General features: G+C 43.8%; 3 protein-coding genes across 4 annotated transcripts; 1 reads left to right on the top strand and 2 right to left on the bottom strand.

Moving 5' to 3' along the window:
- Positions 1–1,998: 1,998 nt before the first annotated feature.
- Positions 1,999–11,851, top strand: LOC121625027 (S-adenosylmethionine synthase-like). Its single transcript, XM_041963040.1, has 9 exons — positions 1,999–2,089; positions 4,035–4,112; positions 5,330–5,452; positions 5,588–5,700; positions 6,193–6,336; positions 10,046–10,264; positions 10,839–11,021; positions 11,502–11,635; positions 11,749–11,851. Exons 1-9 carry the CDS (start codon positions 1,999–2,001, stop codon positions 11,849–11,851), a joined length of 1,188 nt encoding a protein of 395 aa, XP_041818974.1.
- Positions 11,852–13,570: 1,719 nt separating this feature from the next.
- Positions 13,571–34,265, bottom strand: LOC121624918 (transmembrane protein 150A-like). Of its 2 annotated transcripts, none has more exons than XM_041962893.1 (8): positions 33,931–34,265; positions 32,482–32,560; positions 29,784–29,831; positions 28,171–28,257; positions 26,526–26,593; positions 23,065–23,192; positions 15,976–16,153; positions 13,571–15,119 (listed from the first exon to the last, which is right to left on the bottom strand). In XM_041962893.1, the coding sequence occupies exons 2-8, from the start codon at positions 32,544–32,546 to the stop codon at positions 14,872–14,874; spliced, it is 822 nt and encodes a 273-aa protein (XP_041818827.1). In that variant the 5' UTR covers positions 32,547–32,560; positions 33,931–34,265; the 3' UTR covers positions 13,571–14,871. The 2 variants fall into 2 exon arrangements, with proteins under 2 accessions (XP_041818827.1, XP_041818828.1); XM_041962894.1 differs by having other exon boundaries at positions 32,482–32,555.
- A 2,954-nt stretch (positions 34,266–37,219) lies between these two features.
- Positions 37,220–50,946, bottom strand: LOC121624643 (elongation of very long chain fatty acids protein 6-like). The gene is made up of 4 exons (XM_041962442.1): positions 50,669–50,946; positions 47,303–47,434; positions 44,114–44,265; positions 37,220–42,143 (listed from the first exon to the last, which is right to left on the bottom strand). Exons 1-4 carry the CDS (start codon positions 50,761–50,763, stop codon positions 41,713–41,715), a joined length of 810 nt encoding a protein of 269 aa, XP_041818376.1. The 5' UTR covers positions 50,764–50,946; the 3' UTR covers positions 37,220–41,712.
- Between the last annotated feature and the right edge of the window lie 10,002 nt (positions 50,947–60,948).

Here is a 60,948-nt window from a genome sequence, read left to right as displayed (position 1 = left end):
ACGTACATGTGAGTCGATGGCTAACTAGCTAGCGTTAGCCGTGGTGGTTAGACGTAAACAGAGGTAGAAATGACTGGTTCAAAAATACCGCAATAGTGGCTCCAAACGGGAACTATAAGCAAGAGCAACGCCGACAAAGAGGCTGACATTTCGTGCCGCCCTGTTGAAACTCTGGTGGACAGTGAACCGAGTGCATGTGCTAACGCTAGCGTTAGCTGCTGTGGCAGCTCAGCCTAAGCAGCACCTGCTAGCAGCTAACAGTAAAAACAGTAAAGAGATATGAGTCGAGTTACCTCAAACTTCGTATCGAGACAGCATCCGCACAGCAAAAGCCAGCAAGACTTAGAACAGAAGCCGGGTGGAAGCGGGGCCAGCTGAAGCTGACCTCGATCGACCCCGACATCGCAGGACTTTGCAGCGGTAGACCACCCACCTCACTAGGCTACTGTAAGCTGCGCATACCATGAATGTAAAGAAACGTACTTTTGAATCCGTGGTTTGCAGAAACGTATAATGTCAACATTTATTGTGGCGAGTCGGTTTGGACAACGTATGTCCATTTAGAAAACATGTGGTGAAGCCTCTATATTGTGTTTCTATTTGACTTTGTATAAAACATGTTTTACCTTCTTTTCTTTGGCTCAGTAACCATTTACAGTGTTGTGACATGCTGATCTGGAGCACATGGTTCTAGAAAGAGCTTTTATTAAGATGCTGGAACAGAAATTTGGACAGAAAGCTTCATTAGAGAAGGAGTAAGCAATAATAATAATTATAGCTGAATTATTATAATGGAGAGATTCTGGGTGTTGCCATATTGTCAAAACATAAATAAATATGCATCATAAATATATCATAGAAACTATCAGACTTTTTGCTGAAAATTATAAAACATCATAAAACACACAATGGCTTAGTTTCTCAGAACATTCATAGGAAACATGCTAAATTAATTAATGGTTAAATTGTGTTTTCTTTTCATTATTTTAGCATCTTCCAACCAGAGATACTAACATTTATCATCTTTTAGCAGATAACAATCATATAATAAATTTTTTAGAACAAATTAAAATGTGGTATGTATGAAATGTACAGTATAGTTTAGCTTTTCCTGGAAAGACATAATATACATCAGAATTACACTATAAAAGGTTAAAATACCTTATATCAACTGAGATCTAAAATAAACTTTTATGTGTACAATCATATTTTAAATGTGTATATTCTTATTATTACAAAGGTTAAAAAGAGGGGTTAAAATAAACTGTTAGCTAACAGGTTATCTTTTTTAAACAAGGTGTATTTCATTTTCTATTTCATTTAACTCACCTAACTGCCAGAGCTGATCTTGTTCATCCATACCAACTGTTCCAGATGTATAGATAAAGATTTATTCAAAGGAATGAAAACACAGATCTGACAGGAGCCCTCAGCACACTTGTTCCCAGCATCGGTTCCCGTCTGAGCTCCGAAAATGTCCCATTGGCAGGCAGCTCTCTGTGTATACACACACCCATCAGAGACCTCAGGGGCCCCCAGGTACAAAGAAACAAAGAGTAGGCATGAATGAATCGACGGAGGAGCTTCAAAGTAACCGTCTGATGAAATCAACGCTCTGCTCTCTGATTCAAGACAGCCAGTTTGAGCATCAGAGGGATCTGAGTTTGATGAGTTCAGCTTTTGACAAACGTTCAGTCGAGAGGAGTTAAATAAAGTGTCTCCAAGAAGAAGAAAAAAAGGAATCCCTCCCTCCCCGTTCTCACATCTGAATGGTCTAACCCACTGGTTCACATGGCACCCTCCCCCCCGGTGTGTGTGTGTGAGTGTATGTTGTCTTTGCCTTGTATAGCGCAGAGTTATCCGGCTGCACTGCTTTGGGACTGTGAGATCAAACTGCAGCTGAAGTCTGCCACAGGAACAGCTTCTCTGCTCCACAGCCATCACTTCTGCCTTCGTCTTTCCAGTTCATGCGTGTCAGGCGGCGCTGAAGGGGACAACATGAACGGTACCATAGATGGGATCCGCGACCACGCTCCTCATGACGGCTCCTTCATGTTTACCTCGGAGTCTGTGGGAGAGGGACATCCCGGTGAGTAGAGGACTCCCCCCTCCACGCAGCATTTCATCTTATGAAGGAGCAGCAGTGTTTCATGTGTCCATCGTGTCTTCCACACTTTTATGTTTCAGTGATCATTGATGACTTTGAGGAATGTGCAGAATCCTGAGCGTGGAGGCACTGTGCCATAAAAAACAGTTTGCCGAGCCACATGGCACTGATCTGTGGTGTAATATATGTTTTTGGGTGCAACTGTGAAGTATTTAGATCATGAATACTGGACTGCATGTGTATGGCATTGGATTTGCCCACTTCAGCACGATTTAGCACATTATCAAAGAAAGTTTGCTGCTTCAGCTGCATGTAATGCTTAGGGTTTCAATCCAGGTTGAACTCTGCAGCTCATTTTAAATCATTTTAAACAGGTTCAAAGTTCTCCTGATGCTTTTGAAAATGTGACTTAACTGACCTTTTTGAAGTCATTACATGAGGTTTGCTCTCTGAATTTGAGAAAACATGTTCAATAAACTGAGGATATCAAGTTCCAGACCAGCATGCATCACACCGCCCCCCCCCCCCCCCCCCCCCCCCCCCCCCCCCGGCTAGCAGTGACGTGATCTGCAGGTCGTCCTCAGACATGGCAGCTTGTTCTTGATGTGGCACATTTTAGTGCTGGTACTTCTACTGGACTGATGAGTAGCATCACACAACTTACATTTGACTTTGTTGCCTTTCTGGAGGAAATTTTCACCTCTTTGTTGTGGCTTCTTTTTGTTGTTTCACACTTAAATATGATGTTGTTGGCATGTGAATGAGTACTGTACCTATGTCCGCTGAGTAGACGGCGGCCACTCAGAGTGACCCAGGACGTATTTGTATACACTGCTAAAAGTATGTGGCCATATGTGGCCCAGGCCACCTATGAATGTGGTCTGAGATCAGATCTTTATGCATCATGGGTGCATTCACACGTGTACTTAGAGCTGTCCACAATGTGCGATCAGATCAGCAAAGACGCTTGTTAATGGCAGGTATAAACAGGGTCTTACTACCAGTCGCATGAACTGAAGTGTTACAAACAGCCTCATTACCTGTGTGACAGAGTTTACTTTGAAGCAATGCAGGTGACTGACTGATGCGAACTGCAGCCTGTAGGCTGGAGAAACCACACAGGCTGCTTGGGTGCTTCGAGGCCCGCCAGATTCGTTCGCGTATCAGAGTCAGTCAGTTGAGTCGGTGCTCGTTAGGTGTTGGATATTATTCCTGCCGCCTGCAGAGTTTGGAGAGACTCCTTCCTGCACTTTGTTTGATAGTTAAACAGCCTCCTGCAGCTCAGTCCACTGTCACATGAATCCCACTGCTAGTTTGCAGATGTATAATGTCCACCGACAGCCTGCAATCAACTACACAACAGAACCAACGAGAAAATGTTTAAGACTTTTAGGAGCTGCAGACCTCCTGTGTGTAAAAACTGAACGCTGCCTCTCGGTGTTCAGCCTCGTGTGACAGTGATTAGATTTGTGCTGAGAAGTCTGGACAGTTCATAACAAACAGCATCAGCAGTTGATTCGCTGTGAAATCAGATTCATTCTACTGGCTGATTTTTATTTTTGATAAGAAGGACTCAGTTACAGACTAAAATGACGATGAATGACTTGATGAGAAGGAGATTTAGTGCAAAAAGAATAATATGTGAAGCGGAAGGAAAAGGAAGGAGAAAGTGTCTCAGTGCAGTTGTTGAATGAGCGTGTCAGTGCTTTGATGATCTGATGGAGTTACAGTTCATACATGTGACACCAATGTGGAGGCTATTCATAGGGCCGCGGTTCCTAATAGGAGTGATGTGCAGCGCTCTGATGGAGAAATCTGATATTTTCAGGCTCTGCCCGGATGAGGAATGCCACGTGCAGCAGAAGGTCGCACGAGGAAACGACCCGGCTGATCCAGATATTGATGAGTTTAACTTTTGTTTTTCCAGATAAGATTTGTGACCAGATCAGTGATGCTGTGCTGGATGCTCACCTGAGGCAGGACCCGGATGCCAAAGTGGCCTGTGGTGAGCAATGATGTGTTTCTCTCCAGCAGAGGGAAGTAGTGCTCAAATAAGAGTGAACTGTATTTCCTTCAAAAGTTCAACAGCAACATGCAAGCTAATTATTCCTGACAAGTAAACTACCAGATATAACTGCTGTGTATTAGATCTCTTTCAGAGTTATGAGTTTGCCTCTTCTTTGTGTATTAATTTGATATGCAATAATAATAAAAATACTTGTATTACATTTTTTATACTAGAATTGCAGCTCAAAGTGCTTTACAACAGAGAAATCACCAAGTGACAGAGACAGCTGCATAAAACACGGACAGAAAATTCATATTAAGTAAGTGAGAGAATAATAATAAAAGACAAAACTTACTCTAAACTAAAAATAAAGACAAAACTAAGGCTGAAAACAGGAGCATCAAAGGTCTCCAAACTCTCTTCTTCCTTTAAAATAATGTCTGTCAGCAACATGAGACTCAACAGGCCAAAACTCAGAAAGTATTTCACCTTGTGTGCACAGTCGACCAATCAGCAGCTCTGAAGCAAACAAGCGTAACAGAGTCTCCCAATTTCTCACCTGCTCAGCCCGACACTGCCCCAGAGAGAACCGCCCTGCTGTGGTTCTCTTGAGGTTAAAAAACACGCCACAGTCTTTTATTAAGTGAATAAACAAAGTAAGATGGAAAATTAAACCCACTGAATTGTAGTAATAAAAATAAAGTTTAAAATATCTTAATTAACTTGAAAACAGGGATAGAAAATTAATGTAAAATAAGACAGAGAATAAAGCCCACTTGATGATGATAGACAGAATAAGGATGAAAATTTGTTTTTTTTTTATGTTTCCTGGTCCTCTATTGTTATCTGTTAGCACTGTTTGAGCCCATTCACACCTGCAGGCATCCTTAAAGGGGAACTCCACTGATTTTACACATCAGAGTCTGTTTGAAGGTGTGAAAAAAATGCACTGCAAGTTGTGTGAATCCAGACTAGAGGCTCCATTAGCTGCTACTAGCATAACTCCGACCAACCTGTCAACTGTGGAGTAGCATTGTGGGTAATGTAGTCTCCAGGGTGTGATCAGGTGCAAGAAAGTGTGAAGATATTTATTAATAAACACGTTTTCAAGACGTCAGAAGGAATTGTTTGAATTTTACAGCTGCTGAGGAAAGTAAAATGTTTTGGTATGAAGACAGGCGGTGTGATGAGCACTCCTCTGTGTGCTGAAACAGAGACGGTGTGTAAGACCGGCATGGTGCTGCTTTGTGGTGAGATCACGTCCAGAGCCAACGTGGACTACCAGAAGGTGGTGAGAGAAACCATCAGAGATATCGGTTATGACAGCTCGGACAAAGGTGAGTGGAACCGAAGTTTACATCTCTGCACCTGTTCCCTCAGCGGTGATGGGCATGGACCTCATACATAGACATGACCCAAACAGTATCTGAGTAAATCCTGCATGTTCCCTTCCTCTCTCTGTTTCTGTCCAGGCTTTGATTATAAGACCTGTAACGTGCTGGTGGCCCTCGAGGAGCAGTCGCCTGATATCGCACAGGGAGTTCATATCGACCGTCTGGAGAGTGACATCGGAGCTGGAGACCAGGTCACCTGGACAAACACTACAATGACTGAATTTCTTTGTTTTGGAGAATTATGTTGTTGCTCACAGAAAAGCTTGAAGGAACTAAAAATCATACAAATTTAAAGCTTTGCTGTGGAGTCCAACTCTTTTTCTTTACACAGTAAAGGGCGGCACAAGAGGTTGCTATGAATAGGTATCGGTGGAAGAAGTACTCAGATCTTTTACTTAAGTATACCACTGTGTAGAAGTCCTCTGTTACAAGTAAAAGTACTTAAGTATTTCAACCCTGATTCCAAAAGGTTTGGACAGTCTGTACAACATAAATAAAACAGAATGTGATCACCTGCTGATCCTTCTTGATGTAAACTCACCTGAAATCAGCACAAAGTCAAAAACACCTGTTTGGAACGTTCCACAGGTGAACAGGTGGATTGGTGACAGGTGATAGCATCATGGTTGGGTCTGAATCATCCTAACTTCTCTGTTTTCATCCTGCTCATTCGGTGTGGACAGGGTCTGATGTTTGGATACGCCACAGACGAGACGGAAGAGTTCATGCCGCTCACCGTCGTCCTCGCCCACAAGCTCAACGCCAAGATGGCCGAACTGAGGCGTAACGGGAGCGTCCCCTGGCTCCGCCCCGACTCCAAGACTCAGGTGGGATTCAGACACGCAGACAGAAGTCAAATGACCGTCAGATGTGCTGATACACTTAGCTTTGGTATTTATCAGACGTTTGTCAGACAAAATCAATTCCTATGTTTTAAACAGAGAACTTTGACTCTACAAATAAATAAAGTTTCCCTTCCTAAAATGTTATTTTTAATTGTCCAACCAGAAGAACTCATCAGAAATAAAAGCCCTCCAAGAGTGACCCTCCTGAGACCTGGTCACAAGCTATTATATCTGTGATACATAAGGAAGGAAAAGATCCAACACTATGTGAAGGATACAGACCCATTAGCCTGTTGTGTAATGATCAGAAACTGTTGACAAGTATTTTAGCGCAAAGAGTTCAAAGACACATTGGATCACTTATTAAATCAGACCAAACAGGGTTTATTCCATGCAGACAGGGTGCTAATAATATTAGGAGAACTCTAAATGTGATTACCTGTGCAAAGAAAAATAAACAGACATCAATGCTTATAAGCTTTGATGCACAGAAGGCATTTGACACTGTGAATTGGGAGTTTCTGTTCAGGACACTATCAGAGATGGGCTTTAACTCAAAATTTATAAGATGGATGACAACTATTTATAAGCGGCCAAAAGCACGAGTTAGAGTGAATGGATGCTGCTCTGAATTTTTTGATTTACAGCGAGGAGTGAGACAGGGAGACTGTCTTAGCCCCCTACTTTTTGCTATAAACATTGAACCCTTGGCTGCAGCTATTAGACAGAATGAGAAAATAAAAGGGATATTGGATATGGGAAACACAGAACATAAAATATCACTATATGCCGATGACATTTTAACCTATATAAGTGATCCTAATGTCTCTGTACCTGCTCTAATGAACACTCTTAAAGAGTATGGTGAACTCTCTGGATATCAAATTAATGAATCCAAATCTGAAGCTATGATGTTAAAGGGGCAGTGGCCAACGCAATTAACAGGAAGACTTCAATTTCGACGGGCACAAAGATTCAGATACTTAGGAATAATTCTTACCACAGACCTATCACAACTTTTCACAGCTAACTATGGGAAGTTGATGAATAATATAAAAGCAGATCTTATAAGATGGGAAATATTGCCACTTTCTTTATTGGGAAGAGTGGAGACTATTAGGATGAACATCCTCCCTAGACTGCTCTTTCTCTTCCAGTCTTTGCCTATTCTTGTCCCCTCAGCTACCTTTAATACTATAGAAAGATGGATTTCTAAATTCTTATGGCAAAGTAAACCACCAAGACTTAAGTTTAGAAGACTACTATGTACAAAAATCAACGGAGGCCTGAACTTACCTAATTTAAAACAATATTACTGGGCCGCCCAGCTGCGAGCTATGGCTTCTTGGGTAACTCAGGAAAAAGATACTGTTTGGGTAGGAATGGAACAGTCTGAATGCCTAGATATCTCATTGAATTCTCTCCCATTCCTTAACTTAGATACCGATAGGATGAAAAAGCTTACAAACATATGGGTCAAAAATACTTTAAGAGTATGGTCTACTGTAAGAAAAAAAATGCATCTACCTATGACCATATCTAGGGTGATACGCATAGCTAAAAATACTGATTTCATTCCAGCAACAATTGATAAAGGTTTTGAAAGATGGAAAGACAAGGGCTTAAAAATTTTGGACCAGCTATTTGAAGGAACTGTTTTAAGGCCATTTGAACAACTTAAAGAAAAATATGATTTAGCAAATGAAGACTTTTTCAGATTTTTACAAATAAGAGATTACCTAAAGAAACATAAAGAATGGGAAAAGCTTTGTTCCCTACCATCTAAAATAGAACATCTTTTTGTTTTATTCATTCAAGGTGCAGTAACAAAAAAAATTATATCATGCTTATATAAGGCACTACAAGAAGATCTAGGTGACAACAATTTGGATATAAAAGAAAAGTGGGAACTGGAGATGAATACAATAATATCTGATAAACAATGGGAGACTTCATTTGAACAGGGTCATAAAGTAACACATAGTCCCAGTTGGAGGGAATATGGTTGGAAGTTAAAAGTGAGGTATTTCAGAACACCACTTGTTACATCAAAGTGGAGTAACACTCCACCTGAGTGCTGGAGGGGCTGTGGCTTACTGGGGGACCACACGCATATATTCTGGGACTGTCCAGTACTATCAGAATATTGGAAAAATATACAAAAAGAAATAAAACAATGCTTAGCTATTGACCTACCAATGGAACCAATACATTTTTTACTGGGCATAATGCCTGAGGATTCCCTGGAAGATAGCCAGACAAAACTGTTAAGGACACTGCTCCTAATTGCAAATAAAGTTATAACGGCCTCCTGGTTGAAGCCGCAGCCCCCCACAATAGCCCAATGGAGGGATAGAGTCCAAGAGGTGTATCAGATGGAATATACCACTGCAGTTTTACATCTAAAATCAGAAATATTCATCAATAGTTGGACTCCAGTTGCGTTGCATCTTCACCTAGTATAGTGTATGTATGTGTGTATGTATGTTTGTGTATATGTGCATATACATATATTTTCTTCATTTTATTTTATTTCATGTTTGTTTGTTGTGTTTCCCTTGTAATCTGAACTATACTATTTCATGATGTTGTTTATTATTGCCTGGGTAATTGATCCTTGTAAACCATATCTTCAAACCATGGACTTTTTGAACATGCTGACATATTTTTCTACCTAAGGTAATGTAAGAATTAGTTTTGATGCACTGTAAGACTGATATGAAAACAAAATAAAAAGAAGTTCCAAAAAAAAAAAAAAAAAAAGAAATAAAAGACATTTCACGGAAAAGTGTTGCCTTAAATCATCCTAACAATACACAACAAAGCATGAAGTCGACGTCATGTTTAATCTGACATAAATCACATAAGAGACAAAGTCTTTTTCTTCAGGGAGACGAGTAAACCGCCTGTTTCTGACACTGATGGTCATTTATAATTTAACAGAAACAAACCATCTTTCTTTAAAACACCAGGAACAAAAAAAAGAGCATCCTGATAATTAAACTGTACTCAGAATCATATAAATACTGTCATATTCTAAAGTTTTCACCTCATTACTTCAGGCTTCTTCATGCTAAATATCTCTGATTTATGTCTGATGTTTGGAGGTTTCCATCCCATATCCTCACTAATCACCAAATCTGAGGTGAGATTGTGTATTTACTAAAATAGCCTAATTAAATAAACCTCCAAATACCTAAAGTATAACAGCACAGCACTCTGCCCTCTGAATGAACTTAAACACTAAAACCCTCCTTAAAGCTCGGGTGCTCATGTAAAACAAAGCCTGAATTTTCATATTATTTGGTAGAAATACCATCTTTACATTCACAGGAATGTGAATATGAGATGAAGTCTGGCCAGTGGTCCTCACTGTGTTTGCTGGGGGGGCTAGAATGGGCTCATCAGCAGACCAGAGCAGGCTGGTATGCAACATCTGAGCTGAATGATGCCTTTCCAGTAACCTCCTCTGCACTTTCAGCCTGTGCACATATTCTGATTTGTAGTATCAGTCCTTTGATTTCACTGCACATCACGTCATCTGCAAAGCTGAGAGGAGGAAGGTTGTCTTGATGTGGGAACATAAGGAGTGTATAAAAACTCTCTTTAAATGCCGTACCACAGGAATCCTATCTGACGTTAAGGATCATGCAATGTGATGAAACCTGTCCTCCACCTTCTCACCATCCAGGTGACGGTTCATTACACCCAAGAAAACGGCGCTGTGATCCCCAGGAGGGTCCACACCGTGGTGATCTCAGTGCAGCACGACGACTACGTGAGCCTGGAGGAGCAGAAGAGGGTCCTGAAGGAGAAGGTCATCAAGGCCGTGGTCCCCTCGAGGTACCTGGACGAGAACACCATCTTCCACCTGCAGCCCAGCGGACGCTTCGTGATTGGAGGACCACAGGTAAAGGTCTACAGGTGTTCAGGTAGCGGTGAATGTCCATTAAGTATGATGAAGAGAGATCAAGCTCCAACAACTCCTGTAATATCTTATGTTGCCATTTAGCAAACCCAAAAACCCAAAAACCACAACAACAAACTAACAACCACCGCAACTTAAGTACGATATTTATATATGATTACAGAAACATCGTCATATTATATTTGTTTTCTTTTAAGTTTTGTATGTAAAATCTTAATTCGTAAAATGACCAAAGCTTTTAAATTAAATGTAGTGAAGTAAAAGTATAAAGTAATATTAAATTGAAATACTAAAGGTTGTACTTACAGTACTTTACAGTATTGGAGTAAATGCTTTTAGTTGCTTTCCATCACTGTAAATTGATAATCTATTAATTGCAAAAATTGACAGCTGACGTAATAATGAGAGTATTTGCAGCTCGTTTGCGTTTTTCTCTCCCGTTAATTCTCACTGTGCGTTTATGCAGCTTCACATTTCACATTTATAAAACCTTTATTTGATCATGGAAGGACCTGAATACACGTCACACCTAAACCTTCCTGTGATTCTCTGTCAGGGCGACGCCGGAGTGACGGGCAGGAAGATCATCGTCGACACATACGGCGGGTGGGGGGCGCACGGGGGCGGAGCTTTCTCTGGGAAGGACTACACCAAGGTGGACCGCTCCGCTGCCTATGCCGCCCGCTGGGTGGCGAAGTCTCTGGTGAAGGCCAAACTGTGCCGGAGGGTTCTGGTGCAGGTGAGATCACTTTCCAGACAAACCCTTCATTTAAAATCCTTTTATTATTATATTCTGTTATTTTCTGTTCTGTTCCAAAAGTATGTGGACACCCATGTTCACGTTTGGCCGGGAGTGCTTCTCACCATTTAGTTCTAATAAAAGGAAATCTCAATGCCACAGCTGCACAGATGTTTGTTCTCTTCCTGTTCCTGAAGGGGGGGCCCATGAAGTGGTTTTCATGGGCTGGTGTGACAGAACTAGACTGACCTCAGCCTCCTCTCTGCTGTAAAGCCTGAAACCAGAAGAGTGGAGGCTGGTATAGCAGCAGGAAGTCACCTTCAGCAACCACTTATAGTTGTAATGTTCAGGTGTCCACATACTTTTGGCCATGCAGTGTATCCTGTGGTCCAGTCGGGTTGTTTTAACCCTGAATAAGGTCTAAAGTCAGGATCCCTCTATCAGGAGGCTTTTCACTGAGTCTCTCGCGCCCGTCTTTAGGTGGCGTATGCGATCGGCGTCGCCCACCCGCTCTCCATCTCTCTGTTCACCTACGGCTCCTCTCAGAAGAGCGAGAAGGAGCTGCTGCAGATCGTCAATAAAAACTTCGATCTCAGACCCGGCGTCATCGTCAGGTCAGCGTTACGCTGATGTTACTGCGTCTTCTTCGTTGGTACATGCATCACGATTGTTGTTGGACGTGTTTAACCTGTAAGTAGTTTATCTTTAATGCTTGACTGTGCTGCAGAGACCTGGACCTGAAGAGACCGATCTACCAGAAGACGGCCTGCTACGGACACTTTGGCAGGAAGGAGTTTCCCTGGGAGGTCCCGAAGAACCTCAACTTCTAGTATCTGTGTGTTTCTGTGTGTGTGTGTGTGTGTGTGTGTTGTATACTGTACATCGCTGCCCCTCGTGTTCCTGTAACCCAGTAAGTGAAAGGCAGCTGGGGGGGGTGTGCAGGGGGGGGGGTCAGGGTGTGTGCACATGGACGCTGGAAAGAGGTTTCATGTAGTTTGTGACTCGGCAGCCCCTCAGCTGCACCTGAAACATGAGCTGTTTGGTATTTCTGTCCCGTAGGTTCAGTCACATGCAGCTTGTTTCACTCTGAAACTGGTTGAGACTGTTCGGCTTTTCTGTCCACAAATAAGAGAATGACCAAATTTTAAGGGAGAGCAGCAACGTTTACAGATTCATTCACTTTGATGTGTTTCTGTCACTGTTGTCAGTATTTTTAAAAGTTTAAAGGATAACTTTCGTTTTTTACAACCTGGACCTTATTTGTAGCATTAAATACAACCATTTACTCACCCGGCCAGTTTAGCTGTAGTTTGGCACAGCTGTGGTTCGTTATTGCGTATTCGTAGCCGACCGCCGCAGAGTCAGCCGTGTTGTGGCTGGCTGCTCGCAGCGGCCGGCGTTCGGTAATGACATCATCCACGTTAGAGGTAGTTGTCTAGAGACGCCGGATGTTGATAACATGCCACCACGGGCTCAGAGGGGAATAGCACCAGCATATCATAACTAAATATTGGAATATGAACGAGTTTCTGCAGATTATGCGTTATATAGAGGCTGCGCATGGATGCCCCGAGTACTCGCATTATACGGATATACGCGCCGCTCCTCTGGGGCTAATTTCTTCAAAAGGACTCCAAATGCCACCAAAGTTGTCTGGGGGAGTAAATGGTCGTATTTAATGCTACAAATAAGGTCCAGGTTGTAAAAAACTAAAGTTATCCTTTAATACTGTCGATGGTGGCGGAGTTTTACTGTAGATGATCTACAGCCTTTAAAAGTCTCAGTGAAGCCTGAAAGTCTCTTTTTAATCGTCTTGTTTCAGTTTTCAGCATGAAATCAAACCTGTCCCCTGAATCTTCAGGATAAAAACGTTACTGTACGTATTATTAAAGCAACGCCGAGACGTGATCACACACTGAGTTTGGGAGTCAGAGTGATAGATGGCTGGCTGTCAGCAGTGTGTCGGCAGGTTTTAGCTGGACAGTCTGATATCTTTAAAGCTCTTTAAAGCTGCAGGTAACTGTAGTTTTTAGACGTCTTTTACTTGTATTCTTCTAAATATACGATTCTCTTCTCTCCAAGTCATCGTCCAGGTTTTATATGACATTGAGTTTTACATTGTTTGGTATTATAATAAATGACCTGCAGACACTTGATCTACACAAAAAGACAAAACAAAGCCGATCTCAGACGGCGGAGAAACAAACCAAACCTTCAGTGGGAATTAGAGGAAATGTAAGCTAACCTGGTAGATGTGTGGCGGCTAGTAAACAGTCTGCAGGCAGTTCGGCGCCACACGGGATGATTCAAAGCCTTCAGAGATCGTTAAAACGTTACATTCAAGACAAACATTGGAGCTCGTTTTGTTTTCAGTGAGACATCAATACGTTTTCTTCCAGTGTTCATGTTTGAGATAAAACTGAAGTTTCATGTCATTCGGTACTAAAACATGAATTTTATCAAGATCTGCAGATACTTGCAAAGCAAACATGAGATATGAAAATGAAGACATTTCAAATGACTCATAACTGGGAATCAGAAAATCCTGAATGAACATTTATTTCTGTACGATAGACAGCTGGCTGCAGGCGGAGTGTCTGCAGCTTCCGAAGGCTTTAAAGATCTTAACATTAATGCATTCAGTAGAGACTGACGGGTTTACAGTTCTAGAGTTTTAGTAGGAAATCAAAGCACAAACCTGTTTTCTGAACTTGTTATAATATTTTCTTTTAAAGTTGTTGTTTGAGATGAAAGTGCTGTTTAAGTTTTTCATCATTAGACACGAAAACAGTAAATTTTATCAGGACCTGCAACAATAAGATGTAAAAACCTGTAAAGCTGTAACCTCAGAGATCTCTTTCTGTGCACATCGTCTGTCTTCAGTCCTGGAAAAATATGTAAATATGAGCAATAAAACATTTTGACAAGAGGCGTGATTTCTTCTTTAAGTCTGCGAATAGGAAGAAAACCACATAAAAAAAGAGGAATTAATCTTTTTCCCCCATTTGCTTTAATTCCTTTGTTCTCTGCATTCGTAATGAAACGTATCTGTGTATAAAGAAATACAGCATGACGGCATCCCTCCTCAATAAACCGCTTGGTCCCATTAAAACTGTCATTGTTGCGAAGAGCAATGAGTTTTTGGCAAAGAGCTGAAGTGAGATACAACAAAATATACAGCAGAGCTTATCTGGACGACAGGAGGCGGCGACTTGTTAGAGTGGATATTACAACTGGAAATATAAGATGAGCTTACATTAAAAACCGTCCAACAGGAGGACAGACATCATTTTGAGCCAAATGTTTTAACGAAGTACAACAATTAAACCACATTAATAAAAACAGATCATTCTCAGCACGCAGTAACTTTCCATCTATTGTCGAAACCTGTAGAAACCTTCACCTTACACGTGAGGTAAAGAGCGAGAGCTGATTATGTAAGAAAACTGAGTACTGAGTATGAAACAATACAGAGCTCGGCGTCCAAGCGTCTAAACGCTGAAACAAACCGCCCTCTGCTCAGCGAGGAGCGACGACCTCCCGGCTGATAAAAGGCACCTCCAGCCAAGAACTCAGAGAGCGATTGTTTCGTGAGGAGGATTAAAGCAAACGGCGAGGTCTGTGCATGTGTGTGTGCACGTGTGACTCCGTGCTGGCCTTCGTGTTCAGAACAGGCACTTACATTGTTGTGCGACACTGTGCAAAGCAGGAATGAAGTCTCTGCTCGGTCTTTGGTCACAGCTGAGTGCAGCAGCCGCAGTGAGCGTGAGGGTGTGCAGGATGCAGCTTCCAGGTGGGCCCACGCGTTGCCCTTTGACCTCCAGGGGTGCAGAAGCACGCTGCGGCGCGGCTACAGCATCGAGAAGCTCTCTGTCTGGTGGTGGCTGGAGCCGCCGCCCACCTCTGTCTTGTGCTCAGAGGTGGGGAAGCTCTGCACCGCCCCTCCTCTGGACAGGACCATCAGGGTGTCCCCCGACATGCCCCCGAACTCGAAGGCGAAAGTCCCGTAGAAGAGCATGATGAGCATGCAGTAGATCCACTCAAAGATGGCGGAGGCGTGCTGCAGGGCGAAGCTCTCCTGGCAGAAGAAGACTCCACCTGGGGATCAGAGGTTAAGGAGAACAATGGCTGCACAGCAGGAGGGAGGGGAGGTCAGTGAACGCACCGAGACACAAAACACAAAGCCGGAGTCCAGACGTCTTTCTGGGTGTTTCTGAAGACGTCCGTTTATTTGTCTTTCATGTTTGTGTGGTGAGAGTACTTTCACTGGGGGAATGTAACTAAGTACTGCTACCCAAATACGATAGGTACTAGGTAATCTGAGGTACTTGTACTTTGAGTCTTTTCATGCAACTTTCTGCATTTACTCCGTTTACTACATTTCTTTATCAGCTTTAGCTACTTTACGAATTAAGATTTCTGCATATAAAACAAGAAGAGTTTATAAAATATCATGTTTTGTTATAAATTAAATGACCTCACAGTGAAGACGAGTACAGCTGAAACCATCAGTTGATTAATTAACAGAAAATTAGTTGTTAATAAATATTTTTTGCTGTAAAATCATTTGATGTTTGAGCTTCTCAGATGTTGATTTGCTGCTTTTCCTCTGAGTGATCTGAATGATCTGAATGTGTTTGTAATAATGTGGCGCTTTGGGGACATTTTACTGCACTGAATACTTTTACTTTAATACATGAATGTACTTGAAGTACATCCTCCTAATTATGCTTACATACTTTTACTAAAGGAGCATTTTTCAATGCAGGACTCACTCAAACGGATGTCATACTGTCTCTTCTCCAGCAGGGGGACATATAACACAGTTTACACACAACCTGTGAACCTGCAGGAGGATCAGAGTCAGAGTGTGGACAGCCAGCAAAGACGCCGCTGCACACACTGCAAACTGATGCTACGTTAACACAGAATTGCCGTCATGTTGGCAGGATACTGAGCACCAGGGCGATCAACGCCAGCAGGGCCATCCCCACACGCAGGTGGCCCACTCGGTACTCGTCCTGGGTCTTGGCCAGCCTGTAGGTCAGAGCCGACTGCAGACACACGAACAGCATGCTGGAGGGGAACGCCACGCCAGCTCCAACGTAGTGGAGGACTTTGGCAAAATCCACCTGGGAAAAAACAAACACACACTAAACACTTCAGATCTCTGGGTAGTCTTTATCCTCGGGGAAAATGCATAGTTTGAGTCTGGTTACGAATTATTAAAGTTGGAAAGGAAGCAGAAATTACGTTTCACTGATCCTGAGAAATATCTTCTCTGGACTGGATCAATATTCATGGTTCAAAGACCACGTAAATGACTGTTCTGTGTTCGTTTTCCACCTGAATTTCCCTGTCTGGGATAAAAAATAGGTTTACCTTGACCTTTGCCATAGAAGTGCTTCCTAGACTGTGCACACACACACATGCATGGAAATGACAGCTAATCTTTCCTAAGGAAATCTAAGGAAACACCGGGCAAGCTGTTGAATGTGGTTTTGAGTAAAACGTCTCATCAAATATTTGATGTATTGGCTTGAGATTTGGTTCAGACATTCATGATCCCATCAGGATTACTGTCACAGCCTTGGTGACCCTCTGACTTTGCATGCAGCGCCACCATCAGGTCAAACGTGGTAAATACTATATCTGCTAAACATCAGCTTGTTAACATTGTCATTGTGAGCATGTTAGCATGCTGATGTTAGCATTTAGCTCAAAACACTGTGTGTCACAAAGGTGGCTGCAGACTGAGCCACAGATTCTGATGGACATTTTTGTCTTCTTTACTCAAATAACTGTCTCATCTGTGCTGTATCTGAATATTGATCTGGTCCAGATGAGCTGTTGCTTTGTGTTACTAATGTACTGATTAACCATCTTCTTATCCCTCAGAAAGAAAAAGTTAGGCCTCAACCTTCAGTCTAAATGTCAACAGGGCTGAGCATTGTTTCTTCTGAAAAAAAAAAAGCTGATAAAAACACAGATGACACACAAACACATGACGGGTCTGTGTGACCCAACACTCACTGGCACTCTGGATAATCACTGTGACAATATAATCTGACAGGCAAGGTCACAGGACAGGACGATCTGCAGCAGGAACGTACAAGACGAGAGGGGGAGAAAAGCCGTAATGATGCCAATTTACAAAGGCAACGAGATCACACACACACACACACACACACACACCAGCTGGTAAGATGATGACACATCCTGAACATGGATGACAGAGGTGCATTGTGGGGGCACATCACAGCTGTTTAAGCTGTTTAATAACAGAGAAGAGACATAAAGAGCAAGTAAATGCAGATTCTGCTTGATTTATGTGTGTCGGCTGGTTCAGAAGTTCTTCTTCTTCAAATTTGCAGTGCGTGGATGACAAATGCTTTTTCTGACATGTAACATTTGTCATATCATACTTATACAAATACTCATACAAATTAATGTTAGTCTGATAAATAAATAGAGATGCTGTATAAATTGCTGCATTATTAATCATAATCTTTAAAATCACACTTGATATAAGTTGAGAGAGACGTCATACTTGAGATAATTACTGTTGTGCATCTTCATTATAAAGAGTGTTTTCTCCTACTGGCTCATCGAATATTTAATGTTTGATTGATCAATCAAATACAGATTTAATGGGTTTCTTTTACCTAAAAAACATGCAGAGGAGTTTTTGTGTTTTTCAGCCCTAAAGAGTGGCTGCAGGTACGTCTCCTGCCTATCAGAGAGTCAGGCAGTAGCCTGAAAGTAGCCTGAGAGGCGAAACCCAGGGCAACAGTCATTCATGTAACCCACAGTTTGACTTCATTTTAAATTCTTCTGCAGATCCCAAAATTTCCAAAAAACACTAAGTTTGACAGGTGTGTAAATATGTGTATAAACTGATACACATCACATCTAGAACATTTACATTTGATGGAAACGTGCAGCCATGTGAGCTCTGATTTAGTGGTTTGAGACCTTTGGCAAACTCGGGTTGAAGCCCCTCTGTCACGGCTTATCTGCATCTTTTCTCTAAGAGAGAATGTTGGTTCAGTAGAAGAAGTGCAAGAAACATGCGAGTGGTTTCACAGCGAGCAACAAAATAAGCTGACACACTGACGATGATAAAAGAAGTTATTCTACAGTGCGGTACGTACGAGTTAGAGTAGTAACTTACGTAAAAGCTGTTAAAAATGTGGTCAAATCACTTCTAGATGATCCCAGAACGTACTGGGCATGGACTGGTACTGGTTGGTATGTCTCATGTCTGCAGCTTCTCATTCATGATTCCTGAAACTCAACATCAACACTTCATCTCCGAGATGTAAACAGCGGCCTTGGCGTGTGCGGGGCTATTTATCCCTCAAAGACTCCTGCCATGTTTACTCCGAGGCAAACACTGAGGTTCATTATGTAAGACTGAGCAGGGGCAGGGAGGAGGGCCCTGCAGCCAATCAGAAAGAAGAGGAGGACCACCCTTAACCGCCGGCGGGTGGATTGGATGACGGACCCCGAGTTTGCCCCGTAATGCAGTTAGAGGGGCCCCGACGTTCACAGACGGAGCAGGAGAACCTGAGCTTCACACACTGCAGAGGGCCTCCAGCTACACACTGACAACACACAGCCTCAGTATGAGCACATCCACCTCAAAACAGAGCTGATGGATGTGATGTTCTCGAAGTTCACTTCAGAGGAAAAGCTGCAAAGACCACCTGAACACGAGCTGCTGAGCACCAACCAGCAGACAGCACAGTTAGAGAGCAGCTGGTGAACAAAGTGCAGCATTTAGCAGCTAAAGAGCCAGATGTGACACTCAGGAGCTGGTGGAGACCAAAAACAGAGCTAAAAGAGAGAAAGAGAGACTATTGGACTCTGATTCATCAGGCGCGCACAAACTCAAAATTAATGCTAATGTTGCTCCGTCACAAGCTAACAAGTTCATCATATCACCTGAAACACACAGTGTGTCATTTCTGCCACTCTGAGTCGCCCAATCAAAACAATGAGAGCAAAAGACGGAGTCTGACGATGCAGGCGTAGCGTGGGATCATGGGAGTTGTTGTCTTCATTGTTAAACAACCACCATTGCTGATGAGAGTCTATCTGATGCGACTCAGGCAGAAATGTTTACAGACGAGTTCATGCATTAAAGTTTTATTTATGTTACATTTGGTCACGTTCTCCATGTGGGATACTGCAAGTACACATCTCAATAAAATATATAACACAGGTCCAGTCGTTTTGAGATATTTTAACGCACTAATGTTACATATTACACCTTTAAAAGGTGATAATATGTCCGTGGTGTTCAAAACGTGTTTCTGCTGCCCCCATGTGGCCAAAAAAAGTTATTAGATTTGCAGGTTTAAGTAAAGATAGTGATACTTTTTATGCTCATCATATGTTTTCTATCTAAAACCTCAACCTGCAGCTGTCAAATAAAGACACTGGAGTAAAACAGTAGAGTGTTTCCTTCTCAGTGAAGTACTTCAGTACTCATTACAGTACGTGAGTAAATGTACTTCTGTTCTTTCCACCACTGCACATGCCTGAACACATAAATGTCAGTGTAAAATTCAAATGCTGAACGACATTCCTGGCAGAAACCCCACAGTTAACACATGTTTAGCACTAGATTTAACACAGGCACCACCTGAGGCCTGTGCAGGTGCGTACCTGTGCAGGTGTGTGCCCATGCCTACAGTACGTTCTTGTGCTTCCAGGGGAAACACACACATGCACATACTACACATGCTGTAGCTCTTCTCTGCTGTAAACCTGCCTGTTTTTGTCTCAGCAGTTAATTCAAAGCAGTCTAGTTAGAAATGAGCACAAAAGGCGACCCTCACAGCGAGCGCCGCCACAAAACAAGACGAGAGCGCCGCCTTTCCACGACGTGCCGAGTGCACAGCACTGACAGGCAACACGCAGCCAAAACCACTTGTTTTCAAGAACACGCTACCACAGAGAGGCTGCGAGACGATTTCCAGACTGAACAAACACAACATCAAAAGAGATTTGATTTGCTTGGACGGTCTACAAAGTGCTGAGAGGCGATCTGCAGGGGGGCAGCACATCAGAGGGGCTGACACAGTGTGTGTGAGTGTTATACAACCAGCGGCGGCAGATCAGATTCAGCCTCCACGACGGTCCACTCAGCCCAGTCCATCACTCCAAATGAACCAGCGTCCCAACAACGACTGAAGTGACGCTCAACAGCAATACACTGATGATTTTTGTCATTTTAGAGCGTTTACAGCATCTGTCTCATCCATCTGTTCATCCATCTGTTCATCCATCTGTTCATCCATCCCACATTAGATCAAGTTCTGGGTGCATGAATGTCGTTCTTGGTGTATTTTGCATGAATCTGGTTCTGCTGTTTCTTGGTCTCAGATCTAAATCTTCTGTTCTGTGAGGATCGAAACCTGCCCTGAAGGCCCTGAAAACACAACAAAAGTACTTCATCATGATGAGTTTATCTTCTCAGAGTTTTGAGTTCATCCTCTGGACAGCAGGTACGTGTTCAGTCAGTTTCATGTCTGACAGACACTTGACAGCCAATGATCTGTGAGAAAAGGTTTACCTGTATTTCTGTCTGTGGCCACAGAAAAAACAAATCGTCTCTTCCTATCAAATGAAGGAGTGATGACGTGAGGAAAGCCGTGTTTTGGTGCCATGTTTTGAGTCATGTAGCAGCAGGTGTGACAGGTGTGAACTAACATCAGTACAGATGATGCCCGGCAGCAGATCTCTGCCTTTAGCTCAGATGTTTGTTCGAGGGAAGCAGGATGGTGTGAACTGCTTCTCTAACGTTACCTCTTTATGTTACCAAGAGGCCACAGAGACCCTCTGCTTTCAGTTGCCATGACACTGACCCACAAATCATGTAAAGTCTTATCTAAGCAGCGAGGCCTGAACAGTGGATGAAGTCTGTGTGTCAGAAAAAAAACATTAAATAGAGAATAAAGTAATATTAGATCCTCACATTAATTATGAAAGGCAGAAAAGAAGAAGCTGGATTGGTGTTCTAACAGATTTTAACATTTCTTCTTTCCAAAAGCCCCCCACCCCCCGCTGGCTGTAATTGGATCACACCTGGCTACTCTACAGACAGGATCAAACATTCACCTCTATTTCAAAGTAATTGTGATCCACAAAAGCAGGAGGCGGCAGAAAATCACCAGCAGTGAGATCACAATCTCTGCCTGTGAATGAACACTGGTGAGAAATTATGTAAGAAATGATGTAACTGTGTTTTAGAAAATGCAGCACTGCAGGGAGCTTTATCTGTTCACGCATTTGATTGTCTTATGAAATCAACCCATAATTAACTTTTTGAGCTTTTGTATCGTCTGCTTCAACTTTAAACGGACCATTAAAAGTTTTATTCTGACACTTTTGGGACATTTTGAATTCCTGATTCCTCAAAAAGTGAAATGAACAAACTAACAGATTCCAAAAAAAGCTGTCAGACTACCTCTGCATCTGCTAATACCTGGAATCAGTGTCACTTTATCAACCACATCTACAGTCAGTGGCCAATTTATTAGGCACACCTGCACAATCTATTGCAATTCATAAATCAGCTCTGCCATAAACTCCACCTTCACTGAGGTCACGATGTTCAGTGTTTAGTGACTGTCTGAAATGTGTATAATCAATTATAAGTTGGATTTACACACAAGCGAGGGGCAGAATATTAGAAACTCCTCTCGGTATAACGACGTCCAGCACAGCACCATCATGAGCTGTGACCTCAGTGCTAAATAGTCTAACTGGTGGCTAATTAACATTGGCTCCTTCCTCTTGCAGTAGAAGTATTTTTATACTCTTTGTCATCGCTATTTTATATATTATTGCGAAGCAAAACACTTTTTTCTATTTATTTAATTTCTTTAATTATTGTTATTGTTGCCCATTTGCATGATTACACTGTTCTTATTTGCACCTTCCAACACTGCCCCCCCCCACCCCCTTTTGTTCTAAAGAGCTTCTGTAACAGTAAATGTCTCCATTGTGAGATTCATAAAGTCTTATCTTATCCTATTATACACTGAAATAATGACAAAGACAGCGCAGCCATGCTAGTAGCTTTGTGTGGCTGCATTTAGGCAGAGCTAAATGCTAAAGTCAGCATGCTAACATACTGATGTATAGCAGTTTACCATGTTCAACATTTTAGTTTAGCATATTAGCACGCTAACATGTCCTAATTCACAGTATATAGAAAGTACATGTGCGGCTGCTGTCATTGGCTTTGCATGTATTTTGCAGGTTGTATTAAATCTGATTCGACGCCGCAACTCAGCCTTGCTGCCAGTTTACCCCAGTGGTCCATTGTGGTACTGCAACGGTGGCCCAAAAAGCTTTTCCCCATAGGACACCATTATAAAAGACACGTCTGCTCACATGGATCATTATTACTACTTGTGCTAAGAATTTTTAATACATGAAGGTTCTATAGATACATAAATATAAATCAACATTCCCAGAGTCTCAAAAAGAAGCTCTTATATGTGTGACATCTTCCAGTTCTTACAATACATCCATGATTACTGGTCACAAAAAGTAATTTAAATTTAAATTTAAATTTCGACCTGATGGTGGCGCTAGATAAGAGGTTATCACCAAATGTCATGAGACTCATTGCCTGTATGAAAATTTTGAGATATTTCGGTCTGGATGAAGGTGATGGATCAACAGGTCGATTGATCAGAACTACAAGTGAGGCTAAAAAAAGGGAAAACACCTGAAGACCACATCAATCCACCACATTGTTTTCTACTGGTGACCCTGGGGCCACTGTGGGGCCCCGGACCTCTACGTAACAGACCTTCATAGCTGAGTATCTATGAACAGGCACCAACATCAATAGTCAGTAATAGATTACTATTAGCCCAGAGAGTAAACAGTGTGTTGTTGTTGTTTTCACTCAGATAAAGTGACCTGAGAGCAAAGATCGATATGTGTGTCAGCTGATAATCTGCCTCTAAACCAACATCATCTGCTTCACAGCGATCGTCGGGTCAACGAGGGTGATTACCTGGAAGTTTCCCACCATGATGAGGCCGGCAGCACAGATCCAGGCGGTGGAGAGCCCGGCCGTGTTGAGGATGCAGTTCTGGTGCTTCTCGATGACGTGAGCGTAACGCAGCAGACCAATCAGCATCACTGAAGGACGGCGAGAGAAAGGACGACACGTTTCATCACACAGATGAAACCACTGAACCAGCAACACAAACACAAACTGTGGGTCACACCTTTAATGTTTGGCTCTAGTTGTTCTAAAGAGAAGAAACACTTCACAAACGTCCACCGCTCATTGGCCGTTGGTACGATGACGTCGTTTCTACTCTCATTACTTTTCTAAACCTCCTTGTGTTTCTCCTTTTTGAGACGCTGACATTTACCTGATGTCACCCACTGGTTTTTGGACGGCCATGAAGTCTCCAGTTTGGCATCATGGCCGTCGCCACCGGATTGTTCATGTGCAAACTAATAAAAATGAGAAATTACTGGCGCCCTTTGCTCTCCCGTTAAAGTGAAACTGCTGCAGCGAGATCTCAGCGCCGCCTCTGAAACAAAAAGCGATGACGCTGCAGATCTGTGTGAGCAGGTTCCTCCTGTACGTTTAGGACCCGCTTCATCAAAGCAGTTTCACGCTGCTCATCACATCTGGTGCTCATCACGCCGCAGACCGCAGACAGCAGCTGCTCTCGCCTTCATGCGGCCCGTCCAGCAGTGACCGCGGCGGTCAGTTTTCGATGGGCGACTGTGTGCAGAGATAAGACTCCCCGTGTTGGCTTCTGGGTTATCTGAGTGTTTCACCGGCTGCGGCGCAGCGAGGGATCGGCTTTCTGATCTCACCACACCTCGAGTTAAACAAACCGCCTCCAACATAAACCGACTATTGTTTATGAGAGCACAATAAAAAGGGAAAAGCTTTTGATGTTGAGGAAACTTCCAGAGTGTTGAGCTCGCACACGGCGGCGCAGTCGCTTCCACTCAGAGCTGACACCATCCGTCGATTCATGGTTCGTCCACCGACAGAAAAGTCACTGTTTTCATCTTCAATTCACGGTTTCAGACATTTTTTAAGAGTCTACATTCTAGCAGGTCTGAGAGCACAGTGGTGCTTTGAGCTAAATGCTCATGCTAGCATGGCAACATGCTCACAATGATGAATGCTAAATGCTAATGTTTAGCAAATGAAATGCTTAACCATGCTCCATCCATGTTATCTATGTGCCATCTTAGTTAGCATGGTAACATTTGCTAATTAGCTCAAAATTAGCAAATGCTAGCAAACAAGGCTGCAGTTAGACACAGTGGTGCTTTGAGCTACATGCTAACCGGCTGACAATGACAATGCTAGCATGCTGATCTTTACCAGTTATAATGCTTGCAGTGTTCACCACCTTTGTTTAGCATGCTAGCATGTTAGCATGTTGTTGCAGTAAACACAAAGTACAGCTGACTGTCGTCAGATTTGCAGATGTTTAGTCAAAAGCCAGAGTGTTGGACGAAGCTAAATTCTGACCTGTTGATAGATTGCGCTGGATGAAAAGTCAGGTGATCACCAGAGTTAGCATTCATGATGCTAGCATGGCTAAAAATGCTGAACACTCCTCTGAAATGTGATGATTTGCTGTGTTCACTGTCACATATGACCGTAAACTGAATATGTTTTGCTGGATGGACAAAATAAGCAAACTCAGGACGTTAGGCTCTGAAAATGTGACTCTTTTTGTACTAATTTCTGACTTTTATGAAAGATGCTAATGATGAATAATTGTTAGTCACAGCCCTACTTTCATGTGACTTAGTCCTTCACTGTCTGACCTGACCTTTGACCTGGTGGGTCACCAGCCGCTCTCCAGGAGTTGATGACGTCACCGCCTGTCTACAGCACACAGCTCGATTACGTTGCCGTACGACATTCAAACGTGTGAACATGTTGCCAGGCTGCCGGACCGCGAGGCCGAACAGCACCAGTCTGAAGAACAACACAAACTACCTTCAAACAGTAACGTATGAGCTGCCAACTGATGCAGCATTCCCGCCTATTCTGCACATTAATCTTTGAGTCTTGGTCGTGTGAAGACACGAGGAGCAGCGGGACACTCAGTGATGTTAGATATACCGCAGACACAGAAGAAAGCTGAGCTGCGACGGGTTAAAGGTCCCCAAAGAGAAACTTTAACGAGCAGGTGTGCCTGGTGAGAGGTCACATACATGAGGCCTCAAGGTTCAACCATTTATTGAAGCATAACACACATTTGAGTGGATTGATTGATTGGATCATGTGACCATAGTCACAAACTATATTGTTAAAATCATCCATAATTTTATCTCATCTCCGACAGACGTGCTCACTCCTCTGGAGGAAAATGCTGACGACAAACAAACTGAGTTGTGATGTTGCCTCAGTGCATGCAGTGCTGTGCAGCGTTCAGCTGCACTGACGGAGGTTTGCAGACAGCAGCGTGTCGTGCTGAGATAAGCCTGCAGCAGCACTTCACTCTACATTCATCCACCCAGCCCGGTTCCTGCTGCATCAAACAAAGAGATCTGAGGGAGAAGTTACAAACACCACCTCTGTGTCGGTGTTATCCAGTGATCGCTCCAGCTTCACCAGTGCAAAGGCTCAAATTTGGTCTTATAAAGTCACAGATTTCGACTACATCAGAGTGCAAATAACCACAATATTCATCATCTAACCTGGTTTTCCTGCCATCCGTTATATTTCCTGCTAAGCTTGAGGTACCAGGTGCATCAGACAGTCCAGCAACAAATTAATTTTCCCCTATTCCTCTCCACAGTAAAACTGGATCCCATTGGACGCTCAGTGTGGAGGCAGAGTCGTGCATTTGGAGTTGATTTAAGCTGCCAGTATGCTTCTTAGAGCCGACACCATGAACGTCACCCAGGAGAAACCTTCAGAAACTGCACCCCATCATCCACGTGTTTAAACGATATACTGATTTTCAGCCTTAGCTGAACTTTCTGATTTTCAAATCAGGGTCGTGGGCGCCACTCGCCAGCAGCTCTGCACAATGTTGAACTTGAACATCAACCTTTGAGTTAATACATTCCAGAGGACCAAAGCTTGTCCTGCAGTTTACATTCTCAGGTTCACGAAGCAAATAGAGAAAAAAAAAAAATCAATTTGCAGCTCGCTGCACGCTGGGCAATGAACCGGGAGTCAAACGCCCAAAATAAATGGTTTGTGGCTTTTTTAAGTCGTGGAGTATTTGCCCTCATGGTCAGAGGGTGAACGCTCTTGAAGTATAAAAATGCACCATTCATGGCGTGGAGAAGAGTTTCCTTTCAGAGGGGGTTGAGGCGGGACCTGGCAGTGCATTCTGGGGAACAGAGCCTCGGCCGGAGCCGCGACAGCTGAGAAAACAAGCCCGAAAGCCTCGTTCAGCCGAGAGCTGCACGTCGGTAAATGTGTGTGAAGGTGAAAACAGCTACGCTCTCTGGACTCACACTGATACTCACCCATGAAGGAGCCGGTGCTGCAGATGAGGCTGAAGAAGCAGCTTTCAGGTGGGAGAGTTCCACATTTACTGCAAAGAAGGCAGAGAGGACAGGAGGGTAGTTAGTGTGGCTGGCCTCAGGCTCAGTGGGCTAAAGTGCAAGTTCAGTCAAGTTCCTGCAGAGTTCAAATCCGATCCATGACCCCCCCCCCCACGTCCCCCCTGCTGGCCCTCTTCCACTGTGCTGCTCTCTCAGGCAGGAATTCCTTCAGAATAGTCATGAAAAAGCAGCGAAATGTGTTCTTACTTACTCTGTGGCATCGAAAGCATGCCAGCACTTCCCTGGAAAACGGTTCAGCGGACGAACGATCGTGATTGATTTAAAATGGAAAATAACGGAGTGACTGGGAGGTCGAGGACAGACTGACGCTCACATCTTCATCTGTCCATCACAAGAACAATGCCACGAAACTAAAATGCGACAGCAGAACGTTGCTGTGTTTGAGCTGAAGGCGTCCACAGCCGCGTTAACCCCTCGCTCATCACGCTGGCTGTCACATCATGTGTTTACATTTCACCGCTCAGTGTGGCGGCTTTTCAAAGCTACACACAACACGAGCTCTTCTTCCTGTGGAGGTGAAGAGGGCGACCCCCGCCTTCCACTGCGAGCCCCAGTCGGGCAAGTGTGGACTCATCTGACAACAAAGTGCACCGCAGCTGCTGCAGACTTTAAATCACCTGATTCACCTCCACTGGACAAACTGCTGTTTCCTGTCTGACATGTTTGTCTTCAAGTGCTGACGATCAAACGCATTAAATGACCTTTTCAGACCGGGGACATGTAGCATGACTTCATCTGTCATCTGTCTGTTTAACGTTCCATTCAGACACAATAACAGAGACTAATTAAAAACGTTATAAAACCAAAGAAGAAGAGTGTTTCTGCTCTCTCTCAGGCTGCAACACTCTAACCCTCTTCACCCATCGTCATAGAGCAAAAGAATATCTGACGATGCACAAGCACTGAATGTCAGGTGTTCAGGAGTTTTATTCCTGTTACAGCATCTCACACGCTGCATTGTGGGTGAAGCATTTTGCACGATATTCATACGCATTGATGCAGTTCACACGAAAGAAAATTTAAAAATATAAAGAAATATTGTTGGTTTCTGCGCCATTTTTTAAATCTCTTTAGTCGCAGCAGTTTGTTTCCTACTTTTTATTACTATTATTCTACCAAAACAGTTTGTGATTTTCTTTGTGCTGTTTCACTGATTTCTTTTTTAACAGGAGCTGGAATAAAGAGATCATTTACTGTTGAACCCAAACAAAGCCAGAGCTTCCAGAGCGTCTAGAAATGAGTGGAGGAAACCACGGACCACAGCAAGGCTCGGTCACAACATGCGTACAGTGTGTGTTCTGTACGGCTCCAATGAGATTTGTTATTGCTGTGAGAGCAGAAAGAGGATCCTCAGTCAGTTTAGTCGCTGATTTACCACCACGGTCTCCAGAGAGCGCTCCGACGGCAGCGACTCAGCGTGCCTTTGTTTAGTTCAGTGAAGATCACATGCAGGATCGTTTCATAACAGGAGAGTCACAGGTAAACACGCAGCAGCACTCTGACTGAATGACTAACATACCTGAAGGGGGGGGGGGCACTGACTGACCTGATGAGTGGGATGTTGTCCAGAGTGCAGCACAGAACAGGACCCCTCTGCAAAGGAAGCTTCTCCTCACAGGACGCATTATAAAGCCTGTGAACACACACACGGAGATGCGTTCACTTGCCTCAGCGTGCAGATAAAAACACTGAACGTTCAAACAGTCGGTCTGGGCCCAGCTGGACTCGCTGAGACTCATCTCAAAGTGGTTCAAAGGTCACGAAGAAAAAACATTTCAGGTCAGATCTGGACTTTCGGCCCCTGAGAGCTTCATCGTGGTGCATAATAAATCTAAAGTAAGCAAACGCGTTACAGCTCTGTTAATGGTTGAGCATCTGCCCGCACATTCATTGCATCATCATCATCATCATCATCATCATCATCATCATCATGCTCGAGGCAAACAACAGTAGAAAATTAACCCAAAATGTTTTGGGTGAAATGTCTCTTAAATAACAGTTAAATGCTTCACTGATTAAAACTGTGAGATGTTTCGGGGGTTTTCACCTCGTATGAACTCGATGAAGATTTTCTCATCGATGTGGAAACGAAACGAACGTCACAAGACAATCATTTATCTTTGTAACTGTTTTTTAACGTGTGTGAGAGCAGTGTGTCTTCATTTGCTCTGAGTTTGAGACACGTTTACCTTTAATGCAAATTCTCTAAACTGTCTTCATCGCAGTAAAACGAACTATCGTGTCTTTTCTAGAAATGCATGAAAACATCTAGACTTAATGAACGAGTACAGGGTCCTGCACCAGGTGAGAAGGCGCTGAGCAGGTGATTTTAATCCATGTTGAGGTTCCACATACCACAGAGGTCACGTGATGTCAGAGATAAATCCAGCTGCAGCCCTGAAACCAGTCTGGATTTCTCCTCCTTCGTCTCAATCTGTTTGCATTCTTTCCTTTGCTGAACTCCTAAATCTCTTCCTTTACACACTGTGTCAACACTTGCAGCACTTTATTTTCCTGATGTCCACTCCTCATCTCCATCGCTCCACTCCTCCTGCTTCTCCACCCTCGCAATGTTTGAATTAAGACTGACAGGAAGTGGGGAGTGGGCTCGTCAAAGGCTGAGAAAAGATTCCTGGTGCAAAACAAGCCCGCTGTGAACAAGCTTTTTCTGAACCGATGCTACACTCCAGCTGAGAGAGTGGTGTTTCAGCTTCCACAGTTTTCAGTTTCCACAGTTTTCAGTTTCCACAGTTTTCAGTTTCCACAGTTTTCAGTTTCCACAGTGGGCATCTGTGAGTAATTGTTCTTAATCAGTGAGTAAGTTTTGAGCACCTTCTTCAGAGAAAGCATGTGTTTTCTCTCTGTTTTGCGCTCCGTCCACACTAAACTAGAGTCTTTCAGACCCATAAAATGAGCTTTTCTCCAGCCTAAATCAGTATAAAACACTGGCTTCCTGTTTTACTGTTGACGAGGGAAACACGCTTTGGGAACACAATGACGTAAATCACTGTTTTATGCTGCAGCGTTTGCAGGCCGCCTGTCCTGTAGTATACATGTCCTGGTTGGGAGCTGTTTGGGCAAAATTAGCTCTTTTGTATGTAAAATCGCTCTAAAGTGATGACATCACAGCATCAGTGTGTGTGTGTGTGTGTGTCGTACCAGTTGTGCACGGGGCAGACATGCTGGTTGTACAGGGCCATCGCATATCTGTAAAGTCAAAGAATAGAAGAGTCTGTGGTCAAAGAACTGAACGTGAACAGAAAGGCACAAGATAAGACACTGTTTGGATTATCAGGACTCTGATATATTATTACTGTTTGTTACTGTTTGACACAAAACAAACAAAACGGAGCACTTGAACGCACCGTCACATACAGTATGTTTAATGACAGTCGAGGCATTGACGTGTCTCACGGTGGTGCTTTCACAGGCCGACGACGCTCATCTTCGTCGAGCTGCCGGCTGTGTTTTAACCAGCACTCTGACGTTAGAGGAGACACAGTAACCGCCTCCAAAAACACACAGCCGGTCTGCAGGTCTGCAGGTCTGGGATGATCCATTACACGCACACAAATACACCATGAATTACATCCAGAAGAGGCTCAAAGTTGATGGTCAGTCGATGCACCAGACGGAAATATCTCAACAACTATCAGACGGATTTCCATGAAACTGTCTCCAAACATTCAGGATCCTGTCCCTATTTGGACCAACATTCAGTTTTCTCTGTCCCTGTTTGGACCAACATTCAGGTCTGGCCACGTTTGGACAAACAGGGACAGAAAGGACAAATATTTCCTTCAGGATGAATCGTAAAAACTCGATTTTACATCTAATTTCAGTTTGTCCAACATTTTGGTTTTTGGCTGAACAAAACATGTCATCCCCATTGACTTCAGCTGTGTTTACTGCTAGCTAGCAAATGCTAGCATGCTAACGCGTTAGCTAAGATGGTGGCATTGGTAAACATTATTCCTGCTAAACAACAGCATGGTAGCATTGTCACTGTTAGCATGCTGATGTTAGCACTGCTAGCATGTTTGCAGACTCTTTTATTGCTCTTCATCTTATCTGAGACTTAAACACATCAAGAGAAATGAAAATCAGACGTGAGGGTTTAGGAGCCTCGACTGATCTCTGATAACGGGGGGACACTCCGGTCAGAAGAATTGATCTGTAATGAACGGTGGCAGAGGGGATCACAGCGTTTTAGCTTCTGTAGCGCTCGAGTTCAATCATTTACTTGGCTTTGGTTAAAACGTTAAACCTGGACCCTCTGTTTCTGGGTCGGGCAGATCGTCAGAGGCGGACAGGCGTCGACGTGCCTGAGGAACAACGGCTCGGCGGGATCACAGGCTGAAGCTTCTGACAGGAAAGCTTCGGAGAGCCGGCGTGAAACATTCTTGCGCCCACTTCGCGAAGGTGTGAAGGGCTTCTCACAAAAGGAGACTGTGTCACCCGTCTCACACCGAGGAGAGAAAGGAAGAAGAAGAAGACGGAGACAAAGAAGCAGTCACACGGTCCAGAAGTCAACGTGGAGAAAGTTTAGGTGACAGATTAGTGAGGCTGTATTGAGGCGTTCAGCTCAGTGGATATCGCCTCGGCCTCACATTAACAACAATCACTGCAAAGCAAACGTTCAGTGAATCCCCTGAGAAATAACTGAAATAATAAATGAAATGTAATAATGAGCCGCCGGGTCGCTCTTTACGTCCACCTGAGTGCTGATATCAGCCGACACAATGGAGCGTCTGTCTTTATGATCACATCGCTGCCGTCCTGACCTTTCTACCTGAACTCAGGGCAGCTTCACAGGACAAACGTGAGGAGGAGGAGGAGGGTCCCACAGCAAAGGCTTATTTTTCATTAAAGTATTGCACAAAAAGAGCTGGGGGGAATTCCACGACACAGATTAGTTTAATGGTTAAGATCTGCAGCCAAATTATCCCATCTTTTAGTCCAGAGTTCAACATAAATATGAAGCGACCACTGGTTAGCTTAGCTTAGCATAAAGACTGGAAACAGAGGGCAACAGCTAGCCTAGCCCCGTCTTGTCCTCGCTGTGAAGTTGCAGAGACTGGAGGAGGAATAACCCTGCACAAAACCACAAACTGCTGCTTTTGAATGAACTCGCGCTCCATCTCAGGTTTTACCATTTCCTATCAGACCTAAAACACAGCCAATTAAACATCACTGAGCTCTGAAATCCCGACGTTAGTTAGATGAAAAATTGATGTAAGAAGCTGAAACCAGAGGTTGCTATGCTATCTTAGCACTAACTTATCATAGGATTATACAATCAAGATAACGTGTTAATTAGTGAGCGTTAGAGGTGCTGGAAGGCGGATTATGTTACCTTCACACAGAGCGAGGCTAGCTGTTTCCCCCTGTTTCAAGTCTTTATGCTAAGCTAAGTTAATATCTGCCATCTTTAGCTACATATTTGAGTGTTTTTCAAATCTATCTGCCCTGATTCTTTTTGTTGGATCACTCTGACAGATGCCGTCTCTCCACCACCCGTCGGATGCTGAACGCAGTCAGCGGCTCTGCTTCCTCGAGCCGTTAGCGGCTGCCGCTGGGCTGCAGATGTGACCGCCGGGGGTACAAAGACGCAGAATCAGGGACAAACAGACCAGAGAGGAATCTCAAGGATGACTCTTCTCCGAACAACAACGGCAGAATAAACACTCTCTCCCTCCAAAAAAGGGAGAACGTTCAGGAACTCTGTGCAGCCGGCGGAGGTCATCCTGCTCGCTGCAGGGATACCAGGCGGACACACAGACACCTGCAGCACTTTGTACACCACAGTTTGTCTACAAATGTTCAGAAGAAACACAAGAAAGTTCGTTTCACTTACACAACCCAGATTCCAGTGATGGTGAAGACGGGCAGGCTGACAGGAAGGATCATCCACAGGGACATGATGGAGGTCTGCACTGCAAACAACAAGCGGCCTCATCAAAGACCTGCAGGACTCGGACCAGGCCAGTAGAACCACAGCATGTGGTTCACATACAGAACTAAAACAGTCCTATAACAGCTGATTAACTGAGGCATCAATAAAGTTTCTGTTCCAGCTTCTCAGATGTGACGGTTTTGTTTCACGTCATTTTAACCTCAACGTCTGAGTTTCAGGCTGTCGGTTGACGTGAACGAGACGTTTGAAGACGTCGGTGATCCAGAGCTTCATCGACAGTTAAATTAATAATTAGCTACAGTCAGACCACATGAGAACAGATCAATAGGCTCAGAGACACTGTTCTGTTTCTGATAATCTACTGATTGATCTTCACAGAACAAATTAAAGCTGTGGTCACTGCAGCACGTTGTTCATCATTAACCTGCCGGGGGGCCCGGGTGCTCCTCCTGACCCCCGGCTCCTGCCCTCGCTCTGCACGCAGAGGTAGGATGTTACCTGGCTGCAGGTTGAACAGTTAAATTAAGCTCTTTCATTAAGGGCCCTGTGACACAACAGAGGCAGTGAAGGTTTGACGATGAGGAGGGCTGAGAAATGTTTCAGGTTCCTTTAGCCAGAGCTGAGATGATTAAAGAGTTTTTATCCAAACAAAAGGTCCCAAAAACCCTCAAATTACTGACTTACAACCAAACAAGACAAAGAAAAACATCTGGTGTGAGCAGCTAACGATGAGACAGCTCATTAGCTGATAATGTTCTTAATAGTCTTTGCTTGTTTTGTCCTTTTCAGGCCACCGTCGTTCGAGAGAAAGAAAAGAAGCAAATCATCACATCAGAGCAGCTGGAACGGGAGAATTTAAGGACTTTCTGCTTGAAAAGAAACTTTGATGATTCTTCGTTTGTGTTAATGGACTCATCATCTTCTACAACATCACACTAAATGTCACAGATAAATAAAATCTCCTCAAATGACCACAGATGGAAATTGTCTGAAATATTGGATTAACAGAGGAATTAAAGAAATCTGAGTTGTGGTGAGTTCCTGATGTCCCAATCATCCAACGCTGATCACAAAACATGAAATATAAAAACCCAGAAAAGCAAACTGCTGTGAAAACTGCTCAACATGAAAAACAGACAGTTCAAGTTGTCCTGAATGAAAACTTTGCTTGTTCCCATCATGTCTGTAGTTCTATTAACAGAGAGAAGACTGTTATTAAAACTTTATCTGAACTATAAACCGGATGCAACATCCTGATGAACCTGATGAAACTTTCTTCCTTTACTCTGCTCCGGTTTACATGCACACGCTGCTTGTTTTCACCTGCCCATGGCTCACCTGGCAGTGCTTCTCATGCACACAGCCCACGGCTCCTCAGCCCCCTCGTACCTGTCGTTTGCTGGGTGGGAAAAGCTTCAGGCTCCGCTCTTCATCTCAGCTCCTCCAGACTCGGAGTCCCCGCAGCGGCTGCTCTCTGGATCACATCAGGACCGGGCGGTGCGCTCTCAGGCCTCCATTCATCAGCCGGTCCGGCTCTGCTCCGTCTGCAGCCGGGTGGTGCTGGGCTGAGGTGGAGGCTGTGACTAAACTCCTCCCAGGACGCGCTCACATCTCCCCCCTTCAACACACTGTTTGTGCGGCTTTAATTCGCTTCCCAGCCGCCAGAGTGTGGAAATTAGTGCTTTTCTCGTGTTTTATTATCACGTGTGAGCTTTTAAACTCGAGTCTTTGGACTTTTCCAGAGTTTCAGTGTTGACCCGTGAGGATCAGCTGCAGATGTTGTTGTTTTTATCCATCACGGATCATTTTGTTCTCCGTCTACTTCCTGGAAACAGATTTCACAACCGAATAGCAGAGAAGTGACACAGCACACAGTTACTGCTGAGATATTACATTTCACCTTGATTTTCTTCCTCAGAATAACTTAAACTGCTTTCCAGGAAAGTGTGTGTGTGATGCCTTCAAGTGCCCTCCGTAAACTCCTGTTTGTTTGATGCAGATGCGGATGAGCGTGTGTGATGTGAAGGTTTGCACGCTATTAATCCACTACCTGTGAACATGTGTTTGCAAACAACTAGTCCAGTAAAGTAACTAAACTAATTAAAACCGTTAAATCAGTAAAATGTGTTGCGATCGACAGATTTAAAATATTAACACCATTTGCTATTTGCATCTCACCGGAGCAAGAAGATATAGAGAAAGTTTGTCTCAGGTTCATTATAGTTTTCTAACTTTGGGTGAAACACATCAACGAGACAAATGTCTCATTATTAGAGCTGTTAATTGAGAGACCTGCAGTTCAGAGTTACATTTTCCTGACGGCACCTGAAGGCAGCGTCACGTGGCTCCTCGCGTGCCCCACTATGCAGAGGTTCACACAGCTGTTTCAAATTAAAGTGTGTGTTTAAATCGGAGATAAACGGCGTCTGTGCTGCTGGTTTACAGTGAAAACAATGAAGACCAGCTTCTGCCACACGAGGGCGCTGCAGGCTTCATATTGCGCCCTTCAGTCTGCAGCTGAGGACAGGTGTGACTGTTGATCTGAGCTCATCAGATTATTAAGACTCAGTCGTTCATGTCAAAGCAGGATTTTACTGTTGGAGCTGGTTGAGCTTCATTTGACTGTATTTTATATCAGACTGGATCAATCTGCTGATTATTTTCTCCATTAATCGATCAATCGTTTGTAAAAATTCAAACGTCATTATTACAAACACATTAAAATTACTCAGCTCATTCAAAGGAAAAGCAGCAAATCTTCACATTTTTGCGAAGCTGGAACCTTTATATCTCTCTGTTTATATTTCTCTTGTATATAGGTGTGTATGTATATACATGTGTGTATATAGGTATATATACATGTGTGTGTATTTATATATTTGTAATATACTTTTGTTTAAATACATATATATATATTTTCTTCTGTGAAGTATGTTGCTGCTGTACTTTCTTGTTTGGTTCTCTCTTTTACCTCCAGGAAAAATTTCCCCGCGGGGACAATAAAAGTATATCTTATCTTATCTTAACCTAGAAATAAAGATAAATGTAGTGAAGTCAGGATCTTCTGTAAAAAGTGGCATGAAAAGAAACTATTCAAGTAAAGTAGAAGTACCTCAAATAGAGTACTTTGTACAGTCGGTCAGCAGTGATTATCTGACTGTAAACCTGGTGAGATTTAGCTGCTCAGTTTAAACTGTTGTCTCAGAGCAGAGCTGCACATCATGTGGCGGTTCTGTTAAAACAAAGCCTGCAGTGTGACCTTAATCTTTTATAGTGCCTCAGTCAGTTCAAAGCTTCCTCACAGTGAGTCTGTCCTCCATGTCCTCTGGTGTCACCCACCCACAGCTGCAAGACTAATGTGCTGAGCAGGCAGAGCTTTGTCCTCCATCAGCCCACAGTAACCTCCCAGCGCTTCATATCTCAGCCTGGGCAGCGGGTGGAGGAGCTGCTTGTTGTAAGACCACCGGAGCCTCAGGGGGGGCACGGATTCCTGCACTGTTACTGTACTCAGGGGTTTGACTGGTTGTGAAAGTGAGGGGCAGAGGTTATCTCTGTTTGTGTTGTTCCTCCATCAGTCTCCCCTCAGCAGACACCATCACTGATTCTGCTGCGACGTTCAGTAACAGCAAATATGACAAAGGAGACAGAAAGAAGAAGAAAACCTGCCATTTATCAGAAGCATTTAACTTTTCTGTGGCTGAAAAAGCCTTCACTTCGAAAAGTGATTGATTAAATTAACGATGATAGAAAATCCATCCTGTGAGCATCCAAATGAAACAAACGTGATCATTTTAATATGCAGGTGTGTTTGTTTACCTGCAGCCAGCAGCTCTGAGAGGCTGCACAGTGGTGCCTGACCTAAACGCTAACATCAACATGCTAACATATGCTAACATGCTGTGCTTTAGCAGGTTAGCAAGCTTTAATTAGCACTACACAGCAAGTACCGCTGAGGATGATGGGAATGTCATTAGATGGGCTGATATTTGGTCACAATTCAAAGAGCTGGACAAATCAACATTTTGACCAGATGGTGGCGCTAGAGGGAAAGTCAGAGGACCACCACAGTTATTAGGGTTCATCCTCTGGGAACCATGAGTGTTTGAACAAAACCTCATAACAAACCATCCAGGTGTTAAGATACAGTGATGGAATGTAACTAAGTACATTTACTGAAGTAGATTCTTGTACTTCACATGTTTAATCTGTTGATGCACGCTGCAAACATGTGATGATCTTATAGAATATGATGCATCGCTGCAGATTAAACCAGCCAACAGAATATAAAGTAGTTCAAATGAGCTCAACCTGAAACATCTACAGCAGGAATATTAATCCACAAGCATCAGAGATTATAGAGAAACACTGACAGGAACAGTTTAACATGAATACTTTAGTACATTTAACTTCTAATACTTACATACTTTTACTAGAGTAAAGTTTTGAATGCAGGACTTGCAGTGGAGTATTTTCAGCCTTTTGTAATGTTGATATTAAATATTCAGAATTTCATTTTGTCCTAAATGGAGTTAAAATGTGAGGAAAACACAAAACAGGCGTTTTTACTCAGAAAATAAAGAAAACTAAGTGAATTAATGGTGGTAATTATTCTGTGTAACATGATAACAGAGAAAGTTTCTCCTCTGAAACGATGAACAGACACATTTTAAAACCAGAATGGATTTATTGTATTTCACATTTCAACATCAGAAGCCCTTGAACTGTTTTTGTTCCTTCGTTTGCAGTCGACAGCAGAATCCACAGGAGCGAGATCAGCGTGTTTTCTGATGCTTTACAGCAGGAGACACAACGACCAGAGCAACACGACTGATTCATGGTACAGAAAATAAACAGAAGCATGGTTGGCACACATGACTCGCAGTAATTTCAAGTTTAAAACGCGCTAACAGGTCGGCCTTTCAGCTGTAAAACCCTGGCCTGGAATCAGTGCTGACAGTCTTTCAGTTTTACAGTAAAACTACACGGTTAGTAGTTGTGAGAAGTACTGAAACACTCGTGAACTTCAGGCCACGCTGGCGACATGTCGGTGTTAAAGGTAACTCAGAGGGGACTCCACACATTTACTCCCTGAATCGGTCACACGGAAAAGCCGAAACGTCATTATTCACCTGTGATCCAGCTGCAGACTCACAGGTTTCCTGCGGGTCCAGAGATTATAATTTATGAATGACAGATTATTTAAGTCTGCAGCCGCCTGCTGACTCACAGTCGGTAAAACATTGCATAAAGTTTGCAGAGAGGAGACCAAATCACAGTGTGACGTACAAAACGCTGGAAAACTACAGCGTGTCGAGCGTAAACCTCAGCGGCTCCACAACAAGAAGACGGACTCAGCAGAACAAACATCTTTACTTCACGACACAGATTCGACCCCTGAAGGAAACAAGGACGGCATCAGGTTACAGCACAGCATCACGATGAAACACAAAGAGCTGAAACTCCTCCCAACATGAAGCGATCACACTGAAGTCCACCTTCACCGGGACCCCCCAGCTCCAAACGCATCAGAGGCAAGAACGGTGTCGGTCTGTCAGCGGATGTGAGGGTGAAGAAACAAACATGAGGTTTGGATGGAAAGAGGAACAAAATGCTAATGAAGACACTCTAACATCGACCAGGTACACGCCACACCTGCTGAAGAACGTTATATATTAAGAAAATAAATAGATTCTTGTTATTTACAATGAACACATCACTTTGTACGTTAGCAGCTCATTGAACGCAGCACGAACGATCACAGCAGCGCCGTTATTTCCTGTTTGACCTCCTCACGTCGCAATCTGCAGCTCAGAAGATGCGTTCAGGTGGAAGCATCAGCCCACAATTTTAACTATAAAGTACAATTTAATTAATCAATTAACTGTTTTAAATCAAATCACAGCTCAGGAATTACCAGATCAGGTGCTGCCCCCCCCCACACAGATCTATAGTGTGGTGGGTGTGTTCGAATAATGACAGCACACGAAGAGTTCGACACCGGCGGGACGAAGGAGCAAAACACGAGTACAAGCAGCGAAGGACGATACGACGCACGTTCAAATAAAAGGCAGCAAGTTCCAGGAGCCACGTGTGTGACGACGTGTTTGAATAAAAAAACATGAATGTTAAAAATCTGAATATTTCCAGAAAACACTTCCTCACACCAGACTGGGGGGTCAGACAGTGTAAACCCGCTGTGATGTCAACACTGTGGGCTAATGTTTCGAAGCCTCAGGTTTGGCATTATGGCCGTCGCCATGTTGGGTTTTTGGAGCTGGAATTTGGACAAGGGGGTGGAGCTGGGGAGGATACATGTTGCTACACCTCTTTCCTGATTGGATCTGACTGAGAACCAGAGGACTTGTCAATCACAAGGCAGCCACGCTCCTAATCAAACCCTGCTTTATCGCCTCTTTTGACTCTAAATGGGACCAAAATTTACTAAACGAACTTCGTGCTGCGTTGAAGAAGACGTAAAACGAATCACTGAGACCACGAACTCGTCAGGAACTGTTTACTGAGGTAATAAATCAAGTCAGACGCAGGGTCATTTTCTCATACGCTCACATACGATCAGATTTCTTCCTGCAGAGCGGCGTCGCCCCCTGCTGGTCATTAGAAAGAGTGCAGGTTTAAGGCACTTGACTTCACTTTCAGACCCAGAAGCTCTGCAGACCACTACCAGATAAACACGAGGGTTCACAAGAGGATTACAGGGATTAAGGGATGTTTAATTTTTTCATGCTAATTCTAGCGACCTCAAACACTCATAAACTGTTACAAAGTCATTCTCCCTTTAATTTAAGAGGATTTTATCTTAACTTAGCCTTCAATTTTGTGGGTTCAAAGTTTTTCTTATTTACATTGGAGGAATAATTTATTTGCACCTTTATGTTCTTTTTATGAACCTAAACATCTGTTTTAATTAAAGTGCGATAAACTAAATCACTGGCTACCTTTCTGCTGTTCGATAAGGCCTGAACATTCCTGCAGATGAATGCTAATGAGTCCTGCGTAAAGAGGTTGGAGAACCTCGCTGATACGACACTATCAGTGAAACTTTGCCTCTTTTCTTTGGCAGGTGTAAAGTCTGGTGAAGCGGATAGGTGATCATAGGCGTGTCTTTGTCTCTTTATCTTTATGGCTGTGGGAGTGGAAGTCAACAGCTGAGACTCGAATTACACGAATGTGACAGAAACAGCGCAGTGCTAACGGTGGTATGCACAGTTTTCTACATGTGGCTGACGGTTTACATGGCTGACACCTTACTGACACCTCCTGCTGAAAGGAGGAGACCAGTCTAACCCCTCCAGTGAGATGACGAAGGCCAAGTGTGCACAGTGTGTAAACATTTCTCCAACAGAACAGAGAGGACGGGACAGGAGGACTTCAGCTCTGCATGTTACACAACCCGTTTCCTGGAAGGCCTTCGCTGTGGGACGGCTGTCAGCTGAAGAATGCGTTCGCTCAGATCTTATCGCCTCACATGTGGTGAGCGCAGGCATGAAGTGGAGGCTGCACTGAGTCAGCGTGGCTTTTTTAAGATAACACCTAGCGAGCTTATGAGCATGCGTCAGTCTTCTGTGTCCACACATGGCTGCAGCTAATGATCGTTCTCATTATCCATTAATCGATTAGTCCATAAAATGTAAAAAAAAAAAAAAAGTCTTCTTTCGTCCAAAACAACAGTCTGAAACCTCAAAACTCTGCAGTTACTGTCAACAATGACGAAGAAACGCAGCAAATCCTTAAAGTGAAGAAGCTGGAAAAGTGAAATAGTCGGCAATTAATTTTCTTTAGATCAGAAAATCGACTAATCACTGCAGCGACTCCAACTAACTGTAGTGTGTGTGTGTGTGTGTGTGTGTGTGTGTGTGTGTGTGGTGTGTGCTACAAATGCTAAATCTAAACATGAGAAAACACTCTTGTTTGATTCAGTGCATTGTGAGGTCTTCGTTCCCTTTTGGTAATCCTACATGTCCTGCAGGTCACAGTCAGGCTAAAACTGCTTTAAAGGAACAGTTCTGGGACATTTTGGGAAACACACTCGAGGTTTCTTTCTGAGAAAAGATGGATTTCAATTTCACGCCTGTAGGCTGAACACAGATCAGGAGTCGGGACGTGGCTAGCTTAGCTTAGCTTAGCAGAGAGACTGGAAGCTGCTGATAACACACCTATCAGCACCTCTGAAGCTGCTAATTAACATGTTGTATCGTTCATCTGCTCATGAACACAAACGTTAAACGGACGCTTTGTGTTTTTCGAGAGGAGCATGTGCTTCTACTCCTGATGTCTTGTTGCAGTCAGGTTGCCAGTTTGGTTCCCCCGTCTCTGTAAAGACGACAAAAACCTGCTACATCTGGCAACCCACGCTGCAGCTAGAGACATGCTCAGAGGTGCTGGGCGGATGGATACACTGCTGTTTGTCAAGAAGTAGTTCCAGCATCATAACTCACATTAAACTCACAAACATTTGTTTTTACATTCTTTTACTAAAGAAATAATTCAGATATTTATTTTAAGTTAGTCGGCTGAGGATTTTTAGTGCTGGTGAGATGTTTCCACCTAGAGCTGCTCTTTATGCTAAGCTAAACATGTCCAGCGTCCCTCGACAAGAAACCAAAGAACTACATTTCCCAACATGTTGAACTTCTCTCTAATTAAGTTCTAATTCATAAGAGCTTTTTTTCTAGTTCAGAGCTTTAACGTATACATCAAGAACTCACGTCGTCATGACAACATACGAACACAAACATTTGTTAACCGCCTCTGACAAACATTTGGCCCTCATACGGCTGGTTTTTACTGGTCGAGAGTGTAAGTAACCAAGGCAATCATTAAAATGAAGTAAGTACTATTTTAGTCAAACACAAAAGTGGTCTTCCTCCATTCCGTTCTTTAATCAATTTCCATCCTGGACTCGCAACTAATTAGAGATCATATGAAACTGTGCTCAGTCCGAACCGGCTCGTCCTTCCTACTGCTCTAAATCCTTGGATGAATCACTGTTTTCAGCTACGATATATATAAAAAGTCATGTGAAAATGTCATAAAAAGAGGAGGACTGAGCAACCAGTTAGCTACTTCTGACTCACCCCCTGGACCCTTCACTGTCGGTCATTTCTACTTATGGCACGCTTCGATACGACCGCCGAGCACGCTGCAGACGTGCTACTCGGCCTTGGACGCTTTGTCCCTGGAGGAGCCTTTGAGGTAGGTGTTGTAGAAGAACAAGGCAAAAAGGACCAAGTAGCTGAGGTACATGAGAGAGCCCCACGCGATGTTGTCCACGTAGGTTGGACAGCGCACCTCGTGCATCCAGGCGTACACCAGGACCAGGACGGTCAGGCCCATCGCCATCTGCAGGATCTGGGTGGCCGTGATGATCATGGCGCAGAAGCGGGGCACCCGTAGGCCCGCCGCCCGGGCTGCGTAGTACGTGTACATGAGAGAATGAACCACGTAGTTCATGGTCATGAACCAGCCGCCGCCCGCCACCTGGTCCTTGTAGGAGTACCAGGAGTAGAGCAGCACGGTGATGTGGTGGTACCAGTGCAGGAAGATGAGGCGCTGCTTCCGGAGGACGATGAACACTGTGTCACCTGGAAGAGGAAGTCATTCACAACCCTCATTACTTTCGTACAGATGCTGAATTCATTAAACTGGCATCAAACTTCTGGTAAGACTCTTGTTTACTTCACTGATTGGATAGTTCCAGATTGGGTATAATATGTAAGAACTGGAGACCCATCGATGGTCACTCCAAACAAATACGGGGCCTCAACGGAATCAGGCTCAGCGGCCTCAGAACAGATCACAGCCTCCGAGATTGAAGGCCGGTTTGACAACATGACAAATGGTGCTGAGGTGATTTACAGCGGCTCCGACCAGGACTCTGACTCCGGGGACAATGAAGACATGGCAGGCTGAGACAGAACCGCAGAGCATCGTGAGGAAGGTTGGTCATCACCAGCGTAGAAAAGCAGCATCTAGAGCCGGAATAACTTGGAGGCCCAAACCAGAGTTGGGGATTGTTGTAAAATTGGTTTGACAAGACAGTTTTCGTGAGCTTTACTTAAAGTAAAAGAGGGACACTGGAACTCTGAGAACCTACATACATCTCCCAGCTCAGAGTACTGTCAGACCATCACCTCTTCAGGTCTAAATTGGTACTACAAGACGGGACGGGCCACAGCTAGCTGGTTAGCATGCTAACTTCAGCAGATATCTCATACAGTCAGGTCTGTTACTCCTTCACATCCGTCTTGTCTTTCCAATTTTACAACAATCCCGACTCTGGTTTTGTGCGATGTGAAAATATTCCTGCTCTAGACGCTGCTTTTCCAAGCTGGTGATGAGCGACCTTCCTCGCGCTGCGCTCCAGCCGCTGCCGGCTGCGTCTTCGTCGTCCCCGGACTCATCGTTGCAGACCTGATCTGGCAGCGTTCACTGGGAGGCTGCTGTAATAGGGTTACTAGCTGCGTGGCTAACTGAGCTAACAGCCGCTAGTAGCTGCAGCAAAGAGAATAGTGAGCAGCGGTTAGCGGTTATTCTGCTGATATGCTGCCGTCTATTTGTTTGACGTGACCTTTGACATGTCTTACACATTGTACCTGTGTTGTACTGTGTTATTTTGCCGTATGTTGTTATATATATGAGTTGGTACCATATTATCTTACCTGTATTGTATTTTTCTAACGTGCTGCTACTTTCACACCACTATGTCACTCTTTCTACTTCGATTTCCATTTTATTCTATATTTATTCTATGAGCATCTATTTATTTTGCACGTTGTTTGTCTGCACTGTGCTGCTGCACCGTCTGAATGTCCTCACTGCAGGTCAATAAAGGCTCATCTTATCTCACGTTATCTTATCATATCTGACATCCTGTAGTAAACTAATGGCCCGAGCGGAGGGCGAGGACTTTCTTCCTGTCTGCAGCCGAGGAAACTCTGCCTGTATCAATCACGCTCTAATGGAATTTTTTCGCCACCTCAGCATCTGCCTCCATTTCCCAAAGCAATCAGGTCGGACGGCGAGCACGAGCAGAGCGAGTTAGCGTGCAGACGGGGAGGCGGCAGAACGTCACAGCAGCAGCTCTTAAGCTAATTGTCTGCTGATAAATTTAATGGGAAGTTTAAGTGCTGCAAGAAACATAGCTCAAGAGTCACTCAAGTCTGATGGGGGGGGGGGTTACATGTGGACATCCTTTGGCTCTCTCGTGAGAACGCAGCAAATCATTTCGGATGAGTAATTTAAGTGGCGTGTCTCACCTGATACCTGGAAGTCTGATCCAGCAGTGATTTGGTGATTTGTGGGTCAAGAGACGTCTGAGCTTTTAGTTCAATCATGTTCAGTTTTGTAGAAATTTGTGAAAAGCTTTGTTGACCCCTCGTTTTCATGCAGCCATTGTTTCAACACAGAATTAGGAAATGCAGAAATTTAAAAGCAGGTAAAACAAGAGCTAAATGTAGCCTGAACATCAGCTTTTCAGCCACATTCAGACCATTTTTTTTAGCGTAACGCTATATATACTGTATGAGGACAGATTGGAAGGAGGAGGTCTTACCCAGCTCGGGGGCCTTGCTCAGAACGAAGGCGTAGGCCCAGAATTTGGTGACGGGGGCACTGTAGAAGCTGGTGTCACACACCGACTGCCTGAAGCCGCTGTTTGTGATTACGTGCAGCATGTACAGTCCAGTCCTCAGTGCTCCGATGATGCTGCGGAGGACACACGCATGCAAACACAAGCTTTACACACAGAGCCGCTCTATCCCGTCTACGTGTCCATCAGAAAACCACATCAGGCCTCAGTATCGACCCTCTGCAGCCCTGAAGTGTGAAAGTGTAATCATTCACTTCCTGCAGAATATAAAACATCCTGCCCAAGTCACCGACTTTAGCCTTACAGGCACCATCTTTACCCCCCATGGTGGTGTTTCTCATGACAACATCACTGAACCAGAGAGCACATTCCACATGTCCACTGTTCCCGCTCTGCTGACGCCATAAAGACTCAACATTACTCATCCTGCACCGTCCATAAATCCCTCAAAGAGCTCTGCGAGCACAGTGCCACCACACACTGATCCAGAGCAGGAAGGACTCTGCCCGGGGATACTCACAGGCCTCAGATCAGTGCAATAATATAATATATATCAAACATAAAGTCAGGCTCCTTCTGCTCAGATGGTTGACTGGTAATGCTGGTAAGGTGATTTGTTGTCAACTCAGCCCACAGAGCGACCAGTACACTGCGATTTCTCCCAGTGCTCCCAGCGGCCCGTCCATCCGTTCAACTGTGTGTTAAATGCCTCCGTTGTTTCTCCACTGCCGTGGCCGTTAGGTCGATCAACCCCGCTGACTTCCCTGCAATGTGTCTGCAGCTCTCAGCTGCTGAAGACAAAAACCTTCTGAACAGCTCAGACACACGTTCAGTCATTCAAGCTACTCATCGAAAAGCTGCTGCGGCTGCTCGCTGTCGTTTTTAACAAACGCCGCTCAAACAGCAGTGATTGGTGCTTTTGTTGGGGACTATTTTCAGCGGTGGATTGATTCACATTTGTAGTGATTATTTCTGTTTTTAAAAGTTTTAACAGTTTTAATAGTTTTTAGACAACAATGGAGGAAGAAAATCTCTCAGGCTACAACAGAAAAATACACAGCATCACCAGCCCTACATCAGCTCTCCATCAGGCCTCCATCAGCCGTCCATCAGGCCTCCATCAGCCCTACATCAGCGCTTCATCAGGCCTCCATCAGACCTCCATCAGGTCTCCATCAGACCTCCATTAGCACTCCATCAGGTCTCCATCAGCCCTACATCAGGCCTCCATCAGCCCTACATCAGGCCTCCATCAGCCCTCCATCAGCGCTTCATCAGGCCTCCATCAGACCTCCATCAGGTCTCCATCAGACCTCCATTAGCGCTCCATTAGCGCTCCATCAGGTCTCCATCAGCCCTACATCAGGCCTCCATCAGCCCTACATCAGGCCTCCATCAGGTCTCCATCAGGCCTCCATCAGCCCTACATCAGGCCTCCATCAGCCCTCCATCAGGCCTCCATCAGCCCTCCATCAGACTTGGAAGTCACATTGTCATGTCCTGTATGCCTACAGCTGAGGGGTGGAGAGGTGCCCACTGCTGTGAGGCCTCCACACATCCACCAGTGATGGAGCTCTGTGCTCAGTGCAGCAGCCTCGCCTGCTGCGACCGGCCAAGTGGGTCAAAATCTCCACAAACTCTCGGCAGCGAGTTACAGCGTTTCAATTAAACGCAGCAGGAGATGTGTGGCTTCCACGTGGTGATTTCAAAATAAATGTTACATCAGTCACATAACTCTGGACTATAATTACTATAATCCAGGTTCTCTTGTCTAACTGAGTGTAAATACAATCTCAGCAGTCTGTAAAATCTAAAAAATCACATAAATCTGTAAATTAAACTGTTACATCATATAAAGGGTTATGGAAGCAGCATATTTTCCTTCACACTGAGGAAAACATTTAAAATCCTTTGAGAGAATGAGACAACAAACTGGTGCAGCTTGTTCTAGTGCATCAGATTTTCTCAGTGTGAAAGCTTCGGCCCTTCCTGTGAGCAGACAGCTCGCTGCTGTAAATCCAGAGAGTTATGTGTTGGTGACATTCATGTCATCTAACTGGTTTCAGCATTTTCACATGTAAACACATTCCCCGCCGCACTCGTCCGGCCTCCTGCGGGTAAAAACTGTGGTGATCGTCTCTTGTTGTTCAGCCAGGAGCAGCCCTGCAGCCAGTTAGCTGTGGAGGATCGTGATTGGCCTTCACTGAGCTTTGACCTCAGCTGTGTCTAACGGCTTTGGGAAGACCTGGATCACCGACCGTGAGCCAGACCTGATCACTCAGCATCAGTGCTGGACCTCACTGCTGCTAAATCCCTGCATCAGGTTCAACATCTGGTTTATGTTCGGGCGTCCACATACTTTTGGCCATAAAGCATTCATTGCTGACACTGATCTGGCCTTCTCGCTGCTGGACTCGTCAGTTATATTAACTCGCTTGTCTGGTCAAAGCTCGTTAGTCTTTGATCAAAACATAAATGAGCCTGTTTCACATCTGACGCCGTGTTTACTGGTTCAAATCTTTCCAGCTTGTCAACACGAGCACGTGTAACGGCGTCCACGTCGGGAGGTCAAGGCCGACCTGTGTTTACGACAGTGGTGTAACAGGGAAATACACTGAAACTGTATGTTACGCAAAATTCTTGCATAATCGGACTTGAAGGCCTTAAACGAGGTGAGTCCATGAGAAATGAAAGTCTCCTGACTGAGCACCGGACACATGCTGCCTCTCCCCTCAGAGGAATTAAACTCGGCTGTTCACACCTTTACGCTCACGCACACGAGAGAAATGAAAGGTTATTCACCTCCAGACTGACGACGTCACCAGGTTGCTTGTTCTGTTTTGTTTTTGTCTTGTTTTGGAACAAATACTTTGATTTTTTACTAAAGTAAAAGTATTGATACTACAGTCTACAGATACTCTGTTACATGCAAAGGTTCTGCATTCAAGCACAAAAACATCAGGATGAAAAAGTTCTCCTCAGAACAACACGTATCACATGACACCATCAGAATCATTGATGCATTAATGTGTATAAATACTACAGGGCAGATGAATCTGTATTTGTACAGATTAATACTTTTGTTTGGTATTTTCATGATGAATGAATGATGAAATTTACTGCCTGTGGACCGACTCTCTGATCGGGACTCACCTGAAGACGGCCAGGCTGAGGGACCACAGCACCAACGGGCGTCGCAGGTTCAGCTTCGGTCGTTGTCTCATGAAGTGCTGACCGCCGAACACGAGCGCGGCGTACAGGCCGCAGAACATGAACGACTTGCTCCTGCGGACACCAAACACACCATGCACTCAGTGACACTGCTGGATGGAACGGAGCACACTTATTTACGTATTTAGCCTCGTCTCATAGAAACACCTGTCTGCGCAACACAGTACGACCTTCATCCTTCAAAATGACCATACAGCTGCCTTCATGAAGGTAGGTGTACCTAATAAACTGCCAACTGAGCATAGAGAAGAATAAACAAGCAGCGTGCAGATAATTAACACCTGTGAACGGTGACACACCTGCTGCCTCGTGGGGTTTTAAATGCTTCATTAGTTTGATTGCAGTGAAATGATGAAGACGAGGACAGAAATATTTCAGCATCAGCTCTGAATTCTGTGAAATCTGTGAAAACTTTGACCTCTATCAGATTACAGATGAGGTGACGGTTACACAGTCAGGGTGAACGAACCAGACAACTGCAATACAAAGCAAACAGGAAGTGACTGTCTGCTCAGCGTGAGGCCATGTGTCAGGTAAACACATCTTTATGAAACCATCCCTCACTCCTGACGCCGGCCTTCAGCGTCTCCTCGTTTCCAATCGCAGCAGAGGATTAACAGAGATTAGAGGCTGGCACACTGACCATTTAGAGTCCAGTCTGAATGATGAGGCCATTTTTACTGCCCGCTGCTCTCGGCTTATCGCAAGCTGCTGATATTATTTCAATTACCCCTCCTGAGCTCAGGCAGATACAGCAGAACACGATAACACAGGACAGCCAGGAGCACGCGGTCAGAAACACACTGACCTGACTCTGCAGGCATCACGTGTGTGAGGTCGTGCGTGTCTGCGCTGGTTTGGGAATACACCAGATGACTAATCCAGATTGGCACAATACATACTAGGCCGAGTTGATGCTGCCGCTGCTTGACCCAGTTAATGCTGCCGGGGCTGCAGATCGCCGGTCCATCACGAGGGAGAAGCTTTTAACAATGAAGAAGGAACTGAAATATTTAAAACAGCTGTAGCTAACAGTCGTTTGGTTTCTCATGAATCTGCTCGTTCTTGTTTTCAGTTAAATGATTATTTAGTGGATAAAATGTGACAGCTGTCCACAGCCAACAGGCAAACAAACACACACATATTCTGCTTTCAATGAATTTGGAATTGGTGTTTTTGTTTGATTAATTATTACTAAATTATTCAAATTACTGTTAATCATTTGTCTGTTTTCCAAAGGCAGAAATCAGCATCTTTTATCACACCAGCGGTCTGCAGGAGCTGAAGGAATTACACTCTGGAGTTCAGTAGCTCTCAATACACACAGTGTGCTGATACCTGAGTGTGTGTGTGTGTGTGCGTGTGTGCGTGAAGCACAGATAGAGAAAGATGAGCTGTTGTTGCAGACTAAAGGTGAGCGGCTCATTGATACTACCTGAGAACAGGAACTGATACGATGGAGAACACCTCGCCCTTTCTCAACTGCAGGTAACACAGTGTCCGCTTTAATTACATTCCTCAACTGTGTGCATGTGTGTGTGTGTGTGTACGTGTGTGCGTGCATGCGTGTGTACATGTGTGTGCAAGTGCATGCTTGTATGTGTACATGAGTGTGCGCGTGTATGTGTGCATGCATGCGTATGTGTGTGTGTGTGAGTGTGCATGTGTGGGCATGCACATGCGTGTCTACGTGCGTGCATTCGTGTGTGTGTGTGCATGCATGCGTGTGTGTGTGTGAGTGTGCGCACGTGTGTGTGTGAGTGTGTGCACGCATGCGTATGTGTGTGTGTGTGTGTGTGTGTGTGTGTCCTCTGCAGGATGAGGAGCATTAATGTGTGATGAAGAACAGAGCTCACACTTGTTGGTTATTGAACCTCTTTGTTGCTCCTGACTGAAATGTGTCTGCAGGACCAAGAACCAAAAGTTTCCATCGAAAACGTTTGTCTGAAGCCGATCAATAGAAAAATAATCCTTAATTGATTATTTTCATAATAGATTCATCATTTAAACGCTTTATGAGGCACCTCTGCCAAGCAGTCAGTGATCGCAGCCTCTGGAGCGAGATGATTTGCTGCTTTTCTGTTTTAATGTAAAGTGACAAACATTTTATCGATTAAATGACATTTTATAGACGAGTGAGTTGAAAAACAATGAGTGGAACAAGATGAAATCGACCATTCGAACAAGATAAATTCATACCAGAAATAAATAATTGCAGTATTTCATGCAAAGCGACCGGCTGACCCCCGACCTGTCGACTGGATGTTGTCATGGTTACATAACAGGTGTCAGAGAGGCTTGTATAAGTGACAGGTGATACGGCTCAGGTGAAATGAAACATATTTTAGCACACAGCCTGACGTGTGGCTGTGGTGTGTTTACACGAGTGGAAAGAGAAACATCATATTTCCTCTGATCTGTTTACAATCAGACGAGACAAAGAAAAGCATCAAATCTTCACGAAGCCATCGAGTGTTCGCCAAGATTCTACCAATAATCTCTATAGATAATCTATAATAATCTGCCGCCACTGCAGCCTGACTGACTCAGGATCAAACTACAGATTAATGACTCAGAACACGTCTTCATTTCTTCACACATACACTGATGTATCTGATCAATGAGCTGCTATTGGCTGATTTATTCTTGACTAATCAAAAATAATCCTCAGATTAATTGATAGGCTTAATCTGCTTTATAGTGATTCCACCAGAAGCAGGTGGAGCAGAAAGAGCGAGAACCTGAACTGATCCAGGGAGGAATGACCTGGATCGGTTCAGGTCTGGAGGTGTAACTGAGTGCTGAAGCAGACCCAGAACCTGCAGGCTTCCCTGCTGTTTGTCACGTGCTCCTCCTGAAGGTGTGCACACCTGCGCAGCGTCTGACAGCTGGAACAGCTGGAACAGCTGCGTGCTGTCTCTGGACTCCGGATGGAGGCTGAAATATGAGGTCTTACTGGGTCCCCCCGTCTTCACAGCTTGGTTTGTGGTGACCACAGACTTCAGAGCGATCACTTTGTGTGTATTTGCGGGTGGTGGAGTGAACGGTGCCCTCATTCACACCGAGCCCGGGAGCACACATGGAGTCACACTGTTCATCCTCAAGGACGTTTGAATTAAAGCGGGACCCCCACTTTCTCCAGCTGCCTGGAGAGGACCCTCGTGGCCTTCAGCCTCAGATGCACGAGGAAGCACATTAACCGGCTCCGAACCCCCCGCCCACCGCCACACGCCGACATCACCCCCCCATTATCAGCCGCTCCTGTCGCTAACGTCTGCCCGCACCTACCAGTTCTCCTGCATCCACTCCAGAGCTCGTCTTTCGTCGAAGCGCCGCTCGAAGTCGTACTCCGCCAGCGCGGAGCTGAGCTCACTCTCGTTCATTTTATCGGCCGTTCTTCCGCAGAGGAGCCGAAGCTGTGAAACTTTCTGGGGGGTGGGGATGGAGGGACGTGACCGCGCCGAGCCGACAGTCTGAAACGGACTGGATGATGTTAGCTGGATTATCAGCGGGTGCAGTCCGGGACGACGGGAGGATGCGACACCACCAGATGCACTTCACCTCTGTCACTCGCTTTACTTAAGGCTGTGCAGCTAGCTACAACCACGGCTAGCGGAAACACCGCTCTTCCGGTCTGGACTTTCAAAATAAAACGCGACGGAGCTGCAACGCAACAAATAAGCTTTTCCTTGATGTCAGGAACTTGTAATTCTTCAGTTAGGCCTAAAATACAGCATAGACCTGCTCTGTATTGACACCTTTTTACTTTGGTGGTATTTATTTGGGCTTAGACGATGGTCAACAAGTGTTTGAGTTTAAGTAATTTCAAAGCATGTAGTTGTATATCATGTTTAGTAGGCTGCATGAAATCAGAATCAGAATCAGAATCAGAAGCGTTTATTGTCATTACACAAGTGCAACGAAATTACATTCGGTTACAACCCATCCCAACAGGGACAGGAGGACCACGATGTAGCCAGCATGGCAGCGCCTCGCTAACTAATAAGTCAGTAAGCTGTATAATGGCTTTATCTTTCATCTTTAACTTTTTGTCCACAAGGGGAAATGTGCCTTTTTTGTGTGTCATTTTTATTTGAAAATAAATCACATGAATATTAAAATAAAGATCGAGGGTTGATAAAGGGATGAATGCAGGAGGGAGGAGTGAGAGAACAGTCAGTCATCTGCAGAGAAGAAGAGAAAAGTTTGACAGTTTGTCAGGAAATGTCAACTCGACGGCCTGTTTGTGGTCACATGCGATCACTTGTGCATCCACCGATAAAGATGAAACAATTTAGTGATTGATTAATGAGTCATTTGACAGAAAAGACTAGAAAGTAATTAGTGTCATAAAAATGCAGAAAACTACAGATACAAGAGCAATAAAACAGAACATTACAATGCAAACAGTACACATGAAAACACAGTAAACTAATCCTGCATTACTGTCTGAAGTGTGATTAGCAGCAGGAAAGACAATAAGAATGATATGATATCATCATCTATAACAGCATACAGCAGAATAATGTCTGATTAATTAAATGATACTTGGCTCTTGTCTGTATGAAAATAGAAATATGATGCAGTACATAATGTTGTATCACAGTATACTATAAATAGTATAGTATAGCAATATAGCATAGAATGAAAATATAATATAGTGTAGTCTGAGTATAGAACAATGCAATATGTAATAAACGATACATCCAGTATGATGCATACTGTATAACAAATATAGCAAATATGAAATAATATATCATGAAATATAATAAATATGAATTGATCTGATGGCAGTGGACACAGATAAGAAGTTCTCCGCTTTGCATCTTGGTGGGATGATCCGATATTTTATAGATGACAGGAGTAATAAATCATTCAATAAATAAATGGAAACGATCATTTGTCGCAGTCCTGACTTTTACTATGAAGGTATTAGACTTTGTTTCCGGTTTGTCGCGCTGTCGTTGGGCGTCTTGACGCAGTGAGCGCGCGTTCTCTCTCTTCCTCGAGCATGCAGTGATGGAGGCGTAGGGGGCGGGGCTTGGCTGTGACGTTGCATCACCTGGTGGGAGCGTTAACAGTATTGATCCACAGAGAACCGGTGAGCCCGTGCACCGGTATCAGCTCCTGACCCGGAAGCTGAGAACTGGACTCTGGTTTTATGCTTCAGTGAGCACATTTACTCAAGTGCTGAACTCACATCAGCACAATTTTGAGGTACTTTTTTCTGCAACTTTATACTCCACTACAGTTTGGGAGATATATATTGTTAGATATATATTGTTTTCACTCCACCGTATTTATTTTAGCAGCTTTAGTTACTTTCCTGTGTCACGTTATTAATATAAAAATAATCAAGCAGTACATTATGATGTAGTATTATAGACTAATCTACCCAGCAGTATATAAAGTAATCAGAATGAGCTCTGGCTTTACTAACTGCAACATTACACATGAATGCATCAATAATTACACTGCATAATGAAATATATCTGATTGTATATTACAAGTACTTTTACTTATTGTACTTTAATCATATTTTAATGATAATATGACTTTTACATAAGAGGAGTTTTGAATGTATGAGTACTATATTATGCTTTTCTACACTGTTGTATTGGTACTTTTACTACAGTAAAATATTTGAGAGTTTTTTCCACCGCTGTTCATCAGGTAATTGGTCCACAGAAAATTAATCAGCAGTTATTTTGATGATCGACTAATCATCAAAGTGATTTTTTAAAGCCAAATGCTCAAAGTTCACTGGCTGCAGCTTTTCTTCTGGGTTCAAAATGTGAATAATTGCTTGTCCTCTTTGTCTTCTATAATAATTAACTCAATATCTTTGGGTTTTGGACTTTTAACCGGACAAAATAAGACATTTGAACACGTCACCTTGGACTCTGTTAAACAGTGATGGACATTTTTCACTGTTTTCTAGCATTTTACAGATCAAATCATGAAGCAATTCACTGAGAAAATAACGTCATTGGTCCATGCAGGTGATGCATTTAACAATAATTAATTATGTTCCTTAATCAGTTTTTCTGCCTTCACACACGTGTTCAGTGAAAGGCTGCTTATCTTTTCGATATGTTAACTGAATGTACTCACTGATGAACTGTACTCTTGGAATCTGTGCCAAAGGGGAGGGAGGCACTTACAATACATGTGAGACTGTTAGGTGTGCAGTTGCATAAGACTCCTGATTGCACAGCTGCACACACACACACATCTGTTTCCTCTCTGTTGTGACGGAGCAGCACCGGACGCAGTCGAAGCTGCAAGAGCAAACCGGTCAGGTCCTGACTTCACTGTGCTGCAAGTGAAGTAACAAGACTGAGAGTCTGCACAGCCATGCCAGCAGCGCTGTGAGGCTGCAGGTAGGCACAGTGTTGCTTGGAGCTAAATGCTAACATCAGGATGCTAACATTCTGACAACAGTGGAAGAAGCACTCAGATCTTTTACTTCAGTAAAAGTAATAAAAGTGTAAAAATACTCCGGAAGTGAATAAAAAGTATCTGTGTCAAAATATACTTAAAGTACCAAAAGGAAAAACGCTCATTAAGCAGAACAGTGTTATTATATTGTGGTATTAGAGTTATTCATGTATTCATCTCATTAATGTTGTGGATGATAAAGCTGAAGCTAAATCTAATCTATTTCTATAGATTTTGTATATATTTATTTATATACTGCTGTGATCACTATCTCATTGATATGACAATAAATTCTTGATTTAATTGTTGATTACATTTTGTATTATTAATCTCAATCTGCAAAGCAACTAAAGTAATAAATAAATGTCATGGAGTGAAATGTCTAATATTTGCATCTGAATTATGGTGGAGCTGAAGTATAAAGTAGTATAAAATGGAAATACTCAAGTAAAGTACATGTATGTCTAGATTGTACATAAGTACAGCTCTTGAGTAAATGTACTTAGTTACTTTCCAGCCCTGCTGGTTGAGTGAGAAGGTTATAAGCTGAAGAATGAACCTGTGGGTCCCCCTGCTGGACAGAGCATGAGGGGGGGTTCTCAGGTGGTCTCTTGTTAGCTGCTCAGCATGAAAAGGAGCAGGGGACCCCCTCTGAGTCTGTGGACGGGACAGAAAAGTGAAAACACAGACCTCCTTTCTGCAGCACTCTGGACTCAGAGCTGGTCTCGGCCTCGCTGGCCTGCCGCTGGCCCCTGGTCCACGACCTCCATCCGCGCCTGCAGGGGGCAGCCAAGAGCAGGAAGCTGCTGCTCGGGCCCTTGCAGCACGGAGAGCTTCAGACACTTCACATTTAAGTTCATTACAAAGGGAAAGGGTTATTTTTTCTTTTTTGTGGTATTTATTTTAGTCTTATCAGTGGGAAAAAATAATATGCAGAGTGATGAATTTAATGTGATGTTGCACCTTGTGGTTTACGGGGTGAACGTCAACATTACCAGAATCAGAATCAGCCTCATCGGCCAAGTGTGTGAACACAAAAGAGTGTGACTCCAGTTTGAAGTCGCTCTCACTGAAATGACACACAGTTCAAAGTTACGCTGTAAAGAAAAGTGTGTGTTTAGGCATAAAACATTATTTATCATTTGATGTCCAAATATTCAAAGGTGAAAAATATTCATTAGTTTATTAACTTGAAAACAACAAAACAAAAACAGATTAAATTAAAATTAATAAAAACACGTGTTGCATTAATTTATTTAATTAAATTATTACAAATACATTGAAGTTATTAAATCTTCACTTTTGAGAAGCTGGAAACGTTTTTGCATGAAAAATGACTTAAACAGTAATCAAAAAAATTCCAATGAATTTTCTGTCAATTGACTAATTGATTAATGGACTAATTGTTTCAGCTGTATGTGTATAAACTGTTGCTTCATTTAATTTATAACAAAATGCCTTTTTTTAATTTGTACGTACAATTTGTGAAGCAACTAGTAACTAAAGCTGTCAAACAGTTGTAGTGAAATAAAAAACACAACATTACTCAGTTACATTCGATCACTGCCTGTCAGAGTCCAGGCGGAGGGATGATAGCAGGAGTCCATCACACACAGTTCTGCTGCAGCAGAAACACCAGAACAGTAAACCGGCTCTAAAGCCTCTGGCAGTTTAGACCAGCAGGAACACGACAGTCGTCACTGCGCTCTCAGAGGAAACAAATGACTCCGGAAAAACACATTTCTCATCTGTTCTGCCTCACAACCACAGAAACACTGAAGCTGAGGGCAGACGCAGAAGTCTGAAGGCTCTTAACAAAAAGGTGTTAATTGCAAACCTTTCTGATCATTAACTGCAGTCACTTTACTTAAAAACAGAAATACTCTTTTTCAAGTCAAAATGCTGCTTTCAAAATTTCATTTAGCATCAAAAAAAGTAAAGTACCAAAAGTAAAAGTAACCATTTTGCAATAAAGGTGGAGCTAAATTAACTACTTTATACTGCTGGGCCATGACTATATATCATATTTTATTAGGTGATAATATTTTGTATTTAGAACCTGAATCTGTAAAGTAACTAGTAACTAAATAAATGTAACAGAGTAACGTAAAAAGAAAGAAGAAGAAATGTAGGGGAGTAGTATCAAGTAATATAAAATGTAGTTACTCAAGTGAAGTACAATTACCTCAAAGTTGTAGTAAACACATCACATCACATCACACGCTTCGCTTGTTTAATCTGCACAAAAACCAAAGTGCATGAACAGCAAGTTGTGGTTTCAGGCTGTTCTCAGCCAGGATGCTGCTGCCAGGCTAGCTGTTTCCCCCTGTTTTCACTCCTTATGCTAAGCTAAGCTAACTGGCTTCTTAACTGTAGCTTCATATTTACAGATACAGACATGAGAATGGCATCTATTTTCTCATCTGACTGTCAGCAATAATGTGAATAAGCAGATTTCTCACATTTGCTTTACCTTAAGATAAATCACTATAAACTGTTGGAAAGAGGAAACAGTATCGATGACCCAGATCCACATCCAGGTCCTTCTCAGGCAGAGCTCCATAGTTCCTTAATGGAGACCTTTCTTCTTCTTTTTCTCTAATTTGAGCTCAGCATCTGAGGGCTACTCTGATCAGCATCCCCTTCAGTTCTCTGCAGGATCTCTGAGGCCCTCATCCCTCCACTATTTGTCCCTCTGGGACAGTTCGTTAGCAGAAGAGGAAAAGATTAAAAGCCAACATTAAGTGTTTTACTCAGGTGTTTTTCCTCCATGAGCAGCTTCATTGCTCACTGACCTACTGTTACTTCTCCAGGGACTCATATAATGCAAATAATTCACAGAATTTTTACTTCTGTTCAGTTCAGTGATCCCTCGAGTCTCGTGTGGACGCATCTGCCTTCTTTCTGTTTCTCCACCCTTTAAATGATCATCTGTCTTGTTACCTGTGGCTCTTCTGCACAACAAAGACGAGAGCGTGAGTCCACCTCTGTGGTCCAGACTGAAATACCTCAGCACACAGTTCATCTTACGGACTTTGGTGATCTGCTGACAGCATGTAGCTCAGCAGCATCGCGTCCAAAATACCAAATACCTGCAAAACTACACTTCCCATCAGCCTCAACTGTGTTTGTGTTTAATGCTAAGTAGCAAATGTTAGCATGCCAAAATACTAAACTATTCTTATTATAACAATTCTCTGCATACCTCTGTAATGGTATGTTACCTCAGATTCCTGCATTTAACATAAATTAAGTTCTGTTCGAATGAAAAGGTCCAACAGTCTATCAATCTATCAATCTATCTATCCATCCATCCATCCATAATCTGATACAAAATAGAGTCAAATGAAGCTCAACCAGCTCCAACAGTAAAATCCTGCTTTGACATGAACGACTGAGTCACAATAATCTGATGAGATCAGATAGAACAGGAGAACCGTAGAACAGTTGCAGGAGACACTTGAAGTACATTTTCCTGATTACACTGACATAGTTTTACTTGTATCAGAGTATTTTTACAGTGTGATATTAGTACTTTTCCTTCAATAAAGGATCTGAATATTTCCTCCATCCCTGCTGATAACGTATCTCGGTCCAACCTGACTAACGAAGACCTGAAAGTACTGAGCTGGTTCTCATGGGGAGGCAGAGACTGGGCATGCCCAGCCCGGCGGGGAGGGAGAGGAGGCTGGACGGGAAGAGAGAGAGGAAGAGTTGAGATGTGTGTGAGCTGAGGCGGACGGTGAAAACCCGTCGAGGAGCTGCCCGTTTTCCAGCATCACGTCTGTCTCCACCTGACGTGAGAGAGAGCGTCCCCTTCTCCGCCGTGCCCTGCACAGGACGCACACACGCATACACGCGCACGCGCAGCGGAGCCGGAGGCAGCGGATAAATGTGGACCGCAGTGTCTCAGTCGCAGCATCTCAGCCCCCCCGGCACCGCGGGGACAAACGCCGCCGCTGCTGCGCGGACAACATCACATGTTCTGGTGAGTAGACGCCTCCGTGTCGGCCGCCGCCTTCGTGTGCGTGCGTGCGGGAACGACTGGCGCGTTTCTGGGCTTCAGCTCTGTCGGTGTGCGGTGCTGCTGCCTCGGCTGCACGCAGACAGGGCGCAACTTGAGCCGCGTCGAGTGAGCGCGCCGCATCGCTGCCGCGCGGCCGGACCTGTGGGATGCAGAGAAAGGTCATCCACCTCCCGAGCACCGCGGTCACTGACGCATCTGTGCGCGCGTCCACCGCCCGCAGAGCCGCGCCAACTTTCGCCCTTGGCAGGAAAAGTTGGCAGCGGAGTGTTTTATCTGGAAGGTGAGTGTGTACGTGAGAAGATTGTAGATAAGTTTGTCGCACCTGAGCACGAGAGACAAACAGGTGAATGCAGACCTGCTGCGTCCTCTGTCAAACGACTGAATGCGCTGATTTGTGGTGTTGATTTTTCCTCAAAATCACAAACATCCCAGCAAAATATTGAGATTTCATCTTGAATTAAAGCAGAAAATATCTCGGACCAACCTGACTAATTCATGTCAGAATTTGGTTTGTCAGAGGGACAGTCAACCAAACACACAAACTTTTCCATCCGTTACATCTAAATGTGAAACAGCAGAAAATTCATCTGCACCAGCTTCATAATCAATTTATTGTTTTTTAATTAACAACTGGCTGTTTCCAGATTCCCTGATGTCAATCTATTCTGGTTATTTTGCTCTTCTATGGCAGTAAAGTTAAAATAAAACACTTTACGTTCTGTTCATTTGACAGGTCAAATCATGACTCGAGAAAATAATCAGCAGATGAATCAATAATGGAGACAAATCTAATAATCCTTTTGTTTCCTCTCAGTTAAATATTCGACAGGATCAGATTTGGCCGTATGCTGATTCCTGCTCCTGTTGATAAATGACACTGCAGGAAAAGTCTCTGCAGCTCAGAGAGGACAGAGCTGAAGACCCCGTCAAATGTCCCTCGATATATAAACCCGAGAGCAGATCCATTCCAGCCGCCAAGGGCAGCTGGAGGCATTTTGTCTTCATTTGTTGCAGGTTATGAATCCCCCATCTGGGGCTCGGTCTAGACTCAGTGAATGGACGGTGGGGGTAGAGAAAGGACTCTTTCCTGGAGAAAACACACAGAGACAGAAACACACATCCACTCCATCAGGTCTGCAGGGCAGCCTGTCAGAGCGTCTCTGAGGAGTCAGCTGCTCCTCAACTCGACTGCACTCTGCGGCTGGTTGTTGCACAGCATCGTGTTGCTTTAATCCTTTAATGCTGAGTAACAGTCGGGGTCGTCGTTAGCTGATCACACGAAGCTAAATATGTGAGAGTGTGAAGATCTTTTCTGGGATCAGCCTGTGAAAGGACCAAAATGACCCACCTGCTCTCAACACCTCCCAGGTTACTTACCCAGCTTCAAGCCCATTGGTTCCCACTGAAGACCTTAAAACAGCTGACAAATATGTTTTTTTTTTAAAGGCACAGTAATTTCATTAAACAGCATGGGCGCTGTAGTTTTTTATTTTTTGTGGGGGCAATTTCAGCTGCGGATTAACACACATTTATTGAGCCAGTGAGTATTAACAGCAGTAAATATCTGCTTAGTTTCAAACACGTTGGGACAGGAGCAACACAAGTCTGGGAAGAATGGAACGCTCCAAAAACACCTGTTTGGAACGTTCCACAGGTGTACAGGTTGATTGGTGACAGGTGATGGGGTCATGTATGATCAGGGTGTCCTCATGTCAGTCCAACACTTCTAGAAGTCATATTTCTACTCCAGCCTCATGTTGTACGTTGTGACATCATTTGGTAAGATGTGACACGGCAGTGTTTGTAGCGTGATACATTCGAACAAAAATAGGAAAAGAGGTCGTGACGTGCAGGATTAATGAGGCCGGATAATCTGACGCCTCACATAAACAGACAGAACGTGAGCAGTAACAGACATGTGTGTGTCGAGGTGTGTGTGGTTGTTGTGCAGCAGCTGGGATTTTAATGAAGGTAAACACAGTGGACGGCCGTGTGTGATGACACTGCACTCTGACATGGCACGTCTCCAATCACAGGCTGCAGATTTATCAACACACCTGTCCTGCTGCCTTCAGGTGGCTGCAGGGATTTAATGAACTGAAGGAGAAACTTTTCATACAGTGTGAAGAGTCAATCGTGATCATTTACAGATCAGTGCTGTGGCAGTCTGACCTCAGCAGACCGCCAAACGCTCCAGCTGCATGGTGACGTAGCTTAGCTTTGGTTCGTCTGTTTTCCAGCATGGCAGCCGGTTCACAAACGTTCTCATATCACAGCTAAATAGTGCGCTAAAATATAGGCGAGACATAGGCAATGCAGTTCATATTTTATCAGAACCGCCTAGTTTGAGGCTTTTATGTGATTTTCGTGAGCCTGGTACGTCACACAGGATGGACTCATTTGCATAAAGTTGAGGACGAATCATGATTATGCAAATTGAAATACAGCGACTGGTCCGTCAACTCGCCGTGCCATCGCCGTCATCCTGCTCTCGGTGTGTCTGTACCTTCAGACTAATTTTCCAACAAAATGCAACTCGCTTTGCCCGCCCGTGGACCAAACTTTGTTTGTCATTGAATGCATCTCCTGCCACTTTCATGACACCCTGCTAACATTAGAAATGGAGCTTGTTTGAGCCTGGTTTTGTACTTTTTATTGAACTTAACATCTGAATCAGGAAACAACCGTCAACCAGCGGAACATCAGACATGATTGCTGAAAATATTTAAAGATGTGGGCAACGATTAAGGTTCACAGCCAAGCAAGATGTTGGTTTCTAGGAGTAAAACAAACTACAGTGTGTGTTCATGGTAATGGAGGAAGATGTCAGCCAGAACAGCCAGTGGCTCACTGATGAGGTTTTAATCGTTTTTGGACAGCAGTGAAGCGCGATGGCACAGAGGAAGAACATATATCAGGCTGTGGATACGCAGGATCAGCTCAGGTTTCTCATTACATTTATTAACGATAGCTAAAATGTGGCATATCAGCCGGCTTTGGTTAGAGAATAACTGGTTGTGTTGCAGGAAGCCGGACACACAGATGCCTTGATGGCCTGTGTGAGAGCTGTGATAACAAAGTGGTTAGTGCTAACAATGTT

Source organism: Chelmon rostratus, chromosome 21, assembly GCF_017976325.1.
Source record: "Chelmon rostratus isolate fCheRos1 chromosome 21, fCheRos1.pri, whole genome shotgun sequence".
In the NCBI taxonomy this organism is placed as follows: domain Eukaryota; kingdom Metazoa; phylum Chordata; class Actinopteri; order Chaetodontiformes; family Chaetodontidae; genus Chelmon; species Chelmon rostratus.
This window is presented reverse-complemented; position numbering and strand designations above follow the sequence as displayed.

Bases quoted from the DNA above. Each gene is read 5' to 3' on its own strand.
- LOC121624643 (XM_041962442.1), bottom strand. From the start codon at position 50,763: ATGAACGAGAGTGAGCTCAGCTCCGCGCTGGCGGAGTACGACTTCGAG. The intron at 47,435-50,668 runs GTAGGTGCGGGC...TGGTGTCCGCAG, and splicing joins GAGTGGATGCAGGAGAACTG to GAGCAAGTCGTTCATGTTCT. The intron at 44,266-47,302 runs GTGAGTCCCGAT...TGTCCTCCGCAG, and splicing joins CTCAGCCTGGCCGTCTTCAG to CATCATCGGAGCACTGAGGA.
- LOC121625027 (XM_041963040.1), top strand. From the start codon at position 1,999: ATGAACGGTACCATAGATGGGATCCGCGACCACGCTCCTCATGACGGC. The intron at 2,090-4,034 runs GTGAGTAGAGGA...TTGTTTTTCCAG, and splicing joins TGTGGGAGAGGGACATCCCG to ATAAGATTTGTGACCAGATC. The intron at 10,265-10,838 runs GTAAAGGTCTAC...ATTCTCTGTCAG, and splicing joins TCGTGATTGGAGGACCACAG to GGCGACGCCGGAGTGACGGG.
- LOC121624918 (XM_041962893.1), bottom strand. From the start codon at position 32,546: ATGTCCCTGTGGATGATCCTTCCTGTCAGCCTGCCCGTCTTCACCATC. The intron at 26,594-28,170 runs GTCAGTCAGTGC...CCTTCTTTGCAG, and splicing joins GACAACATCCCACTCATCAG to TAAATGTGGAACTCTCCCAC. The intron at 15,120-15,975 runs GTATCCTGCCAA...TCTGATCCCCAG, and splicing joins GTTGATCGCCCTGGTGCTCA to GTGGAGTCTTCTTCTGCCAG.